This window comes from Spea bombifrons, chromosome 9 (genome assembly GCF_027358695.1).
Source record: "Spea bombifrons isolate aSpeBom1 chromosome 9, aSpeBom1.2.pri, whole genome shotgun sequence".
Taxonomy (NCBI): domain Eukaryota; kingdom Metazoa; phylum Chordata; class Amphibia; order Anura; family Pelobatidae; genus Spea; species Spea bombifrons.
The window spans coordinates 10,460,645-10,532,076 of NC_071095.1; the positions used below are offsets into that span (position 1 = coordinate 10,460,645).

At 43.4% G+C, this 71,432-nt stretch overlaps 6 protein-coding genes across 8 annotated transcripts in view; 1 reads left to right on the top strand and 5 right to left on the bottom strand.

Moving 5' to 3' along the window:
• Positions 1-6,040: 6,040 nt before the first annotated feature.
• PPP2R5E (protein phosphatase 2 regulatory subunit B'epsilon) lies at positions 6,041-29,610 on the bottom strand. 3 transcript variants are annotated; one of them, XM_053475147.1, is made up of 14 exons: positions 29,260-29,610; positions 25,742-25,905; positions 16,701-16,897; positions 13,937-14,038; positions 13,425-13,517; positions 10,524-10,654; positions 10,203-10,262; positions 9,937-10,045; positions 9,360-9,413; positions 9,210-9,260; positions 8,424-8,543; positions 8,186-8,313; positions 7,874-7,960; positions 6,041-6,315 (listed from the first exon to the last, which is right to left on the bottom strand). In XM_053475147.1, exons 2-14 carry the CDS (start codon positions 25,896-25,898, stop codon positions 6,216-6,218), a joined length of 1,389 nt encoding a protein of 462 aa, XP_053331122.1. In that variant the 5' UTR covers positions 25,899-25,905; positions 29,260-29,610; the 3' UTR covers positions 6,041-6,215. The 3 variants fall into 3 exon arrangements, with proteins under 3 accessions (XP_053331122.1, XP_053331121.1, XP_053331120.1); XM_053475146.1 differs by having other exon boundaries at positions 7,859-7,960; positions 29,279-29,608; XM_053475145.1 differs by having other exon boundaries at positions 7,859-7,960; positions 29,260-29,608.
• A 1,461-nt stretch (positions 29,611-31,071) lies between these two features.
• Positions 31,072-31,449, bottom strand: LOC128505144 (parvalbumin alpha-like). Its single transcript, XM_053475441.1, has one exon. The coding sequence runs from the start codon at positions 31,447-31,449 to the stop codon at positions 31,072-31,074; it is 378 nt and encodes a 125-aa protein (XP_053331416.1).
• Positions 31,450-33,213: 1,764 nt separating this feature from the next.
• LOC128504891 (parvalbumin alpha-like) lies at positions 33,214-33,642 on the bottom strand. Its single transcript, XM_053475151.1, has one exon. The coding sequence runs from the start codon at positions 33,640-33,642 to the stop codon at positions 33,313-33,315; it is 330 nt and encodes a 109-aa protein (XP_053331126.1). The 3' UTR covers positions 33,214-33,312.
• A 1,974-nt stretch (positions 33,643-35,616) lies between these two features.
• WDR89 (WD repeat domain 89) lies at positions 35,617-37,194 on the bottom strand. Its single transcript, XM_053475148.1, has one exon. The coding sequence runs from the start codon at positions 37,149-37,151 to the stop codon at positions 35,997-35,999; it is 1,155 nt and encodes a 384-aa protein (XP_053331123.1). The 5' UTR covers positions 37,152-37,194; the 3' UTR covers positions 35,617-35,996.
• Positions 37,195-47,902: 10,708 nt separating this feature from the next.
• SGPP1 (sphingosine-1-phosphate phosphatase 1) lies at positions 47,903-52,504 on the bottom strand. The gene is made up of 3 exons (XM_053475149.1): positions 51,912-52,504; positions 49,280-49,369; positions 47,903-48,706 (listed from the first exon to the last, which is right to left on the bottom strand). The coding sequence occupies exons 1-3, from the start codon at positions 52,404-52,406 to the stop codon at positions 48,155-48,157; spliced, it is 1,137 nt and encodes a 378-aa protein (XP_053331124.1). The 5' UTR covers positions 52,407-52,504; the 3' UTR covers positions 47,903-48,154.
• Positions 52,505-62,315: 9,811 nt separating this feature from the next.
• The window catches only part of SYNE2 (spectrin repeat containing nuclear envelope protein 2), a 174,981-nt gene continuing 165,864 nt past the window's right edge, over positions 62,316-71,432 (top strand). The window contains exon 1 of the mRNA XM_053475442.1: positions 62,316-62,520. The gene's annotated coding sequence lies outside the window, so the exon portion shown is untranslated. The remainder of the gene's footprint in view (positions 62,521-71,432) is intronic.

Here is a 71,432-nt window from a genome sequence, read left to right on the forward strand (position 1 = left end):
ACGGCGCTATATAAACCACTAAAGAAGAATCTGCCAGCAGATCGGCCCCATCCGGCCCCCGTCTAGTCGCCCGTTGCTCCCGCTGTAAAGACTCAAACCTTAATCAGTCGTTGGTCTCGTCTTAGATTCAGGAGCCGTATGCTTATCCCATGCATGTTTAATCCCCTCACTGTATTACCCTCTACCACCTCTGCTGGGAGGTTGTTCCACTTATCTACCACCCTTTCAGTAAAGTTCCTTACATTAGAATTATGAATAGAGGTGTCAGAATGCTGTCCGTGTTCCGTGATTTGTTACGATGTCGGCCAAATGTTCTTTTTCTCCCTATACATCGCGCTAATGTTTACATCGCTGTTTTTATAGATCACCTTGGTGATAAATGAAGGAGATTTAAATATATTATACTAATCCCACAAATCGCGTTTTTACATCCCAAATTAGCCTTTATAACCGTGTTTAGCGCGCGCGAGTGAATGAAGGCGTGTGGCTTATGCGAAAAAAGGTTTAACCCTTTCTTCGCTCTCTAAATAACGTTTTGTTTCAGCGCAGCCGCTAACATCCCTAAAATATTGTGGGATTATTTCAAAAAAAATGGAAAAAAAACCTTTTAATTCACAGCCATAAAGTAAAAAAATCTTATTTATTCGAAGGGAAAAAATAATTTGTGAGGCTAATAATTTGTACAAAAAAAAACTCTTTTTCTTTCTTTCTTAGGAGAAGAATAATGTGTCCGGACGATAGTTTTCTTATACGGAATTAACTAATTTTAATTCAAAGTGAGAAGAAGAGATTGTTGAAGGAGAAACTTCACAAATGAACAGGGAATGTTACGGAATAAACAAAGACACAACGTTCTAAGCGCTTCCTCGCACAAACATCTTCAAAAGCAGGACCCCTCGATGACCCCGGTGTTTGTCAGCGGTGTATTTCGGCTGGCCGCTTCCCTAGCTCCGACCTCTATGACTTCGGTCCTCCATGCTGATGATGTCATATTCCAGCCTGCTCCGATAAAAAGCTATAGAGGGTGAGGAGGCTCATCACAGCCCCCCCACAGTGGTAATGGGATGGTTATATGGGAAGACCCCTGATCTCCCCAACCAGCCCTCGGACCATTGGTCGCCCAGTAGAGTGATCTGCCCCCCCCTTACAAAAAAATTACTGCAGTTTTTCTGAAGTAATACTGCTATTTTTTGGACATGAAAAAACTGCAATACTGCACTTTTACTGCAGTTTTACTGCATTTGTACTTCACTGTACTGCAGTTGTGCTGCAGTTATTTTTGTACGGAAGTACAAATGCAATAAAGCTGCAGTACATTGAAGTACAACTGTAGGTTTGCAATATAAAAAAAAAAGTGCGGTAAATGTGCAGTAAAACTGCAGTACAGTGAAGTACAAATGCAGTAAAACTGCAGTAAATGTGCAGTAATACTGCAGTAAAAGTGCAGTATTGCAGTTTTTTCATGTCCAAAAAATAGCAGTATTACTTCAGAAAAACTGCAGTAATTTTTCGTAAGGGCCTCTTTAACTGCCACCCTAAGACTACCCGGTCTATGCCAGAATACCCCCTCTGGGTGTTATCTCGGGGGGCATGAGCCATAGTCACATCGGTGGGTTTATTGACCTTCTGACATCACCCCTGCAACCAGCTCTGAGTACCCCCCCCCCATGGGGCTCCGGTCATTAGCATGGATGCTTATTGGTTTCTGGGATAATCGCTTATGATGGGGTCGATCGATCATGAACAGACTTCCAAATATATATATATCTATCTAAGTGGCAATTGCAGCCTGAAAGGGATAATGCATATGGGTTAAAAAAAACAGATGGGGGGGGCTACCTTGTTCCTTTGATGAGTTTGTAACGTAATTCGGCTCGCCCCGGTAAACCCGCATTGAATTCTGCGCGGGGGCCGGGGACACGCTACAAACTTTTATTGTTTCCCCGGATCTTCCTTTTTATGTAAAAGGGGCCACTTTTATCCGCTAAAAGCCCTTGTTTTTGGTTTTTTCCCCTGATCTCTTCAGCCGGCTGGATTTGCCCCGTTCAGTTATTCCTTTATACGGAAGATCTTATTTGTTCTAGAACACTTTGAAAGATCGCTTTAGTCATCCCGACGTTTAGTAGAAACACTCCTCGTCTTATTCTTCTCTCAATCCCAGGGAATTAGTTTAACGAGGATTTCCGCCGTTTAAGTGGCTAATTGAAACGTAATGTAAAGAAAAGAGCAAGGTGGGATTTTGATGGTTTATATGTATGTTATGGTTTCCCTGGTAATTAATCCAAAGAAATCGCCTCCGATAACAGCTGTCACATTTTTGGAAGCGGGTTACACTAACGTACTTTATGGGTTTATCCAAAGAGCACCATTGTCTACATGCAAAGATGATGGTTGACCCAAGATGGTGGTCCATCTAACTTTAAAGGGTCAGCTTGGATTGACTTGGATTGACTTGGATGACTACCATTAGAAAGAAATCGATCATCCGGTGCGATGGGACCTTCTTACACCACTTGGGTCTCATGGTTCTACGTGCTTTTCCATCAGATCCCACACCTTGGTAGGAATCCTTCTTACACCCAGTGGCGGTTGGGTGGCATCTCCTTCTAATTGGTCAACTATTAGTTCCCGTGAGATAGGTTCTAAAGCAACGGGAGAACTGACATTTTGAGGTCACCCTCCCCAAGCGTGGGATGATGTGAGCCTAACATCTATCAACATTGTGTTTTGGGTTTTTTTATTAGTGAAATGTTGGATATATTGGCCAAATTAACGCAGTCCACCTTTTTATGATGGGTGGCCACAGGTCGTGGTTTACAGATCTGAACTACCATGCAGCAGGTCAAGGAAGCCCCTGAAACGTTATTTGTAAGGAATGCGTACCAACGAACAGCTATGTTGCCCACTTTGTCGGTCAACCCACGAGAATGAAGCTTCAGCTCTAAACACAACTAATGTCATCTCTCGTTGAGAGAGGGAGTGAGAGAGAGCGTGCGCGCACGTGCGTGTCTGTCCGTGTCCTAGAACCGACACACAAGGCAAATATCCCACACACAAGGTCAACCAACAACTCGAGAAACACATTCCACCCTTCATTGGGATCATGAGTGGGATCTGGTTGGTATAACTCTCTGCACAAAACAGCGAGGAGGTCCACGTCTGGACCTTTTGACATGAAGTGGCCCTAAGAGACCCCCCCCCACCCGATGTCTGAAATGCCATACAAAACACCATCAGACAGCCGCTTCACAGACTGCCCTACGGTGCTTGGGAGCATCTGAAGTTTAAGATCCATTTACAGAGGAAAAGCATCCATCAACAAAAAAGTTTAAAAAACAAAAAAAATGCCAATTTAGGGAAAAATGATGATAGATAAATACAACATAGATCATTGGAGAAGAGATGAAGACCAGGTCTTCGCTGGGATTGTTGGGGGGGGTTATAAAGCATAACTCAAAAATAAAAAAGGGGGAAAAAACACAAAAGAAAACATGGCAGCTGGCCCCATGTGTTTAATTTTTTTTTATTATTAAAATACCATCAGCTGATTCTATAATAGGACGATATTTAACATAACTGGGAATCGTCCTGCATTTTATTTTTATTTTTTGCTACAAACAGGGACAGGGTTACCAAGATTTATTCTTCTATATGGCTCTCCTCCCCCGCGATAAATACTTGAGAAAGGCGTAAGATGCGGCCACGGAGACCCGGCACACGGGATAAGCATCCAAGGGCTGTCGGGGGGGGGGGCACCCTTTACAAAGAGAGAAAATCTTTTTAAAACGATAACATCTCACCAAACCGAGCAAAGACGGATGTTTATGATTTTTATTATTTCAAGATCAAGGGCAATTATGTTGGCTCATGTATATATTTTTACAGTTTTACAATATTTGGGGTTTTGTTGACCAAATCATTGTTTAAAATGAATTTTTTATTTATTTTTTTAATATATTTTTTTTAAGTCACCAAGTTACCACCAAAAACATACAACAAAACCTTTTTGGGGTACAATAAAAGAACTTTGGTTAGGAATAGTCCGTTTCTGCCGCCAATACCTTACGTTGCCCAAACCCTGCGCTAATGAAACTTACTTTATTTTAAAATAATAATAATAAACCACAGGTTTTTAGGAGAAAAAAAAATTAAAACATATATATTTACCCAGACCCCAGAAATCATAGGTCCAATAATTAAGACGGGACCTCCGCAAAGGGTTGGGGGGAAGGGAGCTGTATTATTACCAAACATAGAACCCGTTCAGCTGAATTTAATATAGCGAAGCGTCTAACTGATTAAACAGAGGTGAAAACATACAACGTTAAAGCCACATCTAGAAGTGATAAAGAATTTGTACAAATTATAATTACAAAAGAAAAAAGGTTGAATATGCATAGGTTGGAAATGAGTAAGTAGTGGCTGATGTGCGAATTCAAAATATCTATTTTTCAAAGCATAAAGAAATTATAAAATTCCTGAAATCCATAGCTAAAAATTTATGACAGCATCAGCGAAATATATAGTTTTATGTATTTTGTATACAAAAAATCTTACCAGCATTTTAACCACCAAGAAGTTTAAATATTTTTACCCCCTAGCATAAACACAGATCATCATCATCATCATCATCATCATGGGGGGGGGGGATTTTAAAATACAGTTCCCTTCTGATTTCAAACAATTTGGTCCAGAAGCACCTTTTGATATAAAAGCATTTTTTTTTTTTAAACTTTATTATTAATACTCAGGACAATAGGAATTTCCAGAATTTTCATTTCAGTAGCATTTATAGAACCAATTTGCGGTGATAAATAGAACAGAGTTGAGAAAGATCATCCGGGATCAGAACGCAGACAAATGTTCCAAAAAAAAAAAAAAATTCAAATAAAAATACGTTTTTTTGTTTTTTTTCTTTTTCACCCAGGGAAATGAAAGATGGGATCACGCGGTGACATGAGACAGGATACAGTCCACAAAAACACTGCAATAGGATTTCCAGAGACTACGTCTTCCCGATCTTTTATTTATTCTTTTTTTTTTTGTTTTTTGCTGGAATACTTTATTTTTTTTATTTTTTTTTAAATACATACTATAAAATAAGGCATTAACTCCCAACGGCTCAAAACTGCTTCTAAACGGATGTCTCTGGATACAACACAGACCACTTTGGAGACCTCTGTCCTGTTTGCACCGCTTTAGTGTTTTCTTCTTTTATTTCAAAATGGTCCGATAAAATTTGTAGGATAATAATGGCTAAAATATAAGATTCTAAAACAGCCCTGTGTTGTGTGTCACAATGAAGGAGCGGATACCACTAATACTGGCTAGGTACTGTGTTTTGCGTTGTTGCACATGAGTACAAGCTCTTAATACACGTTGCTGCACAAACATTCTATACATCTGATGGTTCTCTTATGCAAATCCGACATTTGGGGAAGGAAAATAAAAAAAAATAAAATAAAACAAAAAAAAAAAAAGGAAAATAAAAAAAGGAAACCGGGGGAAAAGGAAAAAAAAGCACCAGAGCTAGGATTGGTAATTCGCAAAACACACACCAGTTCACAAAACCGTTGTGGACAAACTGCTCTGCAAAAAAAAAAAAATAATAATAATAATAATAAAAAAAAAAAAAAAAAAAAAAAAAAAAATTCAGCTCTTGAAAAATATGCAAATAAAAAAAAAAAATACAATGAAAGATATCCAGGAGGATGTTACACAAACTTAGAATTGTTTTTTTTTTTTTTTTTTTTTAATATATTTTTTTTTAACTATATAAATAGATTTGACAGTATAGCGGAGGAGGGGAGCTCAGTTGAAGAACACGTTGCCTGGATCTGAAAACACAGAGATAAGTCTGCTTGCTAACGGTAATACCAAGTGCCTCGGCCAATGGGAATTTGACACCGTAAATTTCATCGAGAAATCCAAAAAAAAAAAAAAATAAGAGATTTAAAGAAAGTTTAAAACAATGATTATGTTTTTTCAAAGTTCTGAGAAGTTCTCCTACTATCCAAACTTTTGGATTAAAGTTCATATATTGTTTTTTTTCTGTTTTTTTTTTTTTGTTATCCTTTACTTAAGACAGTTATATACAGTGCTGAATAATGAAACAAAGGTGATCTACTGTAAAGTTGCACAATACAGGAACTGCTGATCCATCTTCTACTACATAAATGAGACTCCGAGGGATAAAGGTACAGGAGGTTCCTCTGTTAAGTTGGGATGATGCCGTCGCTCTGAAGACCTCTCTTTAGTTCTAAGTCTTCTAGTTTTTTCCATAGTTCTTCGCGCTCCTTTTCCTTTTTCTTCTCACTGTAAGAACAGCAGCGGAAGTCGCGTTAAAACAACGGGAGTCAAGGACCCTTTCGGTCATTATGATCGGCCCCTACAAACACATTTTTCACATATCCCGAGACGAAACTATCGTCTAAAGGCCGACTTGCCCCTTTTCCTTTAGTGAGAACGATAATCGAGCCTTTAAAACGAGGCTCTGTTATGAGAAAACACTTGGGCTGTCTCACTCTCCGAGATCCCGGTATAAGCGAATACAGAAAGCCTTTGTCTGCGGAGATAACTTCCCGGCGAGCTCGTGTACCAACAGATCGCCGTTGTCTTTCGGAGACCGTAAGGGTGGTTGGCAGAGCCCAGGTGCTGTCACATCAGCTAAACCCGCGCTCGATTTATCAGGACTGCATGCTACGCGTCACGTACACACGAGCGTTCTGGCAGGTAAAGCCGGCCTATTACCCGTCCGCAGGGAGACGAGAGCGCCGAGCCAGACATAAACCCGATTACGGGGAGCCCCTAACACACGCACGTATCTATAGGCCTCCATATATCACGCCGATACATCATATACAAACGGTGTTAAAAAAAAGTTACATGACCCTGAGGGAGAAAGACAGGTAAGGGTTAACCGCACACATTCATTGTATTGTGAAGCTGCGGGTGTTGCTACGTTTCGATACAAATAAATAAAAAAATAAGAATACACAAAAACAATCAAATGATCTTGTATGTACTTGGATCTAGTGTACGGTTCTAAAAAGGGTTAATTTTACTTACCGGGGTTCTACCAAAGTCGGTGCAGAACAGGGGCTGCGTTTAATTCGTTTACCGGGGTACATCGGCTATTACGTGGGGGGGGCTGCGTGAGTTTTGGCTAATTCAGCCGAATACATTTCTTGTACTTGAACAGATCCCCTTCGAGACAAGAAGTTTAAGGGGGGGGCAGAATTTTGAGGATTAATCCCCAATCTCTTGGGTTCAGGTCTTTATTATTTTCTATTGTTAAACTACTTAGATTATCTTTTCCAACCCTCACATTACATTTGCATCCACAAAAAAGGATAGCCGGGGAATTTAATGCAAATTTTCCTCCATTTCCCATGATCCCATTGGCCAGCCCGAGCAGGAAGTGGTAAGCCACTTCCTGTTCTCTCCCCGCGCTGTTATAGCGGGTGGCACATGAGCCTCTAGCGCTAGAGATTGTTACCGGCCGCGCAGGTCCCTCCGTAACGCTATTATCACAGATATCTCAGGGCGACGGGGTGATTTATACCCTGTGATGAGGCAGTAGGGTTTTTTGTTTTTTCTCCTCCCGACATCTTAGTCTGAACCCTTTCCGCAGCCACGGAAAGGAGAACAAGGACTTTATTTCCAGCTGTTCTGCACCGACTTTTATTGGCATGTGAGGGACTGGGCAACACGTTTGCCCCGCTACGGGCTGCCCTTTCCTCGGACACTTAAATGGTTAAAGATCATGGATCTAACCCTCAAGATCACCACAGCACAGGCAGCAGCTTGGAACAGGAGCTTCCTGCGCTGTTAACAAAAAAAGGCTATAAAGAGTTACCGCTGGCGATCTGACTTGTAAGTGGCTGTCAGTTCATCGAACAAGGCGCTGTTCATCTCCATGAATGCCTTTAACACGTTGTAGACGAGCGCCACGATAGCCCTGGATGGGGGGAAAAGAAGGGGGTATCCGTCAGACATCGGCAGATGTTACATTAGTGTTAAATTTCTACACAATGGGAAACTCAAAATATTAAGGAACTGTTGTTTTTTGGCTTAAAATATATATATATATTCCCTTTAAATGGTAAGTTGGTAGGAAAGTAAAGTGCCGTGTATCCAGAGGTCAGCGAGGGACACGGATCCTGTACGGCGATCGCGTACTTACGGGTTCCAGTGCTCTTTGGAAATCCTATAGAGGCTGGCGAACATTATGGGGAGGATCACGTTGGAATTCTCTTCTATCAAACTCATGATGTATTCGTTGTTCCAGTAGTACAGAGCTCTTTCCGCCACCTATGAAAAAATAAAAGAAGATTTAATCTAATGGAAGCTCACACGCCTCGAATCACGGGAAATCAAATGAGCGTGGATTTAAACAGATAATGACTTTATAATCCACTCACCTGAAAGTGGGGGCTTGACACGCACTTGGAAATCTGCTTGAAAAGGGGCTCCTGGATTTTAACAAATTGTGAAGGTTCAATCACATCCAGGATCTCCTCCAACTCTCCCAGGAACATGACCTAAAACAGGGTTAAAAGTTAATATTGTTATAATTAAACACACAGCGGTCAAAAGAAACAAGAGCAGAATTAGCTGTTGGTATGAAGCCAATTACATGAAGATGCTTCTTAACTGGAAACAGCTGATTTTTAATGGAATCTCTTCATAGGCGTACAGAGGCCCTTTATCACTCCCATCACTCCTGTGTTCCAATGGCCCTTTATCACTCCCATCACTCCCGTGTTCCAGTGGCCCTTTATCACTCCCATCACTCCCGTGTTCCAGTGGCCCTTTATCACTCCCATCACTCCCGTGTTCCAGTGGCCCTTTATCACTCCCATCACTCCCGTGTTCCAATGGCCCTTTATCACTCCCATCACTCCTGTGTTCCAATGGCCCTTTATCACTCCCATCACTCCTGTGTCCCAATGGCCCTTTATCACTCCCATCACTCCTGTGTTCCAACGGCCCTTTATCACTCCCATCACTCCTGATAATCATGTTTGTCTTGAGAATATGGACTTTCTGCACAATCTACCTGACGATTTCATTAGATGTTACTCCGTTTCAACCACAAAACACTCTTGGCTGATTACCAAGATTAGTTGCGGTTTAAGTTATTTTAGTTACAAAATATATCAAAATGGAACTTTCAAAAGGCTTTTAAGCATCCAGACTCAGCTTACCTCTTTTTGACTGCACGTTTTTGGCCAGAATTTCATCAACCCTCTAATAACCTAAAGAAAGAGGACCAAGGAACCGTTAATTTTTTCTCATCCACCTACACAACCAGGCGCCGGATAGCAGAGGTATAGAAATAAACTGGAGACACTTACTGGTTCTGTGAGCGAAGGATCTTTTTCCAGAAACTGTACTATACAATATGCCAACTAAAAAAAAATACATCATATAATTAGGTACATTTTTAAAAAAAAAAAAAAGATATCTAAAAATAAAGGACATTCAACGCTAATTACAAAATATTACTAACACCATAATGAAAATTATTATTCTAAGGGGAAAGCTCTGCCCAAATAGACCACTAAAATTTATAACTGGTGTCCTTTTGGCAAAAAAAAAAATAAAAGACAACATGGTGCTGGAAAGAAGAGGGGGGAAAAAAATCTAAAAAAAAATACAAATTAAATATAATTAAAAAATATTTATAAAAATGCTTTTTTAAAAAAGGTATATGATGTAACACAGAGTCATTGTGGGTTTGGGAACTAAAAACTAAATACATTTTAAAAAGAGTCTTGTAAGCATGCAGAAAACGCAGCATAGTTCTTGCAACGAGGATTATAATATACACAAATATATTTAAAAAAAATGTAACCTTAAATTAGTGATTTTGGCAAATTGTCAAGACGTAAAACTATTGCTTTATGGGTTTACAGCTGATAAAATTCGTACCTGTGCGTGGAAGAGAGATAAACTCCGGACAGTGTGAAGGGGAATCAGTACTTTGACGAGGAACTGCTTGTGTTCTGCTTTCAGAGGTAACGCAAAGCCATTGATAATACTATTAAAGAGAAAGAAAACCACGTCAGGTCTATCCATGTACAGAAGAGTCGTTTAAATACCACACGCGTACGAAGCGGAAAGCCGCCGTCTTGTTCACAATAAACTAAACGAAATAAAGTATTTGGCATTTGCCCCGAACGCATCATAATACTCACCTTCCTAATATTTCCAGCAATTCGGCTACACCATTAAAGTGTTCAGTTTCATAAACAAATCTACAAAATAAAAAATATAAATATATAGATTTAAAAAGAATATATGTTTTAAATATGTCAGATTATACCATCCGGGGAAGGCATCTTGTCCGAAGTTTACGATTTAAGGTTTAGCATAAGCTGCGCCGGGAAGAGATCCCATAAATTTACAAACGGGGGTCTCGTGCGCCAACTGACCCCCTCCCCCAACCACCCCCAAACCTATAAAATAACTAAAAGAAAAATCGAGGGGCTCAGACACGCAAATGAAAAGTGACTTACCGTAGAAAAATATTGTTAATCTGTTTTCGGATAAATGCTCTAAGCCCAAGAAACTTGCCATAAATTCTGTGTAGAACTGTTTTTAAATAGTCCCTCTCGCGGGGGTCTTCGCTGTCAAACAGCTCTAACAGCTACATGAAAAAAAGAGAATAATTAATTATAAATAAATACTTATAATTAAGTATTATGGAAAAAGTGACTTTTTAAAATTAATATATAGCATAAATTATGTTATCAAGGTCCTTCTTGTCCTTTCATATAGCTTGATGATGCTTTTTTTATTTATTTATTTTTTATTTTATTTTTTTAAAGTGACTTTAAAAAAATTACAAAAAAATAAAAATTAAAAAAAGATATTAAGGGAAAAGAGACTTTAAAAAATATATATATATAAAATAAATTATGTTATCAAGGTTCTTCTTGCCCTTTCATATATCTTGATGATGCTTTTTTTTAAATTTTATTTTTTGTAAAAGTGACTTTAAAAAATTACAAAAAAATAAAATGAAAAAAGATATTAAGGGAAAAGAGACTTAAAAAAAATTAATATATAAAATAAATTATGTTATTAAGGTCCTTCTTGTCCTTTCATATAGCTCGATGATGCTGTTCTTTTTCTTTTTTTTTTTTAAAGTGACTTTAAAAAATTACAAAAAAATTAAATAATGAAAAAAGATATTAAGGGAAAAAAAGGACTTAAAAAAATATATAAAATAAATTATGTTATCAAGGTCCTTCTTGCCCTTTCATATAGCTTGATATAAAATCTGATGATGCTCCGTACTTGGGAGTTTGCGTCCTCCATTAGGACTAAACGCTAACCTGGATACTAAGACGAAAAACTCAATTCAGGTTATTTATAAATGTAAACAGACAAAAATAGGACACTGAAGCAACACCAAAAAAATATGTTTAGTGATCTCTACGGGGAACATTCACCCATGAGATGCCGGCATTTGCCTTACTGATGGAGCGTTCTCCGACGGATCTGAATGCCTAGCGGCAGAAGAAAAGCCTAATAAAGCCAAGTATTTATGGAATGCCCAAAAGAAATTGAGTTGACGGCACAGAAGGTCACATTTTTTAAATCACTTCGGGACCCTGCGTTATTAGGAAAAGCCAGAAAAAAAAACTGCATTCCAGACACTTTTTCTGAAATACCTTTTTATCGACACGTATTCGCTGTGTTTCTACGGTGCCGCTCGACGACATTGTTTGAGGAGCGGGAGTATTTGACGTGCCGATAAGTCACCAAGCCTCCCAATTAGGCAATAAATCCTCACTTTGAGCATTTAGGACAGAAACACCAAAATACGAGCTAAAAGAACCAGAGCTCAAGGCATGACTAAATGGGACTCGATTATAAAATATATTTTTCAAGAGGGACGTCAACCATAGAAATGGAGCAAAGTTTAAACGTGGTGTTAACGCCATAGCAACCTCTGGAACGATCCGGGAAGCCAGACCTTTCCATCAGTCGACCTATGGAAAAGATATTTATAAAGCCCTGACTCTTCACGATGAAATAGAATGAAAGGGTTAGATGGAGGAATGCGGGCTTTAAAGAGTCAGCGCTGCGATCCGTACACCATCGTATGCTAATTACGCAACATAAAACCTTTGATGAATAAATTGCATTTCTGAGCCTCTCTAGTAATTAAACAGCCTGTAATCTCAGACCAGCGCTGTGCGTCCCGGCCGTGCTCACTAGGTGGCAGTAAAGTTTACAAAAGCTAAAACTCACTAGTCTGTGTGCACGCGCACGTATGTATGTATGTGTGTATGTATGTATGTATGTATGTGTGTGTATGTATGTATGTGTGTATGTATGTGTGTGTGTATGTATGTATGTGTGCGCGCATGTATGTATGTGTGAGCCCGCGCATGTATGTATGTGTGAGCGTGTGTGCCCGCGCATGTATGTATGTGTGAGCGTGTGTGCCCGCGCATGTATGTATGTGTGAGCGTGTGTCCCCACGCATGTATGTATGTGTGAGCGTGTGCCCGCGCATGTATGTATGTGTGTGTACATCAGCACTAAAACCTCTCCAAAAAGAGGACTAATCACGCACCCCGGAACGAGGCTTTAACAGAACGTGCGGGTTGAGGTCTATTGGCCGGCAGAAATCATTGGAAAGCGGCCATCCTTGGCTCCCGTTTATCAGATATACAGCGACAAACACCTCACTGCAGCCATCCCCCAAAATAAAGCCACTAAAAGGGTTAAAAGCGGCACCCACAGGTGTATAAGTAAGACACACGTATCCCGATACACGTCCGGGTGGGCAACGAAGAGCTTCAGGGGCTAAATTTAACATCCGATTTAAAAATACATCCGAAAGGTTATTTTTAAGTTGTCGGCTGAAGCGTTTGGATAATTTCCTCGCCTATCACCGCTCGCCATGCGAAATAAATCTAGAAACAAAGCGCGCGCCGCTCCGGTTATAATCTCCACGAGAACAGAGATTCTTAAAACGTGCGTCTCTTAGCAACGCGATCCGCGAAGACTAGACGTAAAGTTCCACCGCGGGGATAGCGCGTTTAACCGGGTCGATGGCGCAGCAGACCGCAAGCAAATCGGGGCAATCAATGACTCGGCGCAGAAGACCGCAAGCAAATCGGGGCAATCAATGACTCGGCGCAGACTTGAGGAACACGGATCGATATATTAACCCCTTAAGGACAACGGGATGTCCTTAAACCCATTTAAAACAACGCATTGGCAGGCCGTGCATGTACGGGATTTGTCACGAAGGGGTTAACAGCGGCAACGTAAACAGGTGCCGGGAGCCGGAACAATGCAGAAAATATACAGTCTGAACGAGACAACAGATAAATTGATACATTAACCAACAAGTCAAATCAAACAATCTATCGGCCACATCGGAGCGTTGCGCTTACCTGTAATACAAATTTTTGATCTATGTACTTTTTGGCAATACTGGGTTGAAATTCTTGGCTTTCCAAAAACCGTATGAAAAATTCATATACAAGCTAAAGAAAAAAAAAAACAAAAGAGATAAAGATTACTTTCCACCAAACATCACAGGTTACGGCTCGCTGTAAACGCTCTAAAGCAGAGAAGAAAGCGGCTTTTACGAGGCTGCCATAAAATAAAAACATATAATAAAAAGTAAGATTTTTTTTTATCTCTCCATTTTTATTACTTGGCCGGGATTTTTAAAGGCACTCCAACAAAAGCCGCGTCTTAATTACTTGAGCGCGGCGGACCCGGCACATGGTTCGTATCCGCCATGTTTCTCTACAACCGGTTGCCGGGAGCCGTAGTCACCAGCCGCTCGAAAGAAACTTGATTAACAACGGTGACCATCGGCGGCCGCGCAACCCGGTGGCTTCCGGGACTTCCCTCTCTCTACACGCGGTCAGGCGTGACCCCCCCCTCACTCCTTTACCTGTAAATGCGGCCAGGACGCCTCAAGGGTTGGTTCGTCTTCCTCCGGGTCAAACTCGTTGCTGTCGCTCGGCGGAAGGGTTCGAAATATATTGCAGGAGACCTGGAAGAACAGAAGAAGATGCATCAGAACCCAGTTCCGTTCCGACCCCCCCCCCCAAAGCGGGCCTACTGAAGGGTCTACATGGGACCACAGGCACGATGGGACACTTGGCCGCCATCACGGGGGGTGCTGGTCCTCTAGTGGCTCAATCAAATACCAATTAAACCCATTTAATAAGCACACCCAACCCCCCCCCCCCGGGTTTATATATAAAGTGTTTACCGTATTCTTTCGGAACGTATAAAACATTTTGGAACGATCCCAAGAAGACCTACCCGACCCAACCGCTCGACTTTCGACACAACGGTGGCCCTTAAGCGTATGACCGGACTACAAAAACCCCGATAATTACTCTTTTTGATAATCTTAACACATTACGGAAAAAATCTTTGTATTTCCTGCGATATTTAAAGTGATTTCTGACCATAACCAGACCCCATCGCCCCCCCCCACCAGCCTGGTCCTCCCGAGGCTAACAAGATCCAGACCGTAAGCGATACACTTAGGGATATTTGATGTCTCCGCCGCTGTGACTAGCGCTCTAAACCCGGGTCTATTAAGCGTAAGCGCTCTGTTTCAGAGCGGCCGCAGAATCCCCGCGCTTGTTTTATATCCCCGGAAACCAGCGCCATCTGCTTCTTCTACCCGACGGACTCTAAGAGAGCGAAGCCTCGCGTTTTTTGGCTTCCGTCTTTTTCATTTCCTCCTCTGGAAACAAAATTCTGGATAACAGAGCCGTTTATTGTTTACAAAACTAGCAGAAATCTGTAATTTTCATTATTTTTTTTTTTTAAATAATGATAATTAAGGGATAAAATCCTCGATGTCTGAGAGAGACGTCTAGAACGTTTTAATGCTAATTTGGGAAGAAGAGGGATAATCTGCGGGCGTTTAACCCACTAATGAAATTACTGTTAGTGAATAACATCTATTTTAGAAGACATGGGACTACTGCTTCATAGACTGGCCGAGCTAATGGCAAGCAGGACAAACTAATAACACCCCCCCATCCTTAATGCCCTAAATGCCCTTCTTCTGCTTTAACTTCTCCTCCTGGGGCTGCTGCAACCAATCAGCTTCCATCGAAGCAGCGGGGCAAGTAACTAGGGCTAAATCTTGCTGCACAGGCGCCGGGCCGAAGAGCTTTCGACGCGCATGGGGCGGGAAGTCGCGGTTTAATTATAAACACGCAATGTTTCCGCCTTCAAAGTACAGGATGGAAAACTCATCAGGAGTTAAAAGTTCAGGAAGGGGAAAGCAGCGTCCAGAGACTTCGTCAACGTCCACCCAGGAGCAGAATATACGGCGGCGAGGACCAAAGGCCAAACGTCCACCCAGGAGCAGAATATACGGCGGCGAGGACCAAAGGCCGCGGCGCTGCCGCAGCGAAAGCAAATCCGTCGCCTCCGTACGTGAAACAGGACCAACACAGATCGCCTTACAGGAGGAGCTCGCTGGGAGCGCATGTTACAAAGATCCCGCAAAGCGAGAACGGAACGTCGGGGTTAAAGGGACAGTTTAATGTAACTGGGAAGAAGTACTTAAAAACATGGGGGGGGCAGCGGACCTCCCCTCCAAGGTCCAACAATTCTTTCCACCGATTGGCTGCTTCAAGCTGCCAATCAGTGGCAGGAAAGGACTCCCCGAGAGCATTTCTGCGCACGCGGGTCAGAGCCGCTCCCCTTCTGCAGCATTCACAGGGGGGCGCTACAGGGGACCGGGGGTAATTAAATCACGCGGAAGGAGAGGTGTTTGGCTCAAACCCGTCCTCTACGGGGTATGTAGGTGGGAGTCAGACAAAGGGGCAAATGCGTACGGGGGTGGGGGGCTCCAGAATGCCCCCCTATGCATGTTAAAAAAGTTTACATTATTGAGACATATGTTTTTTTTTCTACTTATTATCCAAAGGAGGATTTGCAAGGTACCCCCCCCCCAGATCCCTGGGGCTTCCAAAATCACTAGGGGTCTTATGAAATATTTGTTTTATGTCTCCCGGTGAATTCTAATGACAACTTAGGGTTGGACTGCAGCTTCCGCTAGCAAACGAAACATACGTTCCGCCCCCCCCCCCCCCCCGCACCGAGACCCCTGGCGCGATTAATTAGATCCAAGCGAGACATCAAAGGCTGCAGGTCGTCAGGAGGAATACAAATGAAGCCGAGGTCCCGATCGGATCCTCCTCGCCCCGCTGGAACGCCACGCGTCTACCCTTTAGAATTGAGCCGCTACACAGACGCTTTAAAAAAAAAATGCATCCCTTTCCAGCTGTCTCAATACTGACGTCAGATTCTGGGGAGGAAAAAGCCACTGAATCGTTTAAATAATTAAACAATACTGGATTTTTACGTTAAAATTATACCGCAATTATTTCTGAGTTAACTTGTATTTCAATTCCATGATTCTGGGTTTAGATGCATTTTTCTTTCCACCAAGTAAGATATACCTATTGGGCTTCAATCACTGGACCACAGCTGCTGCAGCAGCAGGGCTGCAGCTACTGCCACAGGTAAGAGCTTTAATACACAATTTTAATTAAGCAGAATGATCAGCCGACCAGGATTTGACCCACTTTTACCCAAACCTAAGAAACACAGAGGTCCACCATACACGGCGACGGATGATGCCCAGTCGAGAACGTTCTTCAGGTCGACGGATAACTCACCATTCTGACGACTTCGGGGTACGTCTGCTCCGTGAGGCAGCCTCGGCTTATCGTGACGTAGTCCACCAGTTCGTTGAGGGTCGAGCGCTTGTATTCTTTCATTTTAAGGTCCGACAGCGTGTCCATGAAATCAAAAATCACGCAGCACTGCTGGAGCTTCTTGAGGAACAGCTCGGGTTGCTCGGACGTCTGGACCTCTGCAAGAAGAAGAAGAAGGAGGATCGGGTTTGTAAACAATAAATCGTGACACCGTGGGAAAGGAACACGAATCGGGTCTCTATCATTCCATTAGCGCTTGTATTAAAGACCTTTTGAAGTACGGGAGCCTGCAGAGACCAATTGGCCAAAGACTTTCACAGTTTAGCCTCAAGCACTACAGCTTGGTCCACCAATCGGTGGCAGAAAAAGCCCTCCCATTAAAATGAATGGGAACGCTTGCCGCGCATGGGGTTCTGAAGAGACCTCCCGCCGCAGCGTTTGCCTAGCCAGCGTTGGAGTGGAAGGGAGGGATGTATACGGCGTCCCCCCACCAGAGAAGACCCCACAGCTATCATATGCCTCCAGCTAAAGTCTGCATGATGGCTGGAGCGTCTTTTAGTCCATAGGAGGCATGATTTAAAATTCTGAAATAAGATGTCACAGTATGCATGGTCCGGGGCGCCGGATAGATTCATACTCGTACGTCTCCATGGCACTTGGTGGGTTGAGGACCCCCGCTGACAGGCTTCCGTGCCATGTGACCGCCGGGCTGGGATCGGATCGTACCACGATGGGTGCATTATTTATTCAGTGACTGCGCGGCGTTTAAGCCGTAACACGAGCCGACGCAGGCCGCCGATTCAGTTACTGCACCTCGTTAATAAATAACACGATCAGCCCTAAACACAACGCAATGCCGCCGGGGGAAAGAAACGTCCTGGCAACCTGGAAGGCCCGTCGACACGCGTCAACAGAGAAACCAAAGAGAAAGCCACGAACACGTCAATCAGCCACGGAGAAACCACGAGCAGTCAAGGAATATTTAACCCCCGACGTAACACGGAGACGCGCAGCCCAACAGGGGGCTTCGCAGCATGCAGACGGGATCGGAAACGTTATGAGGTCAAACCAGACACAAAAGCGCGCAACGGTCTACTCTGAGGGTCCTCGGAAACGCCTTTATATTACTGAACACGCCACACTACTGAGATATATGTACGAGTGTGTGTGTGTGTGTGTGTGTGTGTGTGTGTGTGTGCGCGCGAGTATGTATGTACGAATGTGTGCGTGCGTATACATGTATGTATGAATGAACAAGTGTGTGTGTATGTATGAATGAATGTATCTATGTATGTGCCTGCATATGTATGAATGTGTGAATGAGTGTGTATGCACATCTGTGAGTGTATGAATGAATGTATAAATGACTATGTATGTTTGTATGTACGAGTGTGTATGCATATGAATGAGTGTGTGTATGTATGTGTGTATGTATGAATGAATAAATGAATGAATGAACACATACGTGTGTGTGTGCGTGTGTGTGCGTGTGTGTGTGTATGTGTGTGTATGTATGCATGTGCCACTTTAGCCTTGCTGAAAATGCTGGATGTGGTATTTTGGAGAAAATAAAAAAGTTTCAGCGCAATTTTTTCTTACAAGAAAACCCCCCCAAAAAATCTCCTGTCTGCTTTCTACAGGAGCGAGTAAAGCAGGATTATAAAAGTTTGCACAGAAATAAAAGAAAACAACGAGCTACAGGAAGGAAGCGCGAAACCGTCTCAAACAATAGAGAACGCACTTCCGGAGTGCGAGAAAATCTGCCAGGGAGAAACAAAGCCCTAAAGACACAATCGGGGCCACAGATACCGTCTGCAGCGGAGAAGGGGCCAGTGAGACAGCTGCCATCCAGACACGCACGGCTACTGTGAGTCAGGAGCAGCCACCAATCGCAGCATTAGAAACGGAATTCATTGCTGAATCCCCTCCCAGAAATACAATCTTTCATAAACTAAAGTTCTCTTTCATAATTACGTCGGGAACACCTAATTCTCATGTGACGCAATTGCTGGCGTCGATAGGGTTTCTATGGCAACAACCTTTCTTGTTAAGTTTCTGTTTAAGAAGTCATAAGTGTCAGATCTCTTAAGGTTTAGGAAGTCGAGAGCCCAATTTACACCGAGGCCATTTACAAACAGCAGCCCACGACAGACGCTGCTCTGTGGTCATTAACGCGCATGCACAGGAGGGTCCTTTCTTCAGTGACCAGAGAATGAACAGAGCACAATATTTATCAGAATCTGACCTTCCCCATTGGTTAATGACTGACTAATGAAAGCCTATGGAGGAACGGACTTCATTAGCATCGCCATAAAGCGTCGGCTCAGTGTGGTGTTTGAGCCGGGAAAGCCACCCAAAATATCACATGACTGACAACAATGGCGGCTCCAGGTCTGCAGGTAAAGGGAGTTTATTGGGGCAAAATTAGATAAAACCAGGTTTTTGTTAATGCTGGGGGTTATGTTACTGTATACAGCGCTGGGGGGGTTATATTACTGTATACAGCGTTGGGGGTTATTACTGTATACAGCGCTGGGGTTATATTACTGTATACAGCGCTGGGGGTTATATTACTGTATACAGTGCTGGGGGTTATATTACTGTATACAGCACTGGGGGGTTATATTACTGTATACAGCGTTGGGGGTTATTACTGTATACAGCGCTGGGGTTATATTACTGTATACAGCGCTGGGGGTAATATTACTGTATACAGCGCTGGGGGTAATATTACTGTATACAGCGCTGGGGGTAATATTACTGTATACAGCGCTGGGGGTTATATTACTGTATACAGCGCTGGGGGTTATATTACTGTATACAGCGCTGGGGGTTATGTTACTGTATACAGCGCTGGGGGTTATGTTACTGTATACAGCGCTGGGGGTTATATTACTGTATACAGCGCTAGGGTTATATTACTGTATACAGCGCTGGGGGTTATATTACTGTATACAGCGCTGGGGGTTATGTTACTGTATACAGCGCTGGGGGTTATATTACTGTATACAGCGCTGGGGTTATATTACTGTATACAGCGCTGGGGTTATATTACTGTATACAGCGCTGGGGTTATATTACTGTATACAGTGCTGGGGGTTATATTACTGTATACAGTGCTGGGGGTTATGTTACTGTATACAGCGCTGGGGGGTTATGTTACTGTATACAGCACTGGGGGGTTATATTACTGTATACAGCGCTGGGGGTTATTACTGTATACAGTGCTGGGGGTTATATTACTGTATACAGCACTGGGGGGTTATATTACTGTATACAGTGCTGAGGGGTTATATTACTGTATACAGCACTGGGGGGTTATATTACTGTATACAGCACTGCGGGGAGTGATATTACTGTTTACAGCACTGCGGGGAGTGATATTACTGTTTACAGCGCTGCGGGGAGTGATATTACTGTTTACAGCGCTGCGGGGGGGTGATATTACTGTATACAGCGCTGCGCTGGGGGGGTATATTACTGTATAGAGCGCTGCGCTGGGGGGGGTTATGCTCAAGGTGAAACCCGTTGTCCTTCAGATCTCTCTTTACGCTTATAGAATCGGTGCGAATCACCGCGGTTCTCGCGTTAAATGGCCGTTTATTGGGGGGGATTCTCTTACACGGCGAAAACTCGAGCAGATTAGCAGCCAGCGGCACGAGACCCCCGGCTGTAACTCTGCTCTCCATCTGCCGGCGAATAGAAGGAGATAATTGTTCTATTTAAAGGACAATTAAAACCGCATTAAAAAAATGTAAACAACACAAAAATGCAATTTAATTGATTGATATGTAAACAAAATAAGTAATAACAATGTTCCCAAACGGCAGGGAATGTAAAGCAACAAACTGGTGTCCCATTAACCCTTCGCAGTGTGTGAAGTCTGGGCATTATTCTAAAGGTGCGGTTCCACTTACTCTGCTTAATCTGATGCGGGGTGAGATCATCGTTCCTATTACTGCTAAATTTATAAAAGGGTATTTTTTCCCGGTCATGTGACGCAACAGCAGACACCGATAGGTTGTTGCCATAGAAACCGGACAGCTTCTTAAAAGTTTGTGTAAACTTTCAGACAATAGAATAAAAGGACAGATCTGCTAAGGTGTAATTAATTGCTCTTCCGAGTGGAACAGCAGCTATAAACGGGTTGCTATTTGTAGACGTCCACAACTTGGCGTGAGATGACCAATATCCTGTATAATATTATATATTCTATAAATAAATATAATATATACGATACAGGAACTCAAACCACGGCGGAGACGTGAGGGGAAAAAATAAATAAATATCCTAAAGGAATTTACAGTAGTTTGATCAATCTGGAAAATACTGGGCACAATATTCCCCACCAGGTACAGGATGATGGGAGTTGTAGTTAAACGCAGGGCCGCCAATTTTTTATTTATCGTATTATCCATAACCAGGGGGGCTGAAATCCAGGACCTCATCCAAAAACAGGCTCCCAGCTAACCCCCCTGGCAGCATATAACTGCTTGTTCTCAGGATCTGCATTATTCCTCCCCGTTATCCCCTCCGATTGTTAACTCGCTGGTCGATTGGTTCAGATAGCGGGGAGACTAACTTTTTCACACGGATACCCAATAAGGTAACCTGGGCCCCGCTGTCACACCTATTCACAAAGCATTTCTAGTTAGTTTTAATTACTATTATTTTATATAGCGCCATCATACTCCGCCGCGCTGTACAACGGGGAAACAAGTCGCGTTTACCGACAAGCGGCGCCGCCGACGTTTCCTCTTTAATGGGTTCCGGCATCCCATTAGAACTCGGCTAACCGGTACAACCGCAACAACGTTTCCATCACAATGAATCGTTTGTAACAATCCAAATGATCGTCTTCCCCGATTTACACGACGCAGTCACGCTACAGAGCGCTTCCGCGCGGCCCCCGAATCACATCCAGTCCCCCCCATCCCATTACAAAAACTCGCGGCGCCCAAAGCATTTTCCCAAAAGCTTTGTTTTCGGTCGTCACTTGGAAGGGAGTGGATTTCCTGAAGATCAGGACCCGTGATGTCATCGCCTGTGCAACAGCTTCATCATTATGTCAGAATGACCCCTTCCTCCCGGCAGAACATCGGCGTCTGAAGAAGCTGCCATTCCACTTTTACCCCCCAAAAAAAGCATGCCCTAAACCTTTATGAGGAAAGCCAGAACCGCACTGAACAACATTAACCCCTTAAGGACAATGGGCGGTTCCTAAACCCATTGAAAACAATGCATTTTGAGCCCGTACATGTACGGGCTTTGTCATTAAGGGGTTAAGAATCATAAGCGGGTCTCTGCTTGACAACAGAAATAGCCACAACAGGTAAAAGATTGCGTAAACTTTTAGATGTAATGTAAGGTAGTTTTACGTTACTCAGAGGGTGGTGGATAAGTGGAACAGCCTCCCAGCAGAGGTGGTAGAGGGCAATACAGTGAGGGTATTAAACATGCATGGGATAGACATACGGCTCCTGAATCTAAGACGAGACCAACGACTGAATTGAAAAAGCATTACAAAAAAAATTTAAACAAAAATAAAAGTTTTTTATCACTTCCAGCCGCGATCTCTCAGAACGTTCACCAAACCGTATACAAGATAAACACGGCGTCTCGGGAGATCAGGCGACCGTCTCGGGAGAGAGGGGACGGTCCAAACAGATAAGTCCTCCATGCTGTCCGTGATTCCCTACGGACCAATTCTTCATAAATGTGAAGAGTTTCAAGTCAAAAGCCTGTGATTAAAAATAACCATTTATCTGCCGGGGAGGATACTTATTTCCAGTATGTAGTAAAATATATATATATATATAATCCATACTCGCTGGCGGGACGCATATTTTCTGCCAACATGTATGAATAAAATTACATTTTATTATATATATATAATTTTTTTTTTTTGTTTATATAGCGGAATCAAATTCCACCGTGCTGTACAATGGGTAGACATTTGACTTACAGAAACGAGGAGGAGGGCCTGCTCACAAGAGCTTACAATCTACAGGGAGTAAGGGTCTAATATATATATATATATATATATATATATCTGTTATTTTTTTCCCTAGCGGGTGTCTCCCTTGTGTTTTGTATTATTAGTGTTAACCCCTTCCTGGCTGAGTCGTTTAATTACGGCAAAAAAAACGTTTTTTCAGCGATCACGTCTTAGCCGCCGCCTCCTTTCGTGTATTTGGACCATAAAATCTCTCTTTTCCAGAGTAAACAAACAAAAAACCCGTTGGCGAGATGCTCTTCAGCCCTGAATCCTTCCATTGTCTTTATTACCGATGCAGTCCTTCCTCGCAGCCGTCGCGGTTCCGGAATAACCGGTAGCCGGGCGGTTTAACCAAAACCCTGGATAAGAGGCAGAATAACGCTCACTGCTCTTGTGCATTAGGAATTGGTCACCACAGCTCCTGCTTGACATCAGGTGAAGTTTAAGTAAGAGTAGAGTCCAGAGGTACCAAATCACACATATTCAGTGTGTTCCAGATCACGAGCCCCTTAAATATTAACCACTTCTTTACCGGACTAATGCCTGCTTATAAAGACCCCCCTCCCTCCACACAGTCTGAAGCAGCCGCGGCCGCTGTAAGGAATGTACGGGAAGGATGCGTCCGTCAGTAAAAAACAAAGGAAATGAGATTTGGGGAAATATTAGAGGCTGCCGGGGCCTCATTCAAGGTCGCTGGTGGTGAAAGTGTTAAATGCCGTATGACCCCCACCTCTTGGGTATCTTTGAATTCCGTTTTATGTTATGGGGGCTTTAATAATGCTTGCTATAAGAAGCTGTATCTGCCCTCGAAGCATCAATGTCCCCCCAACCCCTGAGCCGGGCCACTCAAGCCATTCAATACGATCATGCGCAATGTCCCGTATATAATACATTACATTTATTGTATATGAAAGCGACGCTAGAACCCCCTGCCGCTGAAAAGCGGAGTAACTTCTTTCTTCAGGCACGCGAAGGAAGCGGAACGTTCTTCACGCGGAAGTTTGCAGACAACTTTTAGACGGACAATCCGAGAGCCAGAAAGAGGTACCCCGATACAGACCAGATACGGTGAGAATCTAGTAGCCATGACAACCGTGTTAATTGAAGAAGTAATCCCCAAAACAACAAAGTTACACGACAAGCATTCAAGCTGGGTGCCACAGCACAAGGCGGGGGGGGCATTCAGTAGGGGCAATTATTCCACCCCTTAGGTGGAAACATATGTCCCGGCAGCTTCATAAGCTGTCGTGTAGCATTCTAAACAAAAAGTTAAACGCCTCCATACGCCAACAGACCTCGACACACACTAGATCATATTTCAAGCCTGACCCTCAGACATGACAGAAGGTGAATGCGACAAAGACTTTCCTGAAAATGTTTGCAGATACAGAATAGAAGATGCTTAGAAGGAGCAGCCGGGTCGCATGTTCATGTTAAATGCATATTGGAGCCCATTTTGCATAGAATCCATGCTAAAAAATGACACTTCTGTCTCGTTAACTCCTCCCCCAGCCGCCCATTCGGGAAGCAGGGAGCATACCCCCGCATGCTGGTCCCATTCTAGCCAATGAGTGCTGACCTCCCCTTGAAAACCAAAGCAGAAGCAGCAACCAATCACAGGCTCTCTGAATACGGGCATTCTGTTAGCATACGCGTGATTGGCTGCTGCTGCTTCCTTGACTTCAACGGGAGCGTTGAGGATGTGCAAGATGTCTATAGATTAATAATGCTTTCTAAAGAGACAGCCAGGAGACAATACATAATGTATTCGCCCAGAAACCGGCCCTTCTCCCGGCACTATGGCGGATATATGGTATCGTATCCAATGGCAACTTTGTTCACAAAGCATAACCCTTTAAATTGGATATTATTATATCATATATACGGTATTAAAATATATTAAAGCAAACTACACAACCGCTACATTATAGCAAAGGAAAGAACCTGGGGCGCTCTGGAAACGATGCTTTTATAATGCATTTAGTTGGCCGAAGGTCCGGGAGGGAACGCAGTCATGTTACTGGCAGGGAGGTCACGCCTGGGAGCCGCTCTGAAATACGTTATATGGATGAATAGATCAAAGAGACGCTTCGACAAAAAACACCATTCCACCAAACTCCCAAATCTTCACAGACAGCCGAATCAGGAGGAGTTACAATTAATAGCGAAACAAACAAGCATGGCTTTCATTTCTGACCCAGATGCAATATACTGAACGTAATAGAGAGCATACATGCGCTACGGTTCAAAGGTTTGGGGTAACTTGGAAATGTCCCCGGTTTTGAAAGAAAAGCACATTTTGTGCATTAAAATAACATGAAATGGGTCAGAAATCCAGCACAGATGGGGTTAATGCTGTAAATGACTATTGTAGCTGGAAGCGGCTGATTTTGAATGGAATCTCTTCATAGGCGTACAGAGGCCTTTATCACTCCCATCACTCCTGGGTTCCAATGGCCCTTTATCACTCCCATCACTCCTGGGTTCCAATGGCCCTTTATCACTCCCATCACTCCTGTGCTCCAATGGCCCTTTATCACTCCCATAACTCCTGTGTTCCAATGACCCTTTATCACTCCCATCACTCCTGTGTTCCAACGGCCCTTTATCACTCCCATCACTCCTGTGTTCCAATGGCCCTTTATCACTCCTGTGTTCCAATGGCCCTTTATCACTCCCATCACTCCTGTGTTCCAATGGCCCTTTATCACTCCCATCACTCCTGTGCTCCAATGGCCCTTTATCACTCCCATCACTCCTGTGTTCCAACGGCCCTTTATCACTCCCATCACTCCTGTGTTCCAATGGCCCTTTATCACTCCCATCACTCCTATGCTCCAATGGCCCTTCTCCCATAACCCCTGTTGTGTTCGCTGATCCAAGTTTAAGTTTAAACGGCTAGTGCTCGTGCTGCCCCCTGTCCACTGCCGAAAACACCTACAATGGGCATGTGACGGTAGGCCGAGGAAGCGGTAACCCCAGGTGCATCTGGCACGGTCCTTACCTTTGAGAAGAGGCAGAGGCGTTAACTCGATCGGTTTGCCCTGAGACCTGAACTGCGAGGAGCTTTGCGATCTCTTCTGCCGAGCTTTTCTGACGGACTTCCGAGAAAATCCGTCTACTTTATCCACTGATGGAGGAGTGGTGGGTGCTGAGGACATATCCTTACTGGGGAGGAAAAAAAAACAAACAAACCACATAGGAATATTAATATTAATATATTTTTATTGCCGCCGGTACGGGGCAAATTACAAAGCGAAGACCTCTCTCTAAAGAGACGGCCCCTAACGTGGCACTTTGCTTTAATTTAACGTGGCTTACGGTGCGGGAAACCAATTAACCCTTTTCGGTGGGGTTTACTGAATGGGAAATCGCAAACAGATTAAAAAACGCTCCAATCCCTCATTTTGTCCGACTGGATGGGCTTCGCCGGCAGCAGAAATGATTAAAATATTTGGCTTATCCACAAGACGCTGTTTGATTAAAGGCGCCCTGGAAAGTTGGAAGGCATCTTAAAAAGAGCACCAAATTAGGTATTGCTAAGAACAGAGGAGGGCCGATAAAAATCTAGAATATCAAAATGTGCAGATGTCACATAAAACGGGCATTTCATGAAGACTATACATGTAGACAGCTTTGAGGGTGTTCTATTTTATGTTTGCCCCCCGAGAGGATTGCGTACACATATAAATACACCAAAAAGGGTACAAGAATTCAAAAATTAAGTATTTCACATAATTTACGGGGGGAAAAATGGGTGTTTTACACCAAAACTATTTTTTTAAGCGATTGCAGAGGGTTTAGGGGACACAAAAATATGATTTTTGCACAACCAATAAAATATGTCGTAACATTTCCCTTATTGGACACCAACAGCGCCGGATACTTCCTGCCAGAGTATCCGTGTCAACTACCCCGTCCCGACAGCAGCCGCTTATTACATTAAATGCAACAAAGGCGAGAAACTTTAGTTACGAAACTGAAATCTTGCTTTTAAACGCTCGGCGTTAATAAATCCCAGCGCCGTGTCGCGGGGAAAACGTAAACTATCGCTTTGAGTGCGTTTACGCCATAAAAAGCAAAAAAAAGGGTACACGCCGAGCCGACACACACTCTTACTCAATCTGACGGCGAGAATGTAGGTACGCGAATAACGGGATGCAGGCAGCATTTTGCGTACTTTGTTAGAATTGTTAGCACGGTGACTTCATTTGGTTTAGAACAATAAATTTAAAAAAATAATAAAAAATAGATTTTTGAGGAGCTTTTCCCCAAAATCGACCAAATCCGAGGAGGTCAGCGGCGTTGCTTGAAGGATATATATCCTTTAATATCCCTGGGACGGGGTTAGGGAATGGTGGAGTTTTCAATGTCGGGTGAAACTATCATTTTTTTTTTTTTATTATAATTAATATTATATTTATTTATTATTTTTCTATTAACTACCGAACATGTTTGGGAAAAAAATCTGTTATATACAAATAAATGTAAAAAATAATAAATAAAATGTATTTTGTAAACAAACGTCTACAACGCAAAACAAAAAACAAATCGCCCATTCAGCCTTTTAGGCTCATTGATACAACGAAGAGCGGGCAGAACCAACGCAAAACGGGGTTAAAACGAAGAATTGAGCAGAGAAAAGGTAACTCTGCATCGAGGAGGATGCGCGAGACGCGGACCGAGCGTCGCTTCGAACGACGGAATCCAATTAGACGAGCGATCCATTGACAAAAATAAATCCCTGCGCGACGGTGTGTTTATTTATTTATCCAGGAATAGTGGTATCACCCCCCCCCCCCCCCATTGCAGCACAGCAAACAGGACTCGCATGTAATGAGCGGCCGGCACGTCGCTTCTACCCGCAGGATCGCAGTGTGAGTGCGTGTGTCACCGAGTGACGGCCACACGCGCCCCCCCAACGGAATGCCCGGCACGCTCGCCGCTGCCCGTTAATAACGGCTCTGTTAACGCTTTCGTGGGCACGGAGGTCTGAGCGACGCGCCGTCAGCTCCTCCGGCAGGGAACTCGTAAATACCGGGGGGGGGGTTAAACATTAAAGGTTTCGCTAAACGAACCAGCGAGCGACAAGCGTGAATTTCCAGTAATAGCAGTTTGCCGCGCATGCCGAACACCCCGGGAAGGTATGCAGGGAGGCAAAAACACAACACGCGTGAAAGGGGCAACACGGAACACGCATATATCTGGAGCCTCGTAACGCAGAAAGCACGGAGAGCAAACACGGGATATCCTGTACGGTTACTGACATGGATTATACACTGTCATAAATGCATTTTATACTCAGTGACATAATCATACACACATACACTAACATATATATATACCGTATATACACACACATGTATATATATATATATATATACACACACACACAAATTATATTATAGATTGTAAGCTCCTTTGAGCAGGGCCCTCCTCACCTGTTGTCTCTAAGTCAATTTGTTATGTTATATACTACTTGTTATGTCCTGTCTACCCATTGTACAGCGCTGCGGAATATGATGGCGCTATATAAAACAATAATAATAATAATTATATAGATATATATATAACCTGTGATATACAGGTGAGGGGCCAGCGCAATGCCAATGGACCATATGAAGGAAGAGTGATGGGAGTTAAAGTGGCATGGAGAACGCCTTCCATCAGGGAGAATAGATTACTTTAGTATGGTGTGGATTATCATGGCTGGGGGGCAGTAGATCACCTCGAACGGAAGATCCTATGGATTATCTGCATTGGGTTGGGGGGGACGAGGCCTACGTTGATGTCGGGGAGGAATTCATTACTTATACGGAATGGACTGTCGTGGCAGGGGCACGATCGCTCTAACAGAGCTACAGCAACTGTGTTTAAAGGGTCAGTCTCTGACATGGATTACCTCGGCGAAGAAGGGATTACCATGACGGGATCGCCATCACAGTGGATTACCCTGACGGGGCGAGCTGACCATAGCAGTAGATTACTTTGGTAGGGAAAGCGATGACCAAAGCATTGGATTACTTTGGTGGAGAGGAATTGATCACGATAGGGGGGGGGTATCACCATAGCGACGGAATCCCGTGGATTTACGGTGATCACGACAGAAGTGGATCGCCCTGGTGCATGGGCATTACCATAACATGGGTCGTGATCACACCAGTGGATTACGCTGCTGGAGGGGTAAAACTATGACAGCGGGATGGTAATGGATTAACTCAGACGGTGCACGGTTACCATAGCAGTGGATTACCCTGCTGCAGGGGCATTGCCATGGGAGGGTAATTGTGATCACCCCAATAGTGGATTACCTTGCTAGAGGGGTATTACCAAAAACAGTGCGGGGGGGGTAATGTATTGCTTTGGACAGGATGTAATCACTAGAGCAGTGGATTACCCTGCTGGAGGGGTGTTACCATGGCAGTGGGAGGGCAATAGATCACCCTGGACGGCGTTCAATCATATCAGTGGATTACCCAGATGGAGCGGTATTACCAGGGAAAGGGGAGAGTAATGGATTACCTTGGCGGGGGTGGATTACCTTGGAGCTCCTGGATGGGGATAGAGATGCGGAGGGGGATCCCTGGTGCCCAGTGTTTGCAAAGAAGGCTTTCCCTTCCTTTGGAGTCGCTCGCAGCCCTAGGCCTCAGCTCACAGCGTTCCCCAGTAGCCGCTCCTGGCCGAGAGTCCCCGCAATTCACCTGGCGATCCCTGGCCGATGGGAGTCACATTCCCTGGGTGTCCCCGGGGCTGAGGGGGCAGCGCTGGCTCGGCTCTGGGCTCCTGGCTCTCGGTCCTGCCCCCCTCTCTCTCTATTGTCAATATCACTGGGCTGAGTCCATGGCACACGGAACACAAACACAACCTAACGTGACTGCCCGCCTCCCTGCCCGGCCGCAGCTCGCCACAGGACGGCTTCAAACGCAAGGCGCGCGCTGATTGGCCAGCCGCCCGTGGAGCCTCAGCGCTCGCGCTCGGGCCCAGCAAGTTAGACTGAGAGCGCAGAGCGGCTGGGATTGGACGCTGCGGGAGGTGCCCGTATGGGAGAGGGGGATGGGCAGGAACTGGGGGTGCCGGGGGGCAACGGGGCGCCTTCCGCTGCACTCAGTGGGGGCCACAGACTCAGGGGCCCCTGCAGTAAGCTCCACGAGCAATACGTTACCGGTTAATAAAACTATTTACAGGCAACAAAACTTTGTGTCACATCCTGGGGCAAATGGGCTAAATGTGCCCCCAGCTGCCCGCGTGTAGAAGGGGCATTCCATGCAAAAGAGGAGCCGCAGGCGCCTGCCGTGGTATGGTAAGCACGCTCCCAGAGCTGAGGAGTGCGTTTCATGACTGGGGTTCTCCAGAACTCTTTTGTTTTTAATAATTTATATATTAAAAAAATACTTGATATTTGATGAAAATGCATTGTTTCCCAGTCCTCACTCCGTCAGTGTTGAGCCAGACCACAATATCACAGCCATTCACTTACCTGGTTAATTGTGAGATGTGTGCTAATTACTAAACATTAATTAATAGTGATACATTGGGGGGGGGTTATGTATAAAAAAGAGCTGTTTTGGTTTTATCCCCATAGCAACCAATAGAAGAGTGCAATCAGGAGGCATATACATTTGGTTTCCGTGGCGACAAAACCACTTTTCAAACTTTGCAAGAGAATCGCTTTTCATCCATGAAGACGGATACTTTTTATGTTATAACGGCATGAACAAAAAGTCTTTATAGAAATATTTTACTTCACTTTCGGATCCTTTTAAAGTATCATCAAAACTCAATCCGTTGCCTTAGAGACAGGAGCCATATTGCCTAGCTCATGTCTACCTGTATTAGCCTCTACCACTTCTGCTGGGAGGCTGTTCTACCACCCCCTTGGTAAGGTAAAAGTTGTGTAGATAAAAAAAAAAAAAACTAAAAACATCTCAAATTTTAATAGATATCACCCGGATGATCTTGGCCCTTCTTCGTGGGTAATGGTTCGGCCTAGCAATGCACAACTCAACATGTTGACCATAAAAGAAACTCTTAGATAAGTAACAAAATCTTATTAACTTTCACCTTCACGCTGTTACCAAAGAAGAGTAAATGAAGTGGCTTTTATAACCCAAAACGTGATTGCATCTGAAAAAGGGACCTCTGTGGTCTGTCTCGCTCTTCAAACACTGATCCACCGATCAATAACTTACTTGAAATATGGCAGTTTGCGCAGCTATGCGAGTTACGGAGAGCTTGACGCCTATAAACATGACATTTAAAATAAACCCAAAGTGCACAGCATGATATGTTTGCGTGTAACTTTTTTAATGCGGGTCCCATTAACACATCTAGCGGTTACAATGACACGCTATCGCAGCGGCTGCTGGGCGGCACGGCTACGTTTTCGGCTCTGACCAAAGCTTGGAAATCGTCCAACCCTATTTTGCCGTCGTGGTTGGCGTCTCCGGTTTTCATGAAGGACTTGGTCTCGATGTCCGTTAAGGTCCTGGCTCCGTGGTTGAAGTTCTTCAGGAACATCTTGAGGTCGACTTCTTCGAGGAAGCCGCTCTTATTCTGGTCCAGGATCTGGAAGACCTTCTTCAGTTCCTCTTTGGTCTTCCTTTTGAGACCTGACTTGGCGATGAAGATCTTCGGGTTGAAGGTTTCAGGTGCGTTGCAGCTCTGGAGAGCGCTGGAGATATCAGCTTCGCTCAGCATGCCGACGAGAGCCATGTTTAAAGCCCGCGTGTGTCTGGGTCGTGACCGTTGGATGGTGGGAAGGGCCGCGGAGATGCTGCGATGTCTGCTGCTTCGAGGCGTGTGAGAGCTCCTGCCAACTGCCAGCAGCGTTTAAATCTCACTGGCATTCTAACAGTTGCCCATAGGCAAAATGGCTGCAGCGACATCGTGCCCAAACCACGGTTGGCCATGGCGGCCGACCACCACTAATGTAACAAAATCCGTAAAACACAAGATGTTTGCGGTGTTCGGCAACTCTGCAGCCCGCTGTCACTTAATTTCAAGTGTGGCACATCTGATCCTGGTTGAGGATGCTGGGAGTTGTAGTCGTGACAATTAGATGCTAGCTTTTTCAGTACTCCGGTACCTGCAGGTTTCTCGCCATCTCTCGTGGTAAACTGCAAGCGATGGTAAAGTGCAGCCCACAGCGGCAACCGTGCCAAGTCTCCAACCGCAAAGAGAGGCACCGCTTCACCTGCTCAGGATTACAACTCCCAGCATGCTTAGCAAATATTCAATAAATCAGGTTACTCTTTCCCCATTCCTGTTACTTGCCAAAGAGCATGTGTGCTATCCTCGCCATCAACCAGCTCCAGCCTTGGTTCATGCAAGTGATCCAGAGGACCTAACAAGAGTCCTTGTGCTTGCTCAGAAAAATGCTTAATTTTTTTATGGGAAAAAAAGCTTTATTTAATTAAAAAAACCTTGTATGGGTGGGAGAAAGAAGGAGCTACCGCTGGGCTTGCGAAGAGTCATTGATCAGCACGCAGGGGAGGAAACACTCCCATTTCGTTGAGGAATCCTCTTAGGGAACTGGCTTCAAATACATATTTAACCTCTGATGGAAGGGCTTTCATGCTGCTGATTGAGGGCCTCAGGAAGCCAAATGTGGCATGAAAATGGGACAATAGAGGAGGCAGGGGTCAAAGGTAACTAATTTCTTTCTTTAGTACAGGTTAAGGAAACCATATTGAAATACGCGTGTACTTTGTATGTTCTTCATTGGCAGAGCTGTAAACTGTCGCTTTAAGTAGGAGAGATGCTATGTTTTATCACACCTCAGCTCACAGTTTAGCGAATAAACCCAGTTATCACTCACCTTTGCCCGGTTAGTAGTTCTGCGTAATTACACGATCTCACCCTGACAAGTTTTATCTAATTAAATGAAATCTGCCACCCTCGTGAGAAGAAACCAGATTGGGCTTTCCCAAGATCTGGAATAAAGTCTAGATCCATTCAAATAAAAGCACCGTGTCGAAGAATAGTAATAAATTATGACAAGCAGCGGCGTAAACTGGCGAAAGAGCTTCTGTCTAACGCGTTTTACCTTTGTGTCTTTTGCCCTAAACTGCCCTGGGGTGATTTAAATGCAAGACGCGTGTGTATGCGTGATGTTTCATGGTTTAAACCTCTTAAAAGTGTTACAGTTCAAGAGATTTGGCACGGTTAGTGTTATTGTGTTAATATTTGAATTTAATAAATTTATTTAAAATGTGTAAACCAACCACGTACCCCAGGACCTAGTGTCCGGGGTAGAATCTTTACTGTTGGCAACAAAAATGGCTTCACGTGTCCGTTATAATATTTACCAGTGACTGGGGCTGATCCGTTTAGTAGATGACGCTGTTGATTTGCTGTACACCAGTTACATGAGACATATAAATAATGAGACATCATAATCTTGCGTTCATGAAACCCCCTAAGCGATCTAAAAAAGGATTCGGATAGTCTAGAATAAACCCAAAGCGCACAGCATGATATGTTTGCGTGTAACTTTTTTAATGCGGGTCCCATTAACACATCTAGCGGTTACAATGACACGCTATCGCAGCGGCTGCTGGGCGGCACGGCTACGTTTTAGGCTCTGACCAAAGCTTGGAAATCGTCCATTCCCATCTTGCCGTCGTGGTCGGCGTCTCCGGTTTTCATGAAGGACTTGGTCTCGATGTCCGTTAAGGTCCTGGCTCCGTGGTTGAAGTTCTTCAGGAACATCTTGAGGTCGACTTCTTCGAGGAAGCCGCTCTTATTCTGGTCCAGGATCTGGAAGACCTTCTTCAGTTCCTCTTTGGTCTTCCTTTTGAGACCTGACTTGGCGATGAAGATCTTCGGGTTGAAGGTTTCAGGTGCGTTGCAGCTCTGGAGAGCGCTGGAGATATCAGCTTCGCTCAGCATGCCGACGAGAGCCATGTTTGAAGCCCGCGTGTGTCTGGGTCGTGACCGTTGGATGGTGGGAAGGGCCGCGGAGATGCTGCGATGTCTGCTGCTTCGAGCCGTGTGAGAGCTCCTGCCAACTGCCAGCAGCGTTTAAATCTCACTGGCATTCTAACAGTTGCCCATAGGCAAAATGGCTGCAGCGACATCGCGCCCAAACCACATAAAACCATCCAAACCAATTAACGCGCGTATCACAGAATAATCATGAAATTACATCATTAGGTAAGTGTGAGTTTGTGAAGCTTGTTACCTTAATAAAAGCACCAAATGTCATTTATTTTTCCATTTTAACCATCTTAAAAGATTTGAAATTTGTATTATGAAGTCTATGGAGGAACGGACTTCATTAGCATCGCCATAAAGCGTCAGCTCAGTGTGGTGTTTGAGCCGACAGCAACGGCGGCCTCCGGATCCGCAGTGAAAAGATGATTTTATCTGCGTTGTTTTCAACACAAACAGCTGTATAAGCTGCTGAAGCGGTTCTGAAGCTTCTGAAATATTTGTAATAGGAAATCGCTGATTAGTCGGATTGTCACTCGTCATGCCACCGGACCCCGCTCACAGAGAGGGAACAGGCCACGTTTAAAGGGGAACTCCCACCATCCAACATTAAGTAACTCATACGTAATGCTTTATCTTAACCCCTTATCCCATCGTTCATTTTGCCTACCTTTCTGTTTCACACAAGTGCTTTCCTACCCGTGATCCGCTGGACGGAGTCTGTCTTCTACTTGAGGTCTGGAATGATGACGTGATGATGTAGGCATGTGATCGTAAAACATTTATCTACATATATATATATATATTGTCTTTATAACTTGTACTTTAAAAGTTGCAGGCTGCTTTCTTGGGATGACCAGCGCTGCTTGCTTTGTCTGCCGACAGCCATTCAGAAGCCGAGATGCTTTGTCGGCATCAGATCCCAGCTGATTGGATGAGATGCCTGCTGACATCATCAGTGCGCTTCTGCACTCCATCAGCTGTCCGGCTAGCGCAGGGGCGTCCAACCTGCGGCCCTCCAGCTGCTGCAGGACTACATCTCCCATACTCCTCTGCCAGGTCCTTAGAGATGTAGTCCTGCAGCAGCTGGAGGGCCGCAGGTTGGATGCCCCTGGGCTAGTGGATACACTTAGTTTTCTGAACATTCAAAGCAGACATAAAATATAAAACGTTTAGTAGTTTAAAAAAGTTTATTGGCTCTCAAAGTTCGGTTATTTAATATTAATCTATTTTTTTCTTTAGTTAAGAGGTTTTTTGCGATTGTGACTTGCAGCCAAACACAGGGAAATGTATAGCCTCCTCGGGATGCAAAGAGTTAAATGGTGTATTGGATATTTTGGAATAATATAACATCAAATTTCAACGCACCTGTCAATCATAAAGGTTGCGTCATTTTTGGGGGGGTTAATGCGTGCAGCAGACTGAAGGCGTGAGAACCTGTTGTGAAACGTGCGATGGGAGCGCTAATAACCCAGATAACGAGAAGTGATTAATAATAAAGGATTTCCTTCTGCTAATAAGGATCATAATTAACAAGTCCGTGTATTCGGAAAGGGGTCGAGTCGGCCCTATTGGGCTACGGCTCATGGTGCGGGAGCCTGAAGGCTTCAAGACCCTCTAACCCACCTCGTCAGTGTGGGGTAAACAGGGCTTCCGGGGGGATACGTTTAATAGAGAAGGGGAAATATTGTGTGAGAACGTTATTCTTGTTTATTCTGGGGTTGTGTATTTACGGGTTTAATAAATCCACCCGTGCTTACACATTACACTGAGCAATACATATACATTAATCCACCCTGTGCGTATGCCGTGGGAGCAGCCACTTCATCCGCAGGATTATTCCTCCCCATTAAGTTATTTGCCACTGTTTGTTTTTTTATTGGTTGAGACTGCCTAAAAGTATCCGTAGATCGATATTATTTAAAAATAACCATCTTCACGGGTAAATTAATAAACTTACTTTTTATTAAAAAAACAACAAGTTGCAGTCAAGCAGTAGCCGCTTTCTTAGCCTAACAGTTTCCCACCCGCTTACTGGGCTGTTGTTCAGATACCTGTAACCAGTCTGCGATACATTTGTTGCGCATGTCCATACACCACCAGGTAATAGAACTCTGACCTTGTCCCAAAGAAACACTTGGAATTGTATCACGGTGTAAATGTATAATATTTTGCTGCAAATTCAGATGTATTGAATCTACTCCTTTATGTCAGAACTTGGATTAGGCAATAATAAAATCTCCAAAATTAACAAATTTATATATTTTTGGGGCGAGTTGAAAGCAGGCTGGGATCTGCTGCCGTCTTAAGGGACGGAAGGACCCCGTTCATTGTTTCTGTTTCGTTTTATAAGATTTGGTGTGGTGCACGCGGACTCTCTGCTGCAAGGAGGAGGCCATCTTCAGCGGTTCTTTCTTCTGCGGAACGTCCTTGGATCTGGGTTTCCACAGCAATAACTGGGCATCCTCGCCGCCGGTTAGCAGAGAGTCATCCTCCGCGTTCCAGTAGAAGGAACGGACCGTAGCCGAATGGCCGCCGCGTAGACTATATAAATGCTTAACGCGGTCGGCGTCGCAGTTTAAGAGGCTGATGTCACCGCTATGAGTTCCACCCACGAGGAGAAGCGCGTCCTCCTTTGCACGATAGAAGCCTCCGATCAGATAGTCGACGGTGCACCCGCTCGCGTGCTCCCTCACATCCTGAACTTTGGACAATGTGATCGGTTCATCGGTATCGACGTGCGCGAGATCCCACCGGTAGAACCCCTCGTCGTGCGTCAAGCAGAAAATCTGCTTATGGTCCTCGCCCGCCCAACCCAGAACGTTCACGGAGGAGTCCGAGTTACAGGTGGCGCTCAACGCGTCGTCTTCGTTATCCTTGCTTAAATCGAACACGTTGACCAATCCGTCCGTGGACCCTGAAGCCACCATGCTCGGGTTCGTCGGATGGAAGCGCACTTGAGTGATGTCATCGTTATGAGACTCGGAATAAACGCCGAGGGGGTCTTTGGATGCAAACTTGCCGTTGGGAGCCCGCGCGTCCCAGAAGACCAGAAAGGAGTCCTCTTCCTCTTTCTCGGTCCCGGCACAAAGAACGAGATCGTTACAGCTAATATCAAAGCTGATGAAGGCGTTGGCGGGGTAGCCGTTGAAGAGCTGCACCGGAGCGGCCCCCGACGTGCGGGCGTCCCAGCTTTTCACAGTCCCGTCGCTACAAGCCGAATACAGCACGCTGCCGTTCGAATGAGAGAACCGGACTCCGCTAAGTACCGCGGGGTGCTCGTTATATTCGTGCAGAAAGGTCATGCTTTCCTTATTATACAATCTGATTGATTTATTGGAACACAAAATAGCGATGACCTGCGTCTGCTGTCCTTCCGCGGGTTCCGAGGTGTCGATGTCGAGTACGTAAGTCATACTGTCTTCCATGGCAGAGCGGTTTGCGATGTGAAGGCAGGACAACTGTTCTTCCAACGTCTCCATGGTCCAAAGCGCTATTTTTTTTCCCCCTTGAAAGCAGAGAGCAACCTAAAAAAAAAAAAAAAAAAAACATTTACTACAACTATTTTATAAGTGGATTTATGTAATTTTCAAACCTATTTGTCACGTCTTGCAGCAAACAGGTTGAAAGCAAAACCAAGCGAATTTGTATATTATGCCCGGAAAAGCCAACTCTTTATATGACAAAACGGGAAATAAAAAGGACGGCATAGCTTTGTTCCAATAAACTCTCTTTATCTGCAGACCTGGAGCCGCCGTTGCTGTCAGTCATGTGATATTTTGGGTGACCTTCCCGGCTCAAACACCACACTGAGCTGATGCTTTATGGCGATGCTAATGAAGTCCGCCCCTCCATTGACTTTCATTAGTCAGAGAGTCCGGCCGGGTGTTTAGTCATTCTATTGTTTCCCACAGGCAGTATGATAAAGAGTATTATTATATTAACCCCTTAAGGACAATGGGCAGTCCCTAAACCCATTGAAAACAATGCATTTTGAGCCCGTACATGTACGGGCTTTGTCATTAAGGGGTTAAAACATAATATATTATGGGACAAAAACTACAATGGGGGTAAAAAGAAGACAGTGCAATATTTTTTTTAAATAAACTTATTTTTAATCTGATACTAAAGAGGGTCAGGAATTTGGTTCCCATGCCAAGAACCCTCGGTGTCTTCTTGTACGGGGTTAGTATATTTACATATTGATGGCGGAGAACATGATTTTTTTTTCTCCCTGTAAAACCATTTTAAACGATCATCAGAACATTGCAATCACGTGATAGACTTTCTTTAAAAAAAAAAAATGTGCATTACAGAATAATTCTGGGTGCTTCCGCGGCATTCCTTTGCTTTGACGAAGAGTTTAATAAACCTATTTTTTTCCACCGGACGTTTATTTGCTTCGTGATTTGCTTCGTCTTCTTTGGGACGCGGAGACGCGGTCTGCAGCTCTGCCTCCAAACGCCCGCGATCTGCATAGGATGACTCCCAGACCCGTTTTCATAACACATTCAAAGTAAACAGTCAGAGGCTGCGTCTGTTACGTTACAACCCAAACGTATCTCACACATCAATCCTATATACTGTATCAATAGAAAAAGAAAAAAAAAATACCTTCCACGGATCGGCTAGTTGGTCACCGGACCATCAGAAGAAGAAACGAAGCCGGGTACGTAGCGACCTATAGTGCACCAATACGGGACTCACAGAGTTAACGTTACATCACTGTTACCTCTCCCCATCTGCAAAGGCAAGAAGAAGGAAAAATCTTAAAATGTTAAAAATGAAGGATATTTTCTTCTTTTTTTTTTTTCGATTTGCAATTGTTTATAGAAAAAGAAAAAAACATGGATTAGGAAATGTTGGTGACAATTTCGTGACATGGTAGTGCACATGCAAGAGGTATGGTGAACATGCGCAGTAAAGCTATCAAGGCTGAGACCAAGGACTTAACTTTCGAGTCTTTACAGCAGGATAAACAGGCAGACTAGACAGGGGCCGACTGGGGCCGATCTGCAAGCAAATTCTGTGTTTCTAGCTCAGACAAGGGAGCCACGGCTGCCCCCGCAATACTCGTGCAAGGCCCAAGTGCACGGTGGGTTTGGACTATAATACTTGTGCAAGGAGCACTCACTAAGTGATCTCGTGTAGCGGCGTTTTTGCCATGGAATCCGAGACACATAACCCGCCGGCGGGGGGCCAGGCTCGGAGCCAGCGTGAGGTCGGGACACGGTGACACCGCGGCTAATGTTAGACGAGCGTAGTATACGTTACAGATTACATTTCACCGACCCAGTTACCTGCCGAACGTATCTATAACGCGCGCCGCGATGCACGGGCGGACACAGCTGCGGCGGGTCGGACGGTAAATCGATAGAACAGATACACGGACCGCCTCGAGAATAAACATCGTATCATGCAACAAAAAATAAAGCGATGAAAGACATCTCAGCGGGTGATTTCTGTACAGAATCACCCGAATCCGCGTGAAAACGGTGAATATTTATTCCGAAGCCCATCCGTGGAGTAAGAGGCATTGTGCGAGTAACATTGAGCGGAGTACGGGGCTTGTAAACCTGAAGCCGGTCAGATTAAGGATTATCCGCGTGTCATACGGAGATTAAAACGCAGGCGCAACCTATATTCCAAACTTAAGCAGCGTCTGATATAATGAAGGCTCGGGGGGGGGGGGGACATATCCGAAACACGCCGGACGGGAATATCTGTTTAAAAATAGTAGATTCCGGGAGAGGGAAGGATTGAAATCGATTATTTATAAATACCCATAAAACCAAATACTATAATAATAATCCTGGTATTAAAAAGGCAGGGATAGGGCAGGCGCCGGCTCTTCCTTCTCGGAGAGGAAACGCGACGTACGCTTTTTTTAGTGAATAACTTGTAAGAGTCGACAGAGGAACAGGAAACGGATGATTCTTCCCTTTAAAAACACGCGGGGGCCGCCAGAACGTAGGTGAACCCTTCGGATCACATAATGCAATTTCCTCTGAAAAACTGCCTTTTCCGGCGCTCTGTTACCTTAATAACTCACAGACAGAAGTGAGCCGTAACTTAACCCTCTGATCCCCGGAGAAAGAAAAACAACGCGTTCTGAATGTATCTAGTAGAGTATTCTTAGAATTAACCTTTTCTGGTATACCCCCTTCCGCCCAGCGCTGTATACAGTAATGATTTTGGTGTTTTTTTCCCCCAAAAATCAGGGATTGCTGGTAAATATGTTTTATTTGTACCTTCCCGTTCCCTTATCGGTTAACAGAAGTAAAGTAGTCAGATTGTGCGGTAATCAAGGCGCATAGGAAAAGCAATAGGAAGTGAAGTTCAATTCAAAGGAATATTATTGCATTGTTAAATATTGCATTGGGTTATCGCCATTCATTTGTCGCCAAAGTAACGAAGAAAGGGCCCCCGACACACCAGGTTCATTCACTGGACCCCTGGCATAAGCTACGAGACCCGGAGATAAGTGCTCCAACATGTCTAATGCAACATATCCAGGGGGAAAATGTGCGCTGTCCCTTTAAAACGGAATTCCTGTGTTACGTTCACCACCTTGTGGAGATATGCGGCATTACAATCAGTAACTCAAACACTCCGTTAAGTGCTCTGAAACAAGAAAGGGTTAAAGCGAGAGCTTCATATACAGCTTCGAACCTCTGCACGTGACCCCCGACAGGCTACTTACATTAAGGGCCACTTATTGATAAAAGGAGAGTCTTATGAGGCCCCTCACTCCCAGAAGTCATTTTAGGGTCAGTAATTATGGATCAGGGATCAGAATGGTCAATAAAAGCGGTTGTTGATAAGGGAAGACGTACAGCGCGTCGTGTTTTAGGCCGAGGGGCTCTCCCTGGACGGCGTAGACGCCGGAGGTTAATGTCTATGAGGACTTCTCCAAGACATTAAACTACCTCATAGCGCGAAAAGATGCCACATCCAACCACTTGGGATTTAAACGGCTCTATATGTTACCTTTCTTTACTGCTTATATTGGCTGCGTTATGGAAGCCTTAGAGGGACAAGGACATTCTTCCTTACTGACCTTAGAGGTTTTGGTTTCCTAGTCTTAGCTGTATACCCCTGAAACTAACGCGCCTTTACTCTTCACCCCAGAATCTCCACTTGGTGAACCGGTAGCAGAAAGGCCGCCAGTCTCCCCACTTAACTTTGAGCAGCGGCGAATGAGTCTTGATTGACATACCACTCGTGAACGTTGCGTCCAACCCTTGACTGACTTGACTCCGAGTTCGGATCACCCCTTGGCACTACGCACCCAGCCTCCTCACCTTTTGGGCTCCTCCGCCTAGTAATCATGACACAGACCGTCACGATTAAAGCTTTTTCTCCTTGGGTAACGGCAGAAACCCAAAACGGAATCTATTCAACCGGCATATTATCAGATCCGGTTTGAAAAAAGTGTTCTAGATGTTCCGCCGCGGTCTGCTTCACAACCATCAGGACATAAATCCAGAGGACGGATAGGAGCCACGTATCCTACCGAGTCCACCCGTTGCTTCACATCATATGAACGTTCTTCTCAAGTCATCGGACGCCATGCGCAAGATCTTTACTTGGAGGAGACTAACGCTTTCCTTGGAAAAGAGCGAAGAATCTCGGTCCACCAGGCTGAGGTTTTCCTGCCTGGTTTGCGGATCCTGCCTGGATTTTGGATGGACATCTATCAGGCCACCCAGTCCCAAACAGGCAGAATCTTCAAACTCTAAAAGCACAATTATCCTGCTCTACCAACATTTTGTGAGGCCAAGTCTGGGTTTTCAGGGTCAGAGGTTAAGATGGAACCGAAGAAAGTTTTACTTTACTGAGATGGTGGTAGATAAGTGGAACAGCTTCCCAGCAAAAGTGGTAGAGGGTAATACAGCGAGGGGATTAAGACATGCATGGGATAGACATACGGCTCCTGAATCTAAGACGAGACCAACGACTGATTAAGGTTCGAGTCTTTACAGCAGGAGAAACGGGCGACTAGACGGGGGCCGGATGGGGCCGTTCTGCCGGCAGGTTTTGGGTTTCTTTTGAGTCGACAAACCTTTGTGTTCATATAAAGATATTGAGATAATCAAAGGCAGCGGTCCGTTATCAGAGCTCTGATTGTCACTGTATCAGTTTTCAGCTACATTGTTGCAACTGCTTGCATTATTATTATTTTATAATTCCACTACTACTAATCACATTGTTACTTTTTATGTATGAGGTGTCAGCAGGCCCCATGATGCATTGCACACCCGGTAACAGTGGACCCGCATCCCATTCCATACTTTCCTTCCCATTGAGCAGCCTGATCGATAACCAATCAGCAAACCGCCATAAGTCAGTGACCTAGAGACACGCTTAACCGAACCCTCACCCCGTAATTACCGCTTAACTCGCTTGCAAGCGACAGACTTACCCCCGCTTCCACGCGTGTCCGGTGTTATTTATATCTCCATGTGTCACGCAGCAAGAACTACCGGAAGCGCACGCAAGAAACACGCGTCTGCCGCAAGCCGCTCTGTGCGTTCCACTGTACGCATGCGCGTAACGTCCGCCACAGCCGTCGTCCCACCCACTCAGGATTTCCATTGGCCGATTAAAATGAACAACGTGAGCAACCTATCAGCTGCGACTTCGGAACACGGACTATAAAGGCAGGGGCGGGGACTTGCAGTTAATGCCCTTTTGGCGGGCAAGTTGTTGCCTTGTGGTGGTTCTAGGGTCGGTCGTGAACGCTGGGAGTTATTCATAAATGTATTGTTAAAACAATAAATAATAATAATAAATCGCAATTTAACAAACTGGGGGCATAATAACCAATATACTAGTCAAGGCAGTAGCAAGGTGACATTGGTTGCCATGGTGATGGATCCAAAATTGCTCTATATTTATTAACATCGTTCTATTTAGAAAGATCTTACTGAATTCACAGCAACAAAACCTTAACTGCCGGGCTAGTGAAGTCTGCGTTTTCTTCCACTGGCTGCTGATCACATTGTTATTTAACGGGAGAAAATGAAGAAAGCATAATAAATACATAAAATCATGAATTATAGCGATAAATAATCACACGGATCCCTTTCTGCAAAGTGAAATCCCATCTATCCGCGCGAGGGTCCTTAGCGGAATCTTTTATGGGGCCAATAAAGAAAAAAGTGTATATGTATTTGTACGGCGCTGGGGAATATGATGGCGCTATATAAAACAGTCAAATAATAATAATAAATAAGCTTTTGGGACCTCAGAGGTCTCTTCTTGTGATTGATAAACAGTTATACAGAGGTCCAGTGTTCCTAACAGCAGTGGAGGAGGATACAGTTAACAAACCCCCCGCCCCTAATTTTTGGGTTAAAATCTGCCTTTGTGTGGGAATGTTCACTGGCTTTGGTTTTATGGCCCGTCCGAAACTTTTCTAAAAAAACATGTTAACTGCCATCAAAAATGTATTGCCATGAATTAACCCTTTGGTACAGAACACGGATGGGTTTCTCATTCCAACATTAAACATTCTAAATGATTTTGGATCATTCCCTCGAAGCGGCGTTTAGATGCCAGATCACCAGGAACCGAGCCCCAAATCTACACGCACCCCGCGGGACCCGGGTCCCATCACCCGCTCACACCCCTTAAACACAGCGTCCACATACAACCCGATCCTCTTCAGCGGAGGGTTCTGACGCCCACCATAAAAAATAGTCACGGAATAGTGGGGTATTCAGCAAGAATTATTTCTAAGAAGCAGAAAATAAAAAATAAATTGATAAAATGATTGTCTTGACGAGACGCGTTTTTAGATTTAGATATTTTATTATATTTTCATAGCAGCGCATTATGGGTACAAAGCTTGGATTATTGAGCATAACAGCATTACAGAAAAACATTCATTATTTCAGGTTCGGATCTGTAAGTAGTAATTGTAAGTTATAAATATGATTATATATATATATATATATATATATATATATATATATAATAAATATATATATATTATATACGCCCAAGCAGGATATACACACCATTCTCGTGAAATTATATTTAATATTTATTAAAGATCGCGTGGAAGAATAAGGACGTTCTGAAAAAGGTAAAAACGTTACTTTTATTTGATTTAGATGGATCCAGAAACCCACCGGCCCCAGATACCCCTACTTAAAAAGAGCAGTTCTAGGTGAATGATTCAGATGTGGAGCTGCTGCCATGGCAACTAGAGATTGCTGCATATTTAGCACTTTGCATCAGATCTGGTGCAAAAGATAAGACATTTTTAACCGCCCCCCCAATACTAAATACAGGGAGTGCTTGAAAAAAAAAAAAAAAAAAAAAAAAAACTGTGGGCTGCCATGGCACAGAAATTGCACATTTTTACCCTAGTAATAATCATACATTAAAAAATATCTTATAGGATTTAAATATTGTACCAGGAATTTGTATTAATTTAGGTTATTGGAACCCACCCGCTGTTTAAGGGGGGGGAGATTATCGCTGATGGGGGCAAATTGTGGATAAAGCCGGCCTTGGATCAATATTGAGTTTCATACATAAGATTTTTTTACATTCAGGGAAAAACACCTGAAATCCAGGAATTATGTAAAAAAATAATAATCTGATATTTTTACTGTAGACGTGGGGGAGGGGCACAATGTACATGTTTTATGAAGAACAAATCACTCTATGACAAGCGGATTAAACTAGCAGTTCTCTTCAGGTCACATCCCGTACCTGAGTATATAAAAAGCTTTCATGAAATATTCGCTACAATTCAAGTGTGTCCAGAATTAGTGCATAGCCTGCCGGCCGCTCGTGTAATTACTGCATTCGCCACTAGAGGTCCCCCTACGATCAGCGCGATCTGAATGCCCGATATACCACCCCCCCCCACGGGTCATTTCTGGGGGTCTCTGCGAAAACATCTACAAAGTAACACAACAAACTACATAACACTCGCTTTAACGCGCACATTAACCCCTTCCCGACAAAGCCCGTAGCTCACAATGCATTGGTTTTAATGGGTTTAAGGACAACCCATTGTCCTTAAGGGGTTAAACACATATAACGCGTGATTCGATGTTTATAGTACTTGTAACTACGGTAACTATCAACCGATTATTGCTGGTGTAAATAAAAACAATTATTAATGGAATTCCGCACTGCTACTCATTGTATCGTTTCAGAACTCTGTACAATGCAGATCAGGGGCTGTTTGTTTTCTTTTTGTAACTTTGTATCCTTTTTTGGTGATATGGAAATGGCCGCAAAAAATGGGTTTTGCCATATATCTATATCTCACGCTGTTATCCGGTGTCGTTCCCCCTCTCGCGGAAGCCAGTCTGTACAAATTCAATAATTAAGGATTAAGTATTTGTAATTAAAATATATATATATATATATATATATATATATAAAAATCTCTTTCTAACCCAAATGTACCATTAGAAACATAATTCCTAGCACAGCAGTCTTCCTAGAATCTTTAATCATGTAAGATCTTGCTATATGTTGCATTTTTGCAATCGTCGTGTGACGAAAAAGCAGGCACTGATAGGTTATTGCCGTAGAAGCCTTAAAATGCTACATTTTGTCTACGAGGAGCAGCACCTTTAATAAGGCGAAATACACATTCTTTCGGACAGCTATAAGCTTAAAAAATATGTTATTGTGCTTCTAAAGATAAACGCCGGTCTTTATCGCGGGTCGGGATCGTTAAGCGATCTACAGCGGTAATAAAGTCCCTCGGTACGGCCCGGCTTGGAGATAAAGCAAGCGACGTACGGGAACGATAAGGTCGTGGGGTTCATCCGAACGTTCATTCCCGCCAGGTAAGGAAGGCGACCTCCTGCCGGGGGCCGGGATCTCAACCAAGTCCTTAATTAAGGGCCTGGATCTCAAACCCCCAAGGCGTTTGTTGGCCCCCCCCCATGATCTAAAAGCCCCCCCCCGCTATACAATACAGCTCCCTATATAAATACCGGCTCCATCTCCTCTACAGCTCAAAAGCCAATAAATACACGGCAGACGTTATTAAAGTCCTTGTTTAATACGGTTCTGCAAACAGAATGTGAGAGTCGGATCGCCGAGCGAAGCGCTGCCGGTAATCACCTTCTATCAATAAAAGAGTCCGCTAAAACCTTTCGCCCGATTCATCCAGAAGGTATAAAACCCAAAGGGAGGACTTCAGGGTTACACGCAGATAAGTGCAAGGTTACGCAAGGTAAGATTACGCAAGGTAAGATTTTTTTAAATAGATTTTTGGCATGAGCTGGCGCGGGACACAAGAAACCTCTAGGCATAGCAGCACGGCCAGGGTTAAAGCGACAATATCTCACAAAACATGCAAAATAACAGTGGGGGATTTTTTTTAAAAAGCATATTTAAAATATATTCAGTAGATTATTGCTCTGTTTATGCAGTCGGACCGTTCCAAATAGAGCGAAAGCCGATGATTTATTCACCAAATCGTACCTAAGCGTGCGCGTTGAGCCAGACCACAATAATATACTGCATATACCGGCTGGAACGGGTTATACCCGGGGGATGGAATTCAATGTTTTGGGGTTATTTGTGACGAAGGCGATCCTCGGCACTCTTTCAGTCGAGCATACGCACGGTGCTGCTACGGGCCGGGTAATAAAAAGAAGTTATAGTGCGATAGCCGCGGTGTAATTAGGCATCAAAATCATCGCTGACGGGCTGCCCAGCGCAGGGGCTGTTAAGACCACAGCTCAAAGTCTGCTTTTCTGCATTTCCTTGACTTTTTCACGTCATAAAAACTTCTTGGTAACTCACAGCTCCGCGGTTTTTATGTTTAAAAATAAACGGACTTATCTGTACCAGATGAACCCGAGGGGTTTAGGCGATCGCCCCCCAATTAGCTCTCGGGGAGCTAGAGGAAACCCTAATGCAAAGTGTTAAAAGCGGGCTTAGCGTAGCAACAAAATGGTCCGGAGGGACTGTCAAGCAGGGGCCATCGGGATGAGACCGGTCACCAAATTACTGTTTAGAAATATATTGGCTACGAGAAATCTGTACTTTGTGAAGTTTAGCGTTACCGTTCTCTTCCTTTTCAACCGTCCTTGTAATCCGCGGAACGCGCGTTCGAGCAGCGGCTGCCGTCGGTCACGTACAGACCCTGCGCTTTACAGCTCCATACGCTAAATAAACCCGTTAGATTTACCTATTCAAAAGTTTGGGGTCACTCGGCTGTTTCTATGGAAACCAAGGAAATCTCAGATTGTAACCTAGCCGCAAAAGGGTTTTCTGACCATCAATTAGCCTTTTAAGCTTAAATCAGTGAACACAACGTGCCATTGGAACACAGGAGTGATGGGAGTGATAGAGGGCCATTGGAACACAGGAGTGATGGGAGTGATAAAGGGCCATTGGAACACAGGAGTGATGGGAGTGATAAAGGGCCATTGGAACACAGGAGTGATGGGAGTGATAAAGGGCCATTGGAACACAGGAGTGATGGGAGTGATAAAGGGCCATTGGAACACAGGAGTGATGGGAGTGATAAAGGGCCATTGGAGCACAGGAGTGATGGGAGTGATAAAGGGCCATTGGAGCACAGGAGTGATGGGAGTGATAAAGGGCCTCTGTACACCTATGATATTCCATTAAAAATCAGCCTTTTCCAGCTACAATAGTCATTTATAACATTAACCCCGTCCGTGCTGCATCAATAGGTTGATGTTTTTTTAAAGTAAATGAAATGCAGGAATATAGACGAGAAAACGTTTTGCGCTACAGTGTGATATTTGATACGCTGTTTAGATGGCGGCTCCCTTTTCCGTTCATGGAACATTTTATAATGTTTAGCGTGATAATCTCTTATATAATATAATAAACCTCTGAAAAATAGAACTCCCTAAACACATTCATCAGCAGTCATAGCAATAGATCGTTGCGTTATTGTCCGTTACCCAAAATAAAATGAATCATTTAAATATTTTACGTAAAAAATAAGTAGAAAATGATTCTATGTAAATAGTGGTTTTTACCGTTCTCTTTCTTATTTGTACCGTTGCTAATGGGCTAAGGTGGCAAATCGGTGTCTGCAAAACGGGGCGGAAAAGTTGAATTTTAAAATTCAGAATTCTGGTCTAAGGTAAAGGGGGGCTTCTATCGGTAAGCGCCAAACTCTGCCCCATCGCTCCCGGCGCTGGCCGGACCCTCGCTGCGGGAGATGCTGGAGGCGTACGCATCACCGCATACACAGCAAAAGAAAAAAGGGAAAAAAAGGCACATTTATAAAGCAATTTAAATACAGTACCGGAATCTAAAAACAACCAGAAACGCAGCTACGTTAGATGCGCGATTAGAACGAACGTACCGACGCGTTTTACTGCGACCTTGGTCCATACACCCCCGTCAGGCGGAGGATTCAATAAAGGTTATACGAGCTTTCTGCATAAAAAAAACCGGGGAGGAAGACCCCCCCAAATAAAATGGACCCCTTTTGTTTTGCGGACGCCAATCATCAATGGAGACCAATCCACGTGAACAAGTAAGGGACGATGAACATGGCCCCGAACCCCACCATGCCGTACGTCATATAGCGGTAGGGCAGCTCCACCTCCATGCGCTGGCGGGCTTTCCGGACGTCGTCGCACGGGATGCCGAACACCTTGCACGCCAGAGGAATGGAGATCTTCTTCATGGCCGCTCTCAGCAGCAACAGGATGATCACTCCTATCAAGAAGCGCAGTGCGGCTTTCCCCAGCAGAGCCACGGTGATCGGGGCAGGGCTGAAGGGCAGCGCGTCGGGCGGGGGCTCCACCATGAGACCCAACATGTAATTGACGTGCGAGCCGCAAGCGATGCCGGCCCCGCTCCCGAGGATCTGAGCCGTGTCCCCCCGCGACGTGCTCCACGTGTCCAGGGTGAAGGAGAAGACCCCCATGGCCAAGTGCAGGCTGATGATGATGAGGGGGGCATACTTGTACGTTAAGTTGAACGTGTCGATGATCTCCAGCGCAGGATGGAAGACGATCAGAATGAGAATGGCGTAAAGGAAGCCGGCGATGACATCCTGCGGGACACAAAATGACTTAAATGTCCGTCATGTATGATTTATTACTATTATTATAAATATTACTATTATTTTTATTATTATTACTACTATTATTTTTATAAATATTGCTATTATTTTTATTATTATTACTACTATAATTTTTATAAATGGTAATATTATTTCTATTACTATTTTTATAACTTCTATTTTTATCATCACTACTATTTTAATGTTTATTACTATTTATTTTTATTACTATTTTTATAATCACTATTTCTATAATTACTACCACTATTTTTATAATTATTACTACTATTTTAATAATGTTTATTACTATTATTTTTATCACTACTGTTACTATTAAAATATACGAAATATTTCATTTACAGATGTATATCGATCATATACCATAGTAATCTAAAATTATCAATTAAATAATCAATAAAAAATGTGTATTTAAAAAAAAAGTTTTTTTTTTTTTTTTTAAGCCAATCAGATCTCTTGTTGATAAATTATCCGGCAGCAAAATTCACGGGAATGCAGCTTATCCTTAAAGTACGACGTCACGGAGCACAGCGCAGGCAGCCTTACCAAAATAGAGTGCATTCCCATGTAAATGCGACTGAGACAGACCAACGAGCACCAGGAGACGGCGAGAAGCAGCCCAACAGCCAACGGGAACTGGAGGGGGAGGAAAAAAAATGGAATAAAATGAGTGATTTAGCCTTATTTCATCCAGCGGCGCAAATACAAAGCGTTTACTCCAACGCTACATGTGACCCAAGCACCGATTCTATGCAGCTGCCTCCTGCTGTCGGGCTGAGTGTTATGAGAGTTGGGAGCCACAGAATGCTTAGCTCTGAGATACGACTCAAGCTCTGGCGGCCCTTGTGGCCCCTTTACTACAGTCCTTGCACAAGAAGCCGCCTCGAGGGCTGTAGCTGATGTGACGGAGACCTGTATGGAAACCAGTTTCTGTTTAAGGAACCTCCTATGTTTCTCCCAAAACAGCCGGCCCACAAGATCACCGACTGCACGGCGCGGACATGCGCAGGCACCTTCGTGTTATCTGACCCTAACCTTCCAGAAGTCATACCGGCAGGTGAAACATTCCCTGCCCGCATCAGACGTTTACTTTCCTTCTGCCGCTTCAAACCCATCAAGACATCCGGCTACAAATTCTCGGGGGCCGCTTCCGGCCCGTGCTTCACAAACACCAACTGCCCCGACGCTACAAAACAAGGGGCAAATAACTGATAACCTTAACGGCAGCGCAGACCCCGTGCCGTCCGTGTGATCTCGCCTAATGAGGATCTTGCACGCAGAGAACTGTTTAAAGACCGCTTTCTCCTGCCTGTTCTTGTTTAATTACCCCCCCCCCCCGCAGCAGATGGCAGTAACATCACCCCGGGGCAAACCGACACTAAGGAGCCCGTCGGGTTACGGCAGAGACCGCGCCGTCAGCGATCACGTAAAAGCCCCGATCAGCGATGACGTAAAAGCCCCGATTAGCGTCTATCGGTTTGGGGGTCTTTATCATCGCAGAATGTATCGGTCTGTCCGTCAGACCCCTTAAATAAACGCATTGTACGAAGCGCTGCCGGAACTGCTAGCGCTATATAAATAAAAAATAATAAAAACATAATAAAAAATAAAGAGATAATAAGAGATAAATAAACTAATAATAGAAAGATAATAAATAAATAAGTAAATAGCCGAGCGCTTTATCCGGAATCGCTGGATATTCTGTATCTCCGGAACTCATCTTTTATTGTAAAACAGGAAAGTCTGATTAAGAAAATGTGCTGAATCGGTAACCGTGTCCGGAGGGGCAATTCATTCTCATCAACTTCTCTCCAAGTCGGTGTCTCAATCTCACCCTGTGCGGGAAAACCGCTGACTGCGAGGAACGTGACCCACCTCTCAAAGGTTTGGGGTCACTTAGCTGTTTCCATGGAAACCAAGGACATTTCTGGCTGTAACATAATTGCAAAAGGGTTTTCTAACCATCAATTAGCCTTTTAAACTATCAGCGAACACAACGTGCCTTTGGAACCCAGGAGTGATGGGAGTGATAAAGGGCCAATGGAACACAGGAGTGATGGGAGTGATAAAGGACCATTGGAACACGGGAGTGATGGGAGTGATAAAGGACCATTGGAACACAGGAGTGATGGGAGTGATAAAGGACCATTGGAACACAGGAGTGATGGGAGTGATAAAGGGCCATTGGAACACGGGAGTGATGGGAGTGATAAAGGGCCATTGGAACCCAGGAGTGATGGGAGTGATAAAGGAGTGATGGGAGTGATAAAGGAGTGATGGGAGTGATAAAGGGCCTCTGTACGCCTATGAAGAGATTCCGTTTAAAAAAAAAAAAAGCGGTTTCCAGCTACAATACCCATTTACAGCATTAACCCCGTCTGCGCTGGATTCCAGATCCATTTCATGTTATGTGAACGGACTGAATGTTTTTTTTCTGTAACATTGGCATTAGCGGAACAGGCGGGTGACGCGAAAAACCCCAGACAGGTTAAAGCTTGAAATAAGAGGAAGTTTCACCATCGGAAGAAAAAAAACGCAAACACTTTATCTTCTACGAAATTAAATCAGAGCGCAGAGGAAGCGGCCGATTCCGTTACTGACATTTAACGGAAATATAAGAAAAAGTTTGCACTATTAAGCCGCCGATGGCAGGGTCTTTTACTGAGAGGGTGATGGATAAGGGGAAGAGCCTCCCAGCAGATGTGGTAGAGGCTAATACATTAAAGATTTAAAGAAACCTCAGCCCCAAATCTATTTGATGAGAGACGAGACGCGCCCGCGGGGCTCAACGTTTCCGGAGCACTTAATCCTGCGACGGGCGGATGCCGTGCCGGGTCACAAGGCTGACGTACAGTGCGCCCGATCCCCGTCTCCGGAGCCTCCGTCTGCTCCAGCGGGGCGACCGACGGCTCAACCGCAGCGCTGCTTCCAAAGGGGTTCTGCAGCATCTGGTGCCCCAACCATAGCAGAGCACAGAAGCCGTTCTAACAGCCACCCTGCTCTCACGATCTCAGCCCCCCCCGGGCATTTATCTTCATGCCCCTTAAATGCTCTTCCCAGGCGCATGCAGTATGCCCGGTGCCCACAGCACCAGATGCCCCCTACGGTCTTGCCCCGCAGCCTCAGCTGTCCCCAGTTCCCGATTGCCCCCCGGCGCTTCCCGGTCACGCTCCGTTACCTGCCAGCGGCCGTAGGTGAGCAGCAGCAGGGAGAGCGGGATGGCGGTGCCGGACATGGCGTGCGTGGAGGGCATGCTGTACTCCGAGTTGTAGAAGACCTCCAGCTTGATGACGGGCGGGGAGGGCGGCCGGGGCAGGCGGATCAGGTCCTTGGTGCACTGCCCGAGGTACATGACCCACACCCAGAGCACGATGAGGCGGCGGCCGACCCACGGGTCCACGTTCCAGATCCAGAACGGGAAGAACGACACGTAGAAGAGCTCATTCCCCAGCTCGGTGCCCAGGGAGAACAGGTAGTAGAGCGCGGGGCTGCGGATAACGAACTCCTGGCCCACCTCGCCCGTCAAGGAGTTCCGCCGCTGCGGCTTCCGCGGCCCGGCTCCGTTACTCAGGCTGTGCTGGGCCTCGTGCACCCCGCACAGGCGCTGGAAGGCGACCACCTTGCCGGGGTCCTGCAGGTAGAGGCAGAGCCGCCGCATCCCGGCACCGGCCATGGTGCCCGTTACTGAGCCGCCTCACCAAGCGGACCCGGTCATACCGCCTCAATCACGGTACAGTCAGTCGGCCCCGCCCACTCGCATCATGTGCGGCCTGTGAGCCACACCCACCGCCTCCTCCTGCCTTCTGGCTAGGAGAAAAGGGCGCGACCCGGAAGCTCACGTGATCACGAAGCGCCCCGCCCAGGCGCGTGCCCTAATCATAGCTTTAATTCGGGCAACGGAGAGAGAGAGAAAAGAAGGAAAGCTCCGAGACCTCAGAGGTCTCTTCTTCCGTGAAAACAGCGGAGTGACCCCAAACATTTGAACAGTCGTGAATATAACCCCCCCATTGCGTGTGCAGAACATTTAAAGGGACCCCGCGGTTATCGTACACATTAAAGTATACAGGATGACTGGGTGTCCCTGTGAGAAAAATACAAAGTAACAACACGCACGTCAGCATCAAAGGGAAGCGGATCACGGAACACGTTTGATGTCAGACATTTCAAACAGAAACAAAAACACGCGTGTCCTGTCAGCATGCGCGGCTCTGCGTTACTTTAAAGGGGCTTTTATCACTTTTTAATGATCGTGCCGCCTTTTGTCTGTTCTTTCCCATGACATCATCTGTTTAATTTCCGAGTCTTCAATCAAAGAGCAGGCTTTGGACGCAGACAGGGAGTCTGGGGGTTAATCTGGGATTCTTTGCCCCTATAAGAAGCTTTTTACCTGGTTTCACTTATTTTTGAAAGGCGCGCCCGTTCCTTTAAGATCCGGGACGCCGGGATATGACATCATAGGGATATGACATCATATCTTGTTATTGAGCAGTTCAATGGAAATTAAATAGGGAAGAAATAAAATATAAAAGAAGGAACGGCAAGGCGGATACGTACTTTGGGGGTACACACGGGGTTAAACATAGACAAACCCCACCAGGGTAAATTGAGGTGACGCTTTATTTGCTAGTTACCCCGGAAGAGTCACGGCCAGCGAGGGTCTACCTGCCCCAGTGGGGTAAACAGGGACCCCTTAAAGAGACGTGATCTCTGCGCATGTTGGGTTAGACGCGGGGGGGATCGAGGTTAAGAACCCCGTAATCCGAGTCGTTGTTCTTCTCGGCGTCGCATGAAGTCAGGAGGCAGCCGGAGTGGGGAGGAAATCAGGACACAAGACTCTGATCAGCTGCTTCCTTATCTCACTGGACTAAAGGATACATTGAGACGAGTAGCGTGTTCACGGTTTGCGTGAGACGTGTTATATGTTGCGTGTCGTCTGGCTGCTCGGCGGATTAGCCCCATTCAGCCCATCTAGCTGTGCCGTGGCGGGTGCCGGGATGTGGGGGTCTCATCAGGAGCCGTATGCCTATCCCATGCATGCTTAACCCCCCTGCTGTGTAAGCCTCTACCACCTCTTCTGGGAGGCTCTTCCGTTGATCTACCGTCCTCTCAATAAACTAAACTTCCTTACATTCCATCTAAGCCTCTGACCTTCTAGTTTTAGATCATGAACCAGCCATGAGTAGATTGCGTGTTCATTTTTACCCCCCCCAGCTCATGGCAGCTGGTGTTATTATCGGCCCCCGGGGGAATCTACGTTCCGTGGAACCTGTTCATTGTTCTGTGATTATCTCATTAATGAAGAAGCCTTAGGAGGCGAAGCGCGCAGGTAACTTAATAGATGTTAATGTTCCCAACATGGGAATTAACCCCCCCCCCTTCGGTTTCCCTTCAGATTTTAATAATACCCACGAATGATATCCTTTCTTTTGTACCAAATCATACCTGTCATCACCATGGAGACGGCGAGAACAAGTCCTATTGTTGACCTGATATCAAACAATCTGCCTTATGTTACCCCTGCGATGACCCCAGGTGACAGGTAGTCATTAAAGGATAATTGGGCTACTAACAGATAAGTGAATGAGCCCTTTTCATGGGGTATGGGGGGTATTCCTGATCCGTGAGAGTCATGTGATTCAGCTGCTCGGGGATACATTGTTACCATCATCACCCGATTGTTTACACAAGTGCTTTCAAAATAAACAAAAACAATAAACAAAGAAAGAAAGAAAGAAAGGGGTAACTAAAAGTGTATCCCCAGTTATCTCATTTCCAAATGAAAAGCAATTTCCAATAAAATAATCACATTTTCCAAAAAAAATCATTGATAAATAATTTACAAAAAAAACAAACAAATAAAGAAGTAAAGAAATGAATGAAAGAAAAGAGGAGAGAGAAGGAACGTCAATGAAAATAAGTTACAAGAAGAAAACAGGAAACAAGGAGCGCCCACAAGATTTTTTCCCAATTTTTATCAATTTGAATTAAAATGTATTAATTTTGTTTATATTTTTTTTATTTTTTTTTCTATTATTTTTTATTGATTTATTATTTTATTATTATTTTTTTTTTTTCAAAAAAAAAATCCCTGATTAGTTTACAAAAAAGGTTTAGCATAAACAGTCCCCTGAAATAGTGATATTTGCCGGTTATTAGCCCGGTATACTGATCCTCCAAATAAATATTCCGAATGGCAGTGAAAACGGGACAAAAAAGAGATTTTTTAAGTGTGTTTTTTGCTCCTTGAGAACACTGCCGAGGCGCGCGATATCAGTAATGTGTAACTGCCAGGAATGATCTTTGGATGTCTGTTAACCATTGATTTGATGTCTCAATAGGACCGATAACTGTTTATCTTCCCCAGACTCCAATAACCGATTAGCGGAGAATTTAAATAGTAACTTTTCATATAAATATAAAATCAAACTTCATGCTGGGCAAGAAAGGGGGCGGGGCTCGCCTTATCTTCTCTTGCTTATGATTGGCTTGGCCATATAAGCGCCGTGTGACAGCTCTTGGTACTTTTCCCTTTAAGAGAAAGGTCAGCAAATTAAAGGGGAGCGCTCACCGTCCGCTTTTATTCATTAAAACGACCTAGAACTTTTAATTTTAATGTTAAATCTAAATATTCCTCTAACCGAAGATAAGATTGGTGGCATTCCGGCATTTGCTGTTGTGAAATTCCCCCCCCACCTTTTAAAAGGCTGCCCGAACCAATCAGCAGCTTAATATAAGGGGATATATATATATAATTATAGGAAATAAATATATGAGGACCCTTTAAATTGTTGTATTACTAAAAAAAAGAGGAAATGCTGACGAGGAAGAGGAAGAAGGACACAAAAAATGTAGCTCCAAACAAAAAATGTATATGAAGGTACTGTGTACTTTAATATGCTTTTTTAAACCTGGAAGAAAAATCTAAAAATACATTTTAGTAGAAGCTGCAGCTCCAGGGTTGCAGCGCTCTGCTAGCTCCATGGTTCAGCCAATCAGTGGCAGGAAGCTTCTCCCTTTGAAATCAGTTCGAAGAGCTTACTGGGCATTAGACTTGGTCCGTTCGTTTTCGGGCAGTGAGTTCTGTTTCTTGCCTTTTTTATTTGGACAAAAATATGCGGGAAATGTAATATTTGGAAATAAAATTTGTTTTTGTTTTTTTTTTCTCACTCTCTCCCTACTTTATATTTCTTCACCCGCTTTCATGTCTCCACTTCTCCGTCTCCAGTGTTATGTCTGCATTCTTTTATCGTCTTTGGCGCTCTTCAGAGTACTTATAACACAGGACGGAGGTACTCTGAAGAGCGCTCAAGAGAAGTCGTAGAACGTAGGGAGAGAGAGAGAGAGAGGGAGAGAGAGGGAGAGAGAGAGAGAGGGAGACAGAGAGGGAGAGAGAGGGAGAGAGAGGGAGAGAGGGAGAGAGAGAGAGGGAGAGAGAGAGAGGGAGAGAGAGGGAGGGAGAGAGAAAGGGAGAGAGAGAGGGAGAGAGAGGGGGGGAGAGGGAGAGAGAGGGGGGAGGAGAGGGAGGGGGGGGGAGAGGGAGAGAGAGGGGGGAGGAGAGGGAGGGGGGGGGAGAGGGAGAGAGAGGGGGGAGGAGAGGGAGGGGGGGGAGAGGGAGAGAGAGGGGGGGGGGAGAGAGGGAGAGAGAGAGGGGGGGGAGAGAGAGGGAGAGGGAGGAAAAAAACAACAAATTTATTCGGGGATCCTTCCTTTTTCTTTTCCCTGCATTCATACAAAATAACAAATTTTACAAAATTTGGTAAAATGTCAATTTGGAAGAATCCAAATGCACGAGTCTATTGTGCATGTACACAGGGGGGTCTTGTTAGGGTTGGAGCTGATTGGTGGTAAGCGTACCACAAATCATGGCAATTGCAAGGGGAGCGAACCACACACATGTGAAGGCAACACTTGGTTGTCATATACATTAAAGTGCATATAATGGGTTACGTGTCCCTTTAACAGTCCCTCTAACCAGATATTATGGAGATCTGGAACTAATCAGCTGCTGAGAACCCTCTGACCCCATTGGAAGAGCTCGAAGTATTAAATATACCCCAGGGTGTGGTACATAGCTCTAGAACCTGGAAAGGAGTGCATATAGTGGAGCAGCACACCGCCTAGTGGTTACATGGAGAATTGCATCTGTCTGTTATATTAAAAAGTAAAATGTTTTGTCCCAGTGTAAGTTTTATAATATATCATTTCCAGCTGGACGCTGCCTGGTGGGTTTTTTTTATGTTTAATATATATTATGAAATTACAGAAATACAAACTGAATGATAACTGAAATTTCGCAGCAGCAAGAAACATAAGCATGTATCAGGATTTACCCATGGAGGGAGCTCACATGAAAGAAAGAAAGAAAGAAAGAAAGAGAAAGAAAGAAAGAAAGAAAGAAAGAAAGAAAGAAAGAAAGAAAGAAAGAAAAGAAAGAAAGAAAGAAAGAAAGAAAGAAGAGACAAGTAATTGGGTGTCCATAGACTCCATATTGGGGGTCTGAATGGGTCTGAAAGGTCATAAAGACACCTATGGGGGAGGCTGGATATTTGTGAGTTTCAGGCACATACCCCTGCCTAAAACTCAAAAAATTGTTGCATTCTTGCACAAAATGATAAGTAGTTTTTTGAATGTTGGGTCTGGTCAGACGTGTTAACCCTTAATTCTAGGGACAGCCTGACTTATTAGCAAAGATAACCCTGTAGCTCTTTAGTAAATCATTTTATCACCAATCTTTTGGTTGGGCAGAATTTCATTGATTCATGTTAGGCTCGCCAGTCCTCTATCTAGTTTCAACTTTTTTATATATATTCTATATTTGTTTAGAATATAAAAATTACCATCTAATTGAATATTATCATAAAGCACACACTGACACCAGGAAATACAATGATTTGTTACACTGCAACTCCAATTGTAGCCACTAGGTGGAGCAATCAACCAGTTCAGACCCATATACTGATTGCCAGGGTTTCTCACCTGGGGGTACTTTTCCCTCCACTGGGGTAAGTATGATGGGTGTGGGGGAACTTCCAAAGTTGCTATTCTACCTTCTCTGCTGAGCGCTATTATAAGAAATTAGACACATTCTCCTTTTTATCCAGAATGCCTGATCCCTGATCAAATGTCGTTCCCCCAATGACACATTTACCCCATTCATATTCTAGCAGCCATTCAAAATGCGCTCTTGTAGTCATGTGATACAAACAGGTAAAAAGCAGTCCATGTGCATGCGCTAATTTATATAGCGCCATCATATTCCACAGCGCTGTACAATGTGTAAACAGGTAAAAGGTGAGGAGAATTCTTACTTTGTTGCCATAGCAGCAAAAAAAAAGCCTTAGGTTTGTTTGTTAGTCTCACATATTGGAAATAAACACTATTTCTTGAAGCTAATTTATTACCTGTGTATTTAAAGTAGGGTTTAAATCCACCATCTCTGTACAGGACACGCAATCTGTTATTTAGTGTACAGAGAACCCAAGATTGTGGTAGATAAGCGCAACAGCCACCCAGAAGAAGTGGTAGAGGCTAATATAGTGAGGGAATTATTCCACCCTGTTATTTTATTTTATATTTTGTCTAAAGCAGGTTTAAATGTCGTCAGGGTCCCTTTAAAAGGCAGTCTCTTACGTCTAAGCCAGAGTTTTGCTGACTGTGTGTTGCCCCGTCGGGGTATAACCCAAGGGCTTTTCTCGAACCTGTTTTGGTGCATACCACGCGAGCCTCTGTGCCGCACGATGCGAGCCGCTCATATATCACTCATAAAATTACCCCGGGATAATCTGCGTCCATTAAATAAACGGGATAAAAAGCCCTCGGCGGTCTCGGCTCGAGGATTATATCCTAATAGCCAGACCCAGCCTGGCCATCTGGCACACCAGGGAATACATACCGCCCAACTGCCCCCCTTTGCACGGGGCAGTCCTGATTTTGTCGCTCTATCCCGCTTTTAGGAGCATCGCTCAGCAGGACAGCGGGATTTAGGGGCGCCACTCCAATCTCATTGTCTGTGTGTGGGAGAATGTAGAACGCACACTGCGCATGCACGTGCAGGATTGTGCGCATGGACAGTATAGAAGTAGCGCTGCCACTTTGAGTGACACTCGGCTATCTTTTGAGGTGACACTCGGCTATCGGACGCATTTAACGAGTCCTTCTAACGTACGCTAATCAGTGACGGCTGCTTATCTATAGCGTCCTGTTCTCTGTCGTGTAAACGCCGTGTAAGGAGCTGGAATCTATATTCTACCCGAGGAATGTTTTACCCGCTTGGCGATGGCGCCGTCTACTGGGGGCCACTTCCTGAGGGACAGCGGAGATCCAAATGAGAAATATGCCTTATACTATTCACAAAACCCAAGCCACGGGTTTAATATCCTTGTGTTTGGAGAAAGCACAGACCGGCCCCATCCGGCCCCCGTCTACTCGCCCGTTTCTCCTGCTGTAAAAACTCAAACCTTAATCAGTCGTTGGTCTCGTCTTAGATTCAGGAGCCGTATGCCTATCCCATGCATGTTTAATACCCTCACTGTATTACCCTCTACCACCTCTGCTGGGAGGCTGTTCCACTTATCTCCCACCGTCTCAGTAAAGTAAAACTTCCTCCCGTTCCATCTCAGCCTCTGACCCTCTAGTGTTAGATTCCGAGCAGGAGGAAGAGGGTTTATAGACCCCATTGTAGCTGCAGGCCTTGTGACCCCCTATACCTACTTTTGAGGAATAGCCGGAGAAGGTGTAAGGGAGTCTCGTTGTGTTACAGGGGAGAGCAGGTAAAATCTCCTTTTTTTTCTTTTTTCCACCCCAGCAGCCGCCCCCAAGCCCCAGGACTCAACACACAAATATATATATAACTCTCAGCTTTCGCCCCGGAGACATAAACATGTTTGAAACATAATGAATGCGGCATTTGGAAGGTCACCCAACGGTTACGTGTAAAGCAGCTTTTGCGATATGATAATGTATTTTTCCTCCGTTTCCCATGATCCCTCAGAGCAGACTGCACAGGAATCCCATTGGTCGGCCCAAACAGGAAGTTGTCACCCACTTCCTGTTCTCTCCCCACGTTGTTTTAGCGGGCGGCGCAGGAGGCTCTAGCGCTAGAGATTGTTTCCGGCCGCGCAGGTCCCTCCGTAACGCTATTATCACAGATATCTCAGGGCGACGGGTGATTTATACCCCGCGACGGGGCAGCAAGATGGCGCCACAACAAAAAATTGTATTTATATGAAAATGTACATGAACATGATATATATGACAAGCGGTAAAACCCAACATTCCGCTTAAACTAAACAGGATTCTAGGCCAATTAACTTGAGCTGCAACTTTTAAGATGATTTTTTTCAGTTTTAGTTGCGATAAACAGTGCTTTTTGTGTCGCGTGAAAATCAAGTGCAAAAAACAGGAAGGAAGCAAAATTTTACGCGATTACCAAATTGTTTCTGGGAAGAGTTTGGGCCTTCAGCAGAAATAGGAATAATCATTAATAATTTGTAATCATTATTATTAATAATAATTATTACTATTGCTGCATTTGGTTAGAGAGGGGTTCACAGTGGAACAGCACCTTGACTCTCAAAGGGGCCGGAATCAGGCCCTTTTATTTATTTTTTTCCTTATTTATATATATAATTTATTTATTATATAGCACCATCATATTCCACAGCGCTGTCAGAACAAACCTTTTACCATTTCTAACCATTTTCGTTAAGCCGTAATTACACAGATAACCGTTCTCGGACGTTCTCTCGGAGGGATCTGTACTTCGCTACATGGAAACATTTCAAACAAAACATGTTGGTCCAACTGGTTAAACTCGTATACAGGTTCTGGTCTCGAGGGCAGCTTGATCACGTTACTAAATAATAGGACAGGTATCGTATGTCATGTATTGTGCAGCACGGACAGCATTCTCGTGCTCAATAAAAATACCAATATATCTAAAAAATATATATAACATATATAAAATATTAATAAAATAATAATAATAAAATATCGATACTAATATAAAAAATGTATATAATAATAATAATAATAATAACAATAATAATAACAATAATAATAAAATAGTAATATAGAAAATGTATAAAATAATAATGGTAATAATAATAGTAATATAGAAAATGTATCAAATAATAATAATAATAATAATAAAATAGTAATATAGAAAGTGTATATAATAATAAAATAGTAATATAGAAAATGCATAAAATAATAATAAAATAGTAATATATAAAATGTATAAAATAATAATGGTAATAATAATAATAAAATAATAGTAATATATAAAATGTATAAAATAATAATAATAAAATAGTAATATAGAAAATGTATATAATAATACTAATACTAATAGTACTACTAATAATAAACATACAAAATAACAACAATAACAAAAAATGAAATAAACAGAGTGACAGAGATTGTCCAACTTCATTTGTAATGATTTATTATTTGATATAGCACCATCATATTCCATAGCGCTGTACAAAGGGTAAATTGGACATAACAAGAAGTATAAAACATTACATTTGAAATAACAGAAAGGACAGGTAAGGAGGTCTCTGCTCACAGGAGCTTACAATCTATACAGTCCATGAATACATCACAGACTAACTAATTGCCATAGAAGAATAAATATTTCCGTAAACAGATACATTGTTTGCGCTGTAAACACAGAAACCAAAATATTATTCTAAATCCCTCAGAACTATTTATTTCCATGGTTATCATTTATATTAGAAATATGGATACAGATTTTCCAGGAATTTTCTAAAGATTAGAGAGGCATCCAGAAATATGTGTTTTATGCTGCAATTTATTACTTTTTATAGAGCGTGTAAGCAAAATGATTTAAAAGATAAATAATGGACTCCACTGGGTGACACACTGTATTAGTCCGATGCACTCTAAAACAATTAGAGGGGTTTTATGTGAAAGCAGGACTCTAGGGGGACCTAAAGGAGAACGTATGAGAGATAATTCCCAGAGGCTGGAGCTGGCAGAGAGAGAGGGGGGGAGAGGGAGAAGGGGAGAGAGAGAGAGAGAGAGAGAGAGGGAGAGAGGGGGAGAGAGGGGGAGAGAGGGGGAGAGGGAGAAGGGGGAGAGAGAGAGAGAGAGTGAGAGAAAGAGGGAGAGAGGGAGAGAGAGGGAAAGAGACAGAGGGAAAGGGAGAAAAGAAGGAAAATAGAGTGAGAGAGAAAAAAAGAGAGAAGAGGGAGAGAGAGAGAAAGAGGGAAAGGGAGGGGGAAACAGGGATGGGGGAGAGAGAGAAAGGAAAGAGAGGGGGGGGAGAGAACGAGAGAAAGAAAGAAAGAGAGACAGAGAGAGGGGGAGAGGGAAAGAAAGAAAGAGACAGAGAGACAGACAGAGAGAGAGGGAGAGACAGAGGGAGAGACAGAGGGAGAGAGAGCTCTTACTCAGCCATGTGGGGGAGAACAGAAGGGGAGGCGGTAGCTGCAGAGGGGTGGGAGGGCAAATCTGGGAAGTATTAGCAGCTGGATAGAGAGGGAGGGAGGGAGGATATTAGGAAGGGAGGGGAATAGGGAGGCACATAGGAGCTGGGGAGAAGGGACAGCAGGGACAGCATAGAGGGAGGAGACTGCTGTCTGGAAGGGGAGTTGTCAGGGAAGGAAGGAGGGAGAGAAGAATTTGCAGAGTGGTTGGAAGGAACTGGAGGTATTAGAGAGGGAAAAGCCAAATTAAACTGGGAGAGCAGCAGGACTAAGGAAGCTGTACCCTAACTACCCCACGGGGGGTATCAGACCAGCCAGAGCACCCTCAGCAGCTGGGTAAGTAGCCACTTTGTATTTACTGCCCTGGGAAAGTTTCACAGAATAGTCTGAGTTACCCCAGTGGCGGGGCAGTTGAAAGCTCCTCACACTCCTGCACCTCACACAAGGGGTATTTCTTATCATTTTAAAAGCAGAGATTATTTTTGCATTACCACAGCTACCGGAGCTCAGATTAAAAGTGAAAATAACAACCAGTATTCAAAATTACTTCTTTGGAAGATTTTAGCAATACTTACTTCTTGTCAATGCCAACAGATACTCAGTGCTGTACCTTTTACAGTGCAATAAGAGGTGTATATAGGTGAATTAAGTAATTCTGCGACATTATAATATACAATATAATATAATAGGTGTAGTAGGAATATATATATATTATATGTCAGGAGGTCCCTGTCCTGAAGAACTTGCAATCTAATGATTCTAACCTATGGGTTATTGTTCTTTTTCGTATTATTTCTGATTATATTTCTAAACTATAACCAGAACTTACTTATTTAAAGGCAAAACTATCTTAGCATTGCTTAAATGGCAAGATTTTTGGGGCTTCCCTCCTGAAATATAACTAAAGCACGTCCATGCCATAGCGTTACTGAACCCACTTTATTGCGCTGTATAAAGGTACAGCACTGAGTATATTGTGCATTGTGTTTACACTGTACGGGCTAATAACAGCTTGCTACTGGGACAATAAAACAAGCTGCCAGGCGACTTCTGCATGTAAGTGCATGACGGGGGCAACACCCAGATGGGGCACGTTACGATGGATCACATGGACTTTGCCCCAGACACCTTCCATTGGGGTTAGCTGCGTCCCTTTCATTTTTTTTTTTACCCCCAAGGCGGTTGGGTGGACTTAAAAAAGGTCCCCGTACCCGTCACCCGTCGAATAGCGCCATCATATTCTGTGGCGCTGTACAATGGGTAAACAGGACCTATGAAGAAGTTGTAACGTGAAACAATTTGGATTGACAGAAACAATGCACGAGGAGGGACCTGCTCAAAAGAGCTTACAATCTACCCGACCCCAAGCTTTCCTTATTAAGGGTCTTTCTTATCTATGAGTATGTGGCCCTCCTTTAACCCTATGTTGAGCTAACAGCATTTCTACTAAAGGGATTAGAGCTGTTCTATCTTGCTTGGTTTAGCAGCTTTATCTTACTTAAGGGTTAAATATTTTCTTTAACCCTTTTGCTGTCAGAAAAAGACCAAAAAAAAAAAATGATTTCTCTGTATGGCTCATTCTGTCTTAAAGGGTTAAGATATTTATCTTGGAGACAGAAAGGAATTTCCCTGTCTTTGAACCGCAGTTTGTAAACATTGTATCTCATGTCTGCTTCTAGACCAAGGAAAAAAGGGGGAAAAAGGCAAATTTAATAACTAGCTTTGTGTCTAATAATAAAAACAATTCCATAAACGCCCATAAATGATTTAAAAAAGGACAGGAGTTTATTTTACAGGAGGAAAGTTACAACCAGCGACCAGAATCTAACACTGGAAGCTCAGAGGCTGAGATGGGATGGAAGGAAGTTTTACTTTACTGAGAGGGTGGTAGATAAGTGGAGCAGCCTCCCAGCAGAGGTGGTAGAGGGTAATACAGTGAGGGTATTAAACATGCGTGGGATAGACATATGGCTCCTGAATCTAAGAGGAGACCAATGACTGATTAAGGTTTGAGTCTTTACAGCAGGAGAAACGGGCAGACTAGACGGGGGCCGGATGGGGCCGGATGGGGCCGATCTGCCGGCAGGGTGTGGGTTTCTGTGTCGATAACGATGATGTATTTAGAAGGAAGGGTTTAGCGCGTGGCTGACGATCAGGATATATTCGCTCCCAGCGCTGTAGTCCGCAGGCAGTATTTTGGCCGGATTGTCCGCTGCTGGGTCGCTGAGGAGCCCTCGTGTTTTGCTTTTCGTTGCCTAATCGCAGGGTATTTGGAGACGCTTACGTCACGCGAGGCTTGGCAAACCACACGGGCAGATGCTGTCGCTGTTAATCTTAGCGCACATTTCGTATTTGGAAGAGGCTCGCTGGCCGTGTTTATGTTTTTAGGTTGTTTTTCCAGGCAGTTTTCTCATTAAACACAATTTATAACCGATGAGATGCCTTAAAAACAGACAATATTCGTAATTCTGTCCTCGAGTGTCGGACAAACAGTCGCTGCGAGGAAGTTTAAGAAAAGACGGGTTAAAGAAACAGAACCGGTGTTAGAATGGAAAAGGTGCCGCCGATAACGTTCCCGTTCTCACCTTTTCAACATAAATTCTGTTCTATGATGTCAGAGACACAAATTAGTCTCAACGTATAGGCCACATGCGCCACGGGAAACATGCTTTACCCTAATGATTGTAAGCCCTAATGTATCAGTTTCTATGATATAATATAATGTTATATTATATATCATATTGTTATATATTATAGTAATATAATATACAATATACAGAAACATATAATAAATAATATATAACATAAAATATATAATATATAACATATACTAATATATTATACAATATACAGAAACATATAATAATAAAAAATATATAACATAAAATATATAATATATAACATATACTAATATATTATACAATATACAGAAACATATAGTTATATAATATATATATGTTATATATTATATATTGTATTACTATATGTTATATATAACATATAGTAATATGTTTCTGTATATTATATATATATTACTGTATATTATATATCATATGTTCTGTATATTGTATATTATACAACTGTATGCTATATTATATATGATAATATGTTACTGTATATTATATATTATATTACTGTATATTATATATTATGTATAATATGTTCTGTATATTATATATATGTTACTGTTTGTTATAATACTTTATTATAATTTTCAAATGTTTTTTCTCATTGGGGTCAGCAGCTCAAACACTTTAAATTATTATTATTATTATTATTATTATTATTTATTTTTGTTACTTGCCTTAGGATTTGTTGCTATATGTTGTATATTTTTGGGGAGTGGGGCCGTGTTGCCCCCCCTCGATTATAGCAGGAAGGTTACATTTGGATTCATTTTGAAACAAAAACCTGATTTTCAGGAAGCTTGGTATATATACCTGACACCTTATACCTGTGAAGGATTGTGGGAGTTGTAGTCCAGCAAGCAATTTAGCCAAAGAGGGTAATACTTGATTAAGAATAATATTATCCCGTAAATGCGCCTCATCCCCAAATCCAATTACCGCGCAATAATTTATTTTACTCTTTTAAATCAACGATGTGTCACATATTTATATTGAGGATATAATATACTTTTTTTTAAAGGAAACACAGCCATTATTACCATTTTTTGACAGCTTTGACCTTACCAGGAAGTAGATGACCTTCCGATTTAACATTTCCCCTGAGTTGAGCTGCTGTTGACCTTAACCTAAGTCTTTGATGTATTTTGGGAAAAGGAGAATTAAACAATCGTTCTTCCTAAGTGTTTTCCAAGTGCCCTGAAGATGCCCCGACCCTCCCCACGTTTGCCTCGCTATCTTCAGTTTCTTTGAGCGCCCCAGATAACGAGTTACCCCGAGTCACCCTAGTATGTTTCGGGACGTCCGGCTCCCGCGCAGCGCATGGACCCTTGTTTTCACGCCCCTGCCTGCGGTGTGTTGTGTGAATTAGGATACTTTGTTTTGGATACACAAACACCTATAATTACACCGGGTTACAGAAACACTCCAGCCATCACCTGCAATTTAATGCATATAATAGCTCAGACGCGCCTTTACGTTTATGTGGCGTCCCCTCGCAATTGCCCCTTTTACCCCCCTCCACAGCTATTTTCCGTGCAGGAGATACCCCACCGTTACAAAAGTCTGGGGTCACTTAGAAATGTCCTTGTTTTTGAAAGAAAAGCAGATTTTGTCCATTAAAATAACATGAAATGGATCAGAAATCCTGCGCAGACGGGGTTAATGCTGTAAATGACTATTGTAGCTGGAAACGGCTGATTTTTAATGCAATCTCTTCCTAGCCATACAGAGGCCCTTTATCACTCCCATCACTCCTGTGTTCCAATGGCCCCATCACTCCTGTGTTCCAATGACCCTTTATCACTCCCATCACTCCTGTGCTCCAATGGCCCTTTATCACTCCCATCACTCCTGTGCTCCAATGGCCCTTTATCACTCCCATCACTCCTGTGCTCCAATGGCCCTTTATCACTCCCATCCCTCCTGTGCTCCAATGGCCCTTTATCACTCCCATCACTCCTGTGTTCCAATGGCCCTTTATCACTCCCATCACTCCTGTGTTCCAATGGCCCTTTATCACTCCCATCACTCCTGTGTTCCAATGGCCCTTTATCACTCCCATCACTCCTGTGTTCCAATGGCCCTTTATCACTCCCATCACTCCTGTGTTCCAATGGCCCTTTATCACTCCCATCACTCCTGTGTTCCAATGGCCCTTTATCACTCCCATCACGCCTGTGCTCCAATGGCCCTTTATCACTCCCATCACTCCTGTGTTCCAATGGCCCTTTATCACTCCCATCACGCCTGTGCTCCAATGGCACGTTGTGTTCGCTGATCCAAGTTTAAGTTTAAAAGGCTAATTGATGGTCAGAAACCCTTTTGTAGTTATGTTACAGCCAGAAATGTCCTTGGTTTCAAAGAAAATATAAAGTGTACTACATCTTTAAATTATATCACTTACGGCAGATGTGTTTGTCCTTCAAATCTTTCTGAATATTCCTGTATTTTTTCTGTGTCGCTGCTCCTATTAAACCCTTGAGTGCTGTAGGGATGAAGAAACTCGGCAAGGGGGTAAAAAAACGTGGCACGGGATTACTTTTTAAAAAAACCAAGAGGCCGTTATTTCCAGGCAGCCGTTAGAAATATTCCTATTTGGTAAGTTTTTCCTTAGGGAGTAAATTGCTGGCAGACGTGTAATTCTAGTTTTTTCTAAATTTATCACCAAATAATGTTCTGTATCTGTACTACTTTGCTTTTCCTAATTTTTCACTTAATTCAACGGGACAAATTTGCAACCAAAACAAATCTATCAAATTCTAGCAATCGAGAGGGTGGTGGATAAGTGGAACAGCCTCCCAGCAGAAGTGGTAGAGGGTAATACAGTGAGGGGATTTAAACATGCATGGGATAGGCATACGGCTCCTGAATCTAAGACGAGACCAACGACTGATTAAGGTTTGAGTCTTTACAGCAGGAGAAACGGAAGACTAGACGAGGGCCGGATGGGGCCGATCTGCCGGCAAATTCTATGCTTCTATGTAACCTAGATGCCATTGACTACTACCCCCATAATGCTCAGCCAAATAAGACCCTGAGCATTATGGGAGCGATACCCCAGGGCAGTCATATTATGCGAGTCCTTCCAGAGACGGCGCCTTTCTTTCTGGAGGACGTCTTGTTTCTGGTGGACACCCAAAAAATAGGGGAAAACTTTATAAAGGTGGGAAGTGGATAAAAATGCAATAAAACGGCGTTATTAACGAAGCGTCGGATATTTTGGGGCGGTTAATATGAATTCCGTGCCCAAGGGTGAGTAATATTTCCAGTGCCGTGTCAAGAAGCCAACGCAACACCGAGAGACTTACCATCTAACAGCGAACTGCGCTCGCCGCGTTGGGGCATATATAAATATATATCTGTAAAGTTGTGTCACAGAGCTGCCTGAGCATTATAGGAGTTGTATTTCACAGTTTTTCCTGGCTCTCTTCCTTTGATATACTCCTATGCTTTATGATTAATTGACATTTTCACATAAATATTATTTTTTGTTGTACTCTGCGGGATAAAAATGGCGGCTCGCCCTGAGATATCTGTGATAATAGCGTTACGGAGGGGCCTGCGTGGCTGGAAACAATCTCTAGCGCTAGAGGCTCAAGCGCCGCCCACTAAAACAACACGGGAAGAAAACAGGAAGTGGCTTCCAAGTTCCTGCTCGGGCTGACGGAGGAAGAGGACAGGAAGCAGCTTCCAACTTCCTGCTCGGGCTGACCAATGGGATTCCGACGCCGTCTGCACTGGGGGATCGTGCGAACCATAGGAAAATTTCATGGGCCTTTGGGTCGTATTAAAGCCGGGAAATACAAATAATAATAGTAATAACAATAATAATAACACAGAGGATAAATGTAACACTTATTAATGTTAGGCTCAGGTTTGTTTTTAGAAAACATGTTTTTTTTTTTAGAAATACGCCATATTTTGGGAATTTAGGAGTGGCAGCGAGTGTAAGAAATGGGTGCAGCCAAGTAGCGGCGTCCGTCCATGACATCTGAGAATAACGGAGTGTGACGGGCCTCTGGCATCTGAAGGCTTTCACGCGGGTTTACTTTGGTGTTATTATTATTTATCGTTTTATATATCGCCATCATATTCCACAGCGCTGTACCGTGGGTAGAGTCATTTTGTGACTTTCCTTTGAGATTTCTCTCGTTTTGTGTTTGTAATAATAGATTTATTTCTGTGCCGGCTAAAGATACTTTCAAATGTTTTGTGGGTAAATTATGTCAATAATAGCCAATGCAACCAGATACATCCATAACAAATATTACACTATTTTTTATGTTTTGTAGCAAATTAACTGAATGTTAAATGCTAAAAACATTTAAAACGTATTGATGTTTATTGTTTGTTTTGTGTGTTTTCTGGATGTGTTCTGGGCAGTTAGTTCAATTGATCACCATCGGCGAACGTTGATGATAAGGTCCCGATCGTTACGAGTGATTTATTCTGTCAGAGTTACTGCAGGCTGGCTAAGGGTCTTGGGAATTGTAGTCCGAAAAAAAAGCAAGAGGCCAGTGTTCTGCAAGTTTTACCCGGAAAGGGGCCGGTGAAGGTCAAGGTTTTCATGGGGTTAATTCCCAGGTTCAGAAGAGTTGCAGCCGGGTTAAAATTTGTTGAATTTGTTGAATTTTAGAATTGTTGAAATTTGACTTAACTTTTTGCAGCCCGCGAGTGAATTCACTAACCAATATGGCTGCCCAACTTGGCCAATAAACGGAGCTCTGACTCAAATATCGCCTCGGCAAGAGACTCCCGGTGACCAAACTCCACTTTTTGTTAATAGATTTAATAGATTTTTTCCCCCCAAACTTTGCCAATAATTCCGATTTTGGAGATTTTTACTCGTCAGCTCAGACTCCCCCACAAGATGAACATTCGGATAAAATGTTATTATTATTAATATTTTTTCTTTTTACCGTTTATTTGAGTTTCTTTAACATTCCTTTCGCATCCTCTACGCGCGCCGCCCTTTTGTTGGCCCTGTTATAACGTCTGGAATGCCTCCTGGCTAATTTTATCTTCCTCGTTATTCCGAGACTCTTACTTCATTTGGAAAATCTCAATAAACAGGCGCTACCAAGGCATGTCGTGACTCGAAAAACCCAATTCTACAACACTAATTACTTCTGCGTATTTTGGAAGTCCTGTGAAATGTATAAAAATATTTTTTGAAAATGCTAAAATAAACAAGGATATTGCTATTATTATTATTATTATTATTATTTTTATTTATACTACTATTATAAGTATTATTATTATCATTATTATTCATACCACTACTAATATTATTATAAGTTATTTATTAGTGTTATTATTATTTTTATTATTATTATTTCTAATAATTGTTATTATTATTATTATTCATAAGACTATTATTGTTGTTGTTTTATTATTATTATTATTTATACTATTATTATTCATACTGCTACTATTATTATAAGTTCTTTATTAGTGTTATTATTTTTATTATTATTATTATTATTCATAATACTATTAACATATTATTATTATTATTATTATAAGTTCTTTATTAGTGTTATTATTACTATTATTCATAATACTATTATTATTGTTGTTGTTTTATTATTATTATTATTATTTATACTATTATTATTCAGACTACTACTATTATTATAAGTTCTTTATTATTGTTATTATTATGTTTTTTATTATTGTTTTGTTATTTTTGTTATTGTTATCATTTTGCCTGCTTTAATTTAAAGAGACAGGTAGTGGGCGGGGCTTTTGAGAGAATGATGTCAGAAATGCTTTTTACCTTTTTTTAAAAAAATAATAATAATAATTGTTAAGAAACCAGACGCACATCACACGATTTGCTACAAGAAAAGAAGAATATAAAAATGAATCTGCTTTTAAATGCACATTAGTGTTCTTTTCTCACTGGAGAAACTTCAGAGAGAGGGGGGGACACGTTACCGATTATTTCATGAGATTAACAGACAATAGAGCCGTAAACGCATTAAAGGAACCCTCCCATCTATTGCAAACAATGGAGCCCATAAGCCAAGGGCAGAAAATCACTTTGAAAGTAGAAAGGCGGGGATGGGAGCAATGTCATCCTAATAATAATAATAATAATCATAAAGCCCAAAAAAAATAATAATAAATAAAAATAATAATAATAATAAAATAATAATAATAATCATAAAGCCCCCCAAAAAAAAAAATCATAAAGCAAAAACATAATAATAATAATAATAAATAAAAATAATAATAATAAAATAATAATAATAATCATAAATCCCCAAAAAATAAAATAATAATCATAAAGAAAAAAAATAATAATTAATAATCATAAAGCAATAATAATAATAATAATAAAAAATAATAATAAATACAATAATAATAATAATCATAAAGCAAAAATAATAATAACATAATAATCATAAAGCAAAAATAATTAATAATCATAAAGGAAAAATAATTATATAATAATAATAATTAAAGAAAAAAGAATACTAATACATCTGGGATGTATGTAAAAATCATATATATATATATATATATATATATATATACATGAATTATATCTTATCTCATTCAAATCATGAATCTGAACACAGAGGAGGGGATTTAGAAACAGTTTGTTGTTTGTGC

What these genes read in the sequence shown, in the direction of transcription:
- WDR89 (XM_053475148.1), bottom strand. Translation starts at nt 37,151, where the DNA reads ATGGAGACGTTGGAAGAACAGTTGTCCTGCCTTCACATCGCAAACCGC.
- PPP2R5E (XM_053475146.1), bottom strand. Translation starts at nt 25,898, where the DNA reads ATGTCCTCAGCACCCACCACTCCTCCATCAGTGGATAAAGTAGACGGA. An exon ending in ATTAACAATATTTTTCTACG is followed by an intron (nt 10,263 to 10,523) that starts GTAAGTCACTTT and finishes TTTATTTTGTAG; the next exon opens with ATTTGTTTATGAAACTGAAC. An exon ending in TATCTCTCTTCCACGCACAG is followed by an intron (nt 9,414 to 9,936) that starts GTACGAATTTTA and finishes ATTTTTTTTTAG; the next exon opens with TTGGCATATTGTATAGTACA.
- SGPP1 (XM_053475149.1), bottom strand. Translation starts at nt 52,406, where the DNA reads ATGGCCGGTGCCGGGATGCGGCGGCTCTGCCTCTACCTGCAGGACCCC. An exon ending in TCACCTACGGCCGCTGGCAG is followed by an intron (nt 49,370 to 51,911) that starts GTAACGGAGCGT and finishes CTCCCCCTCCAG; the next exon opens with TTCCCGTTGGCTGTTGGGCT. An exon ending in TGGGAATGCACTCTATTTTG is followed by an intron (nt 48,707 to 49,279) that starts GTAAGGCTGCCT and finishes TGTGTCCCGCAG; the next exon opens with GATGTCATCGCCGGCTTCCT.
- LOC128505144 (XM_053475441.1), bottom strand. Translation starts at nt 31,449, where the DNA reads ATGGCTCTCGTCGGCATGCTGAGCGAAGCTGATATCTCCAGCGCTCTC.
- LOC128504891 (XM_053475151.1), bottom strand. Translation starts at nt 33,642, where the DNA reads ATGGCTCTCGTCGGCATGCTGAGCGAAGCTGATATCTCCAGCGCTCTC.